This window comes from Protopterus annectens, chromosome 2.part1 (assembly GCF_019279795.1).
Source record: "Protopterus annectens isolate FY-2018-M chromosome 2.part1, PAN1.0, whole genome shotgun sequence".
NCBI classification, from domain to species: Eukaryota; Metazoa; Chordata; order Ceratodontiformes; family Protopteridae; genus Protopterus; species Protopterus annectens.
Window position 1 is genome coordinate 700159905 of NC_056729.1, and position 72089 is coordinate 700231993.

The following is a 72089-nucleotide window of genomic DNA, read 5'->3' on the forward strand; positions in this document are numbered from 1 at the left end:
TTTTGTTATTTTTGTCATGCTTTTTAAACTGTTCGTAAAAAGTTCAGATGAAAAAAGATTTCAGAAGGAGAGAAATGCATGAGCTATAATTGTGCATATGACAGCATTAAACATCTTGAAAATCTGAAAGACCCGCATTTAAATAATCTGATAGTTGGCAAGACCCTTATATTTTCTTAAGAACCAGACATACAAAGGATGGATTTGCTTAAGGTGAACTTTAACTGCTATAATCATGGTAAGAATTTCCAGAATGGCTTGCAATAGCAACTGTATTTTGCTGTACAGCAGGGCTTATTTACCCTGGATCAGACAAACATGCAATTGCGACCTATAACATCTAGTGCAATTTACTGAGACTTGTTTCATGATGGGAATCCTTGGCAACATGCTTATGTACAGTACTGCATTCTTTTGCTGTTCACACATTATATTCTTTGTGGAGAGTTACCGTACCAGAAAATCATAAGCTTATTCACATCTCCCAGTAAGAAGTTGAATCAACTACATCTTACCTATGAATAATAGTGTAGTTCCCATACTGGCTATGTGCTGAGAAAGACAGGCATGAAGATCTCTTATACATCCAGCATTTTTCTGTATTCTTATCAGTTCTTATTTCTGTTTTGAGTGTAACACACTTGACATCATGCCAAAGTATATTTGTATTGCATAATATGCTTTCTCTCTCAAGTTTATTTTATGAAGTAGCTAATTTCCCTTTGTTTTGATATTAGAGGTTTACTTTTATCATTATTGCTGTGTCTCATCTTTGGCTGATAAATTGGTTAACAAACTTCAATGTGCTGGTAAACAGCTTAGAAGAATTCTCATTCTCTGTACTTTTTCTATTTAGGCCCTGTGCCCTGACATCAGAATAAATTTATGCAAGCTACAACATTAATAAGGCAGAACACTTTAAATTATTTTCTAATAGAAATATTCTTACATCATTTGAAACAAATGCAAAGAATTAATATATGATAGAAAATCATGGAGAAAAAAATAAATAAAAATAATTTATTTAGAAAACGTAATCTTCATCAAAGATACTGTGCCATCTTCTTCATCCACACCAAAGACTGGGTTATATATTGTCTGAGTTTTTTGTAATCTTAAATCCCTTACCAATGTTTGTACACATGCAATACAAGTTGAACAGGTACATTTTTAATACTGATATTGGACCTTATGTTATCTTTTCCAAAAGTAATTTTGGAAGTTAAATAGGCTACATAGCCTGAAGTTTCTTTGCTATAAATCCTATATTTACCTTAATATGAAGGACTCTTCTCCCATTCTAAAAAGGCCTTTTCTCATGTTTGTATCCTTCCACCCATAGACTGTATGAGGTTGGACTGACTACCTTCATTAGAGAAAACTTTGTGACTGACGTTTGGAACTTTTAGATCCATGTAATGCAGAGTTTAGGATGGAGCAATCTACACCTACACCGAGACTGGTTAAAGCCTTAGATAATAAAATGAAGAAATCTAGTATTCTTTCTCCCGTTTCATCTGGAGAAGAGGAGTTTACCTTTGAACTTAGCATTCCTTTCAACTGTGTATTCTGAGATATCAATTTTAATGAAACTATACATGTTACAGGGGAGCATTATAACTGTCTTGTAGAAAAAAAATATTACATCTCCAGTGAGAAAACGTGTGTGTGTGTGTGTGTGTGTGTGTGTGTGTGTGTGTGTGTGTGCACAAGTATGTGTTTGTGTGTGTGTGTGTGTGTGTGTGTGTGTGTGTGTGTATACAAGTATGTATGTGCGTGTGCCCGTGTGTGTGTATATATCTATATATATATATTATATATGTTATATATATATATTGAAGGTACCTGAGTTTTGTGGAAAATTCCCTCTTTATTTAAAATTTGAAGAATTAAAAGTCTCTTCATCCTTTCTGTCAGTTACCTGCTCATAGATCTGCTGATCTAATATAGAAGTTTGAAAAAGATCATTCTTATTTTTACTTCAGTTTAGAGTCAGATCCTAAATAATGAAAAAACAAGCAGAGACCGTAAAATAAATAACAAATTCCAAGAAAAACGGTCCAGGTGCCAAGCAAGGATGGTAGTCCAATGGAACTTTATTAAAAGTTAAATATCACAAGCACTTTCACCCTGACTAAATTGCAGGACTTTTTCAAGTGTGTAAACAAACAATACATTTTTTACCCTCATTTAAATACCCCCATTCATTAAAAAGGTGCCAAAATTATTTCAAATATTTAAAGTGAAACTCTCACTTCATTATCAAATCTTTAAACCCTTTGAGTTACACAATTTTCACTGTGCATTGCACACATCTTCAAAAAAGGTGTAAATATATGTAAATAAATACATCAGTACATATATGTATAGAAACATGAATGACAAGTAACATTAGGAAACCTTATGTATATATTGTAAAAATGCTATAAAAATATTATAAAAATATTGTACAGCAGAACATACTTATTTTATAGCTTCTCCGCTCTTTTAATTAAATAAAGTTTAATGGAAATGTGGTCATTCAATCCCGGGGGCTGGGTTGCATTTAATTTTAGTTGCCAATAGGTCTCCCTGCAACTTAACCAATTCTCCCAGTCTCCCCCCTAGGGTCTATACATACTTGTTCAAGGATTCCGAATAGAAAACCTACTTATTTGGTTCTGTTTGTAAATGCCTACATAATGCATTGTTCAAGTTCCCTTTTCTAATACTATAAAGGTGCTCATAAATACGTTTATTGAGTGCCCTCTCTGATTTTCCTACATAAAAACTGAAACAGTCTTTACATATAGCCAAATATACTATACCTCTGGTAACACAGTTACCCTTCCTAAAGTAAATCTTACTGCAAATCTTACTATTCTCATAGTTATTTAGGGTAACATGTGCATCCTCTATTATGTATTTACAGTATCCACACCTACCACCTTTTCTTGTCCTGTTTCAGTTTTTATGTAGGGAAATCAGAAGTTAAGTTGCAGGGAGACTTATTGGCAACTAAAATTAAATGCAACCCAGCCCCCGGGATTGAATGACCACATTTCCATTAAATCTTATTTAATTAAATGAGCGGAGAAGCTATGAAATAAGTATGTTCTGCTGTACAATATTTTTACAATATTTTTATAATATTTTATAACATTTTTACAATATATACATAAGGTTTCCTAATGTTACCTGTCATTTATGTTTCTATACATATATGTACATTTATGTTTCTATACATATATGTACTGATGTATTTATTTACATATATTTACACTTTTTTGAAGGTGTGTGGAATGCACAGTGAAAATTGTGTAACTCAAAGGGTTTAAAGATTTGATAATGAAGTGAGTGTTTCACTTTAAATATTTGAAATAATTCTGGTGCCTTTTTTACAAGTGGGGATATTTAAATGAGGGTAAAAAATGTATTGTTTGTTTACACACTTGAAAAAGTACTGCAATTGAGTCAGGGTGAAAGTGCTTGTGATATTTCACTTTTAATAAAGTTCCATTGGACTACCATCCTTGCTTGGCGCCCGGACCGTTTTTCTTAGAGTCGGATCCTGTTTAACTATTCATTTTTGATGTTTTAGTACATTCTTTATGCCTCCAGGAATTTTTCATTTTTAGAGAAAGGAGAATTTTTTTCATGCTAGGAAGGTTTATAGGTCTAGTAATCTGTTGGCCAGGACCAATGATGATATAGCTCATACATTATTTTATCAGGAAACAATTTTGCTGCAGGTGTAGGATAATACTGAAAATATGCCAAATTCTACAGAAAAGGAAAGGAGGAACTATTCAATAGGGTCCAAAGTATTGAACTGATGGATCTTTAGGCATTTAAAAGAACCTATGTTGTGTTGATGCTATTACAGGGGTATCTTGACAGACATTGTTACACGCAGTTATATATGGTTATTTAAAAAGAAATGCCTGAGCATATATAGACTCAGATAACTTTTTTTGTAGTTGAGCTATACATAGCATTAGCAGGAAGATATCCTTATAGCTTCCATTGTTCCAAAGAAATAATTATTTTATAGGAAATACCTACAATGAAGACCAACACCTGCCTAACAACCTCTTTCCTCCAAACATGCCAAATGTTTTCCTTATATATCAGCACATCAGACCCAAAAGATGACTAAGGTGGTCAATATTTAAGGCATCATAAGCACTGTGTCCTTCAATATTTATATATAGTTAAAGATAGCCACGGTTCATAATTTCACTAAATTTATGGTTTTGCTTATGCATTTCTAACATGCCTTTTGTGATGATTTATTATAGTTTACTAAGGACTTATTTTACTACTTCACTCATTTGGGAAATGTTATGTGCTTTCCAAATGCTTCACATGTGAATGATCAAGTACTCTTTTGAAATCTGACTGCTCCATCACACACCTGATCAGTGACTTAGCTCACATTCAGAAGACCGACACAGATCAAAATAAGTGTTTTTTTATATGAGGTTAAGCACCCTTGTTGGATTAAAGCCCCACACTGCATTTTCTTTCACTTTGTTGACTGGGTTAGTCCTATTAGGCCAATGGCCTCTTTTCAGGGGGGACTCAAGGTGGTACTCATACTGATAAGGGAAAATTTGGCAAGGGCACTGGGGTTCCTTTCCTACCTTTTGGAACTGCCAGGTGGTACCAGAGGGCTCCTACAACAGCAAGAAAGTGGTCTAAGGGAAGCAGCAGCAATAGCAGAGGAGAGAAAAGGTATTGAGAGACTGGAGGTGGAAAACAAGAATTTGGAAAAAAATTTGTTTGATATGGAACTTCAGAATGTAAACAAAGATTCCTGTGCAGTGGATGTTATAAATGAGCAGTGTCTAACTGTCTCAGTAGAGAAGGAAGTAAGTTAGTCTGTTGAAGTGGTGCAGATAACAGAACTGGTGTCAGGAGGGCTTACAGATGATGTTCTGTTAAAAATAATTCAGCAGGATAATCCAGGTGACTGCTCTGCTGTTTCATGGGGTGAAATGCCAGACACATTTTTAGACATGCTGAGGATGGTAATTGAGCAAATGAACCAGGTGATGTTGCACCAGAGAATGCAGCAGCAAAACTTATGCAGCAGTGACAGAAAGTAATAGAGGAAAGCAGCAACAAACTGAGAAGGTGTCTGGTTTTATAGCAGTATATTATGCAGAAACCAAAACATATGCAGCAGTGACAACGGGCAAAAAAAGACAGCAGCAACAAACTGTAAGTAAAGCTATGTTGAAAAAGAAGAAAAGACGAACTATGTTAATAAGAACAAAAAATGACACTGTAATAGACAAATATTATGTATGGGACAATTTGGTAACTGTATTAGGTTTTAACGGTCTTTTATACATATTGAGACAGGCTTTTTATTACTTAACATTTGGAATTGAGGGATTGATAATGAAATTTCTGAAACTGTGTAACAGAGAGAAGGACATTTATCCATGGAACAATTATTTGTTTTCTGGCAGCAGCTTAAATGTAAAAAAAAATGTTACTTTGCAGTTTACAACTGATGAACTGGAAAAAGGCAATGTTAAAAAATGCATGCAGGGTTTTGTGAAACTATTGATAACATTGTGAAAGTTAGAGATGAGAGAAACTTATGGAATGGAGGGTGGAGGTTAGAAGCTGTTTTAAATTGGGAAAGAAAAACATGATGAAACAATTGCCAAGTGTTATTTTTGTTGCTCATCATAGAGGGACAGTAGGATATGTTGGCAAACCTAAATTGTATGTCATTTGGTGGGACTTTCTCATTTAATTAATGATTATGACATGGTATAATGTTTCTAGTGTGGGGAGCAAGGGCACACAGCAAGAAGGTTTGTGTCTGAATTCAGGTTGTGTAAAAAAGGGACACTTTTGGCTGGATTGTCAAGGGCATACAGTAAATAATGAAAAAAGAAGGGAAAATGGAAGAAAACATACATGAGGAAGGAAAACAAGAGCCTGGTGGAGAGTGAAATCTGGGTGAAGAAAAAAACTGTAGAAAAAATATGGAGAGGGAAATGAGGATTGAGATCTAGTGCATGCAGGAAGACAGGTCAGGAGAGAGGACTAATATTAGTATTAATACTTCTTATAAGTCCTAGCCAGCGAGAAATCTGTTTCTGCAGAGCTATGATTATGTGTACATAAACCCAAGAAAAATATTCAATTGGGGAAGGAATAAAAATAAGAAAACAAAAATTTTAAAATATTTTCCCTAAACTTAAAAAGAAGAATTACTAGCTTACTTACTCTGTCTGTGAGATAGAAAAATCACCTTTTGCACCTAAGTACTTTGTATTACCCCTGGTTCCTCAATGTAGGTATGAATCTCAGTTAAAATGAAACCTCAGTTTTGCTTAAATTGCCAGTGATGGTTACCGTCCTCCCTGTAGCAGCTAAATAGAAGTTATGAATTTCATTTTTAGCTGAAATCCCAGTACTAGTTCCCGATCTTAAAAAAACTTCTGAAGCTGCTCTGGATGAAATCCAAATAAAAGAAACTTCAGTTATGGTTAGTGGTTAAAAAACGTTTCTCAGTTGTTCATTAAATGCAGAATTAGATAATGGAAAAAACAAAACGCTCAGTTGTTCATTTAAGGCTTTTATTAGACTCTTCTTCAGGAAGCTAACCGAGCGCTGCTCAGTGCTGGTTTGATAGTGACAGAAGAGCTCTATTTATTCAAATGTTTGGGGGTATGTCTCGGGTGTTTGACCAATCATCGTGAGTGGGTGTGAAAATGACAAATGCCTTTATTATGTTTCTGATGACATATTGGTCAAGCCCAGGAAACCCTGGTAATACAAAAAGTATCCTGTAGTTGTTAGGAGCAAAATATGGATGAGTGGGGAAAAGGGCATATACACTGCCACTACTATTTTCAGTGAAATGTGATTCGATCAAATGAGTTTTTGGTGATTTCAGATTTCCGCGATTTGGTCTCAGTGAAATGAAATTTGGTGAAATGAAGTAGATCCACGTATATATATATATATATATATATATATATATGTGTGTGTGTGTGTGTGTGTTTGTGTATCAAATAATTCCATTGTCGTATACCAGTTAGGAAAGGAGAAACACTGCAATACAGAGCACATCATTCTTGCACAAAGAGCAGTATGCATTGAAAACAAAATTGATTGGATGTGTTGAGTCAGTTAAAACCTGATTAAGTTGGCACTGATCAAATATAGGAAAACTTTTTCAAACAGGATCACTTGTTTTTGTTTATTTTACAGGTTGGAATTTTTCCTAGTTTACATAATAATTTTCTATGTAAATGCTAAAGACTTACTTCATTACTTTGGTGATCCTTGCAAAATACCACAGTAAGGGGTTTGTTTATTATATATCTTGAACAAAGGCTTTGATTTTTGTTTTGGTGCTTTATTGCAAAGGAATGCACAGTGCTGCTATCATTTGGAGTTATTTTCTATGTATAGTTTATTTATTTATGTGTTTCTATGTATGTATTACTGATGTATTTTTGAAAGTATATTTTGCCATTGGGCACTTTTCATAGTCCATTTCCATAATTTTTAAAAGAAAATATTCCTTACTACATTTTAGAGTGATTTCAGCTATTTATGGAATTTCAGGGAATTGCAACTCTCTTTAAGACCGAATACCACATTTCTTTATTTAGATATTTTAAGCAAATTTGTTCACAGGTTGGTACTAGGCTATCAGCCCTAGGGCCTATACAAGCCTAGCCATAACAATTCCCTGGCTATTTCTTCCCACACTATTTACTTCCCTGGACCCCTGTCTAGCAGGGTGACTGATGTGATCCCCGGGGTGAATTTCCTTTTTCCCATCCAATCGTCAGGGTTCCTTTTGAAGAGGTACAAAGAGGCACTCTGTTTGACATGTATGAGCAATCTATTCCAGAGTCTGGGGAGTCTCTGGGTCAGGAACCTATCCCTCCAGCATGTTTTGTTTATTGTGATGACAAGGTTTAGATCCCTGGAGCGTGTGGCTCTGAGGGATTGGGATTTCTTTAAGTGTAGCATGTCCAACAGCTCTGGGTTTGACATGGCCTTGTATGTTAAGCAGAGATCACCTCTGAGTAGATGATATGTGACAGAGTTTAGCTGGAGTTTTTTAAGGCAGTCAGCGTAGGGCATCTGCTTTAGGCCTGTGATTCTTTTAGTGGGGTATTTCTGTGGCCTTTCCAGTTGTTGCAGATGTCTTGATAGGTACATACCAAACAGGGCGTTGTATTCTATAATGGGTCTAATGAGGGATGAGTACAGTGGGACAATGACCTCTTTTTTCTGGATGAAAAGCCCTTAGTGATGAGGTGTGCCACATAGAAGGATTTCCTGACTGTTGTGGTGATGTGGTTATCGAAGGTGAGACCACTGTCCACCTGTGTCCCTAAGTCTTTTATCACGCTTTCAGTGTTTAGTGTACTGCCACCTATGTGGTAATTCACAATACATGTTTTTTCCCAAAGGGGATAACTATACATTTCTTGGCACTGAGCTTGAGCCCATGGCTCTGGCACCAAGCATCTGTTTCTGTAAGGCCCTTTTGTAGTGTATCCACTAGAGTATGCTTATTAAACCTTGTAAAGTTCTTAGATACAGATTTTTATAACTTCTGTTACATGCTTTGTATATACCTTTAGTTGAAAATTCTACAGAAGATAACAAGCTAATGCTAGGACTGCAACTTCTTAAGCAATCATTTTTATACATTACATGATGACATAAGCAGATGTCCTTGAATGCGCTTGTGTTATCTTCTCTTTCTTCCTTGCAACCTGGTGACTATCAACCCCATCTTCGACAACTGTCCCATTTATTTCTCTTTTCACTGGGGGTGAGGGATGACCAAAAGGGGCCATCATTTAGGCATCTATTAAGTTTTTTTTCTCTCTGTAGGCTGGATGACCCTCCCCTCCACAGATGACTTGTATTCTTAGCAGTCCTACAATAGTCCCCTTCTTGTTGGATATTGTGCATACTTCAATACACAGCCTATTATATAAGCCTAAATGAAGGTAAACAGGCAGCCTAAAGCAAAAAAATGAGTGAGAAAGGAGGAAAGAGAAAAAAGGTAGAGTTACTAGAAAGGTAAGGTAAGCTAAGAAATAAGAGAGGAAGAGGGAGAGTAAATATGATGATTAACACAAGGGGAAAGTGGCTATAGCAGATTTATGGCTATATGGATGTGGGGGGATGGGGAGGGGGAGGGATAGGAGGAATGGAAAAACATAATTAATAATTGGTAAAATGTATTATAATATACATAAGTAAAAATTCATCAGCTGAGGATAATGTGGCAGTAGTCTAAAACGGGTAGCTAGTGAGGAGGACGGTAGGCTTAGCCAGCGGCAGAGTAATGACAGTGCCGGCTGTTTGTCAGATGGATCATTAGAAGCTTTTTGAAGTGAGTAAGATTAGTAGTACAGATAATAGCTAAGGGATATTGCTCCAAAGTTTGGAGATGTAATTGGAATATAGAGAGTCACCAGCATTATTGTAAGATTTGGAGAAGAGATTTATTTGAGGAACGGAGAACATGAGAATTGGTGTAGGGTTGAATCAGCTGTTGGAGAGCTGGAGATTTTTCTGGTTGGTGTACCAGTCTGTGGGCAGAGTTGAGTTGGGTGTAAGCTAGGTAGTGGTGGTAATTTTAGCCAGTTAAGTTGTTGTAAGGTAGGTAGTGGTGGTAATTCTAGCCAGTTACGTTGTTTTAAGGCTAGGTAGTGGTGGTAATTCTAGCAGTTAAGTTGTTTTAAGGCTAGGCAGTGGTGGGTCCTATGTGGGGAGTTTTTGTGAATTTTCCTATTTTATTGTAGCATGTTTCAAGTTTGGCTAAATCTGTCTTCTTTAAGTTAGTGAGAATCGGGGAAATATATAGCAGGGCAGAAAGCAGATGAGTTTTGGCAGTTGCCTGTCTTGTATTGCTAGTTAGGAATGGTTTGATTCTGTAAGTTGGGCCAAGCTTCATATGTGTCTTTTTGATTGTCTAAGCTAGGTGTATGTCAAGTTTCATTTTTATCTATGAGGACAGATAGTAATTTTGTTTGAGTTACTGTAGCTATTGTGGTGCTGTTGGAGGAATATATTTGGAACAAAGACAAGGAGTCCAGGGGTTTGCCAGGGGAAAACAGCATCATTTTTTGTTTTACTTGGGTTAAGAATTAGTTGAGAGTCTGTTAACCAAGATTCAAGAGCAGTGAAAGACTTTTGTGTAGCAACTTTGAGTTCTTGTTGTATGGGAGCTGCACAGATTAATGTGGAGTCATTAGCGTACTTAGTAATGGAGGCAAGATGTGCAGCAGTGTGAAGTTTGTGAAAATAGTGAAAAGCAAAGGTCCAAAAGTGAGCCCTGTGATACCCCCATGTTGACAGGCAAAATGGGTGACAGATCTTGCTGCCATATAACAGCCTGCACTGTTTAAGGTAATGTTTTAAGCGAGGTCCAGTTCAGTTACACAGGAGATTGAGAAAGGTTTGAGTGTTAAAGTTTTTCTTGTTGTAAATTTGATGGTAGGTTGTGTTTCTTGGAGGGTGAAGATGATGCCTAAGAAGATATGTGGGGAGGTGGTCACTAAGGCTATAAGGGAGGCAGCCTGACTGGAAGGTGTGAGATAGTTTTTTTATTAAGATCCAAACAAGGATAGATTTTTTTTTTTTTTTTGGTGGCTTTGTCAACTCTGACAGCTGAATGAATAACCTGGGTAAAGCCATACAGGTTAATTAAACTAGTGGGGTTATCAGAGTTGCAGGTGTACCAATCAGTGTTGAAATTGTCCATTATTATAGTTCCTATTATTATAGTGCAGAATATTTGTGGTTAAAGTAAGGTTGTTGCTGGAAAGAATATATATACCTATTATGGTAAGGAATTTTGAGGGTTTAGTTCAAGTTTGCTGAATAATATTTCTTCATTATGGAATTCTGGGATGCTTGGTTCCGTACGTTTTAATTTTATAAAATAAGGAACTGGTCACAAACCCGATGAGTGGTAAAAATAACTAAAAGAAATAAAAAAAACTGCTGTTATGTAATGAATAGACAAATGACAAAGCTGTTTAGGGTAACAAAAACCTTTAATTCACACTTTTGCCAAATCACTTCATCAGAATAATAACATTAAAAACACAATTTATATATATTTTAAAACATTCTAGTAAAAACACAGTTTAAATATATTTTAAAACACTCCAGTGCTGAGTGTTTTAAAATATATTTAAATTGTGTTTTTAATGCTGTTATTTTTCTGTTGAAGTCATTTGGTGAAGGCGTGGATTAAAGATTTGTATTACATTAAAGAGCTTTGCCATTTGTCTTTTCACTGCACCAGAGCATTTTTTTATACATTTTAATTGTAAATAATTTTTATAGTTTATGGCTACTCCACCTCCGTGTTTATTTTTCCTATCAAGCCTGTGAATATTATATCCAGGTGGTAGAATGTCATTGTTGTTCATTTCTGGCTTGACCCAGGTTTCAGTTAGAATTACAATGTCAGGGGAGTATTGTAAAAGGCTGGCATGAAGTTCGTGTGTCTTATTGACTATACTTCTTATATTCATCTTAAGGATCAGTAAGTTAGTGCCTATGGGGGATGTGTTTATTGCTCTGTAGGTCTGATGTGTTGGGGAGGTAGTGATGTCTTGCTGGTTTGCACTAGGGCCTGGGTTAGGATGAATATCACTGGTGAGCTTTAAATGAGTGGAATGATAGACAAGTAAGTTGGAGGGTTTTGTCAAAAGTTTGTTAAGCTTGAGTGAAGTTTGAGATTTGTAGTGGTGGGGGACATACCTAAGTGGGAAGTATCCTATATGGGTGTAGTTATAGTGGTTTAGAGCTATCTCAAAGCATGGCGGGAATGTATGAGAAGGATGTAGGTACCTGTTGGTGGGCTACTACTGAAACAGATTTATAGAACTCTAGATCATGTCTGTGGTCTAAAAGTATGTGGGGAATGTATGAGGAGGATGTAGGCACCTGTTGGTGGACTACTGCAGAAACAGATTTAAAGAACTCTAGATCATGTCTGTGGTCCAAGCTCTTTGCACATTTCTCAGTAGGATCTAACAGTGTAGCAGACCAGACCACCATTCTTCCTTCTGGGATAAACAAACAATATATTGCTTACTCCCCCACCTGCCTTGCTCTTCCAGCATCTAAATCACTATTCAAATTCAGGTAATCTGGGTCACAGTCAGGGCTCTAGCAATCTATGCCATAGAGATGGAGTATATATCTTGTTTCTAAGATACAATTTGTATTTTATTAACTCCTGTAACAGTTTCAGTGCTGGTATTACTGATTACCACAACTGTTTTATAATCTTTTTTTTTAACTAAAACTGATTATTTAATTGCGGTGCAGATACCACTTTTCTTTAATAGCATGCTAATGCACATATGTTCCAAACTCAGTCTGGCAGTAAGCAGCAAGTATTAAGGCAATGCACTTCTAAAAATCTGCTTCCTGTAGTTCAGGCTTTGATTCCATCAGACTCCATCTGCTTACTGCACAACTCTAAATAAGTCAGTTAATAAGATAGTGCTCTGTGGCAATTAGAAAATGGGCTAAGTTCTTCAAGGGTCTCCTGGAATGCAAAACTAGTTACTATCTATGAAACTATGAAACAGGCTGCACATGAAAATATACATATATACATGCATGTTTCTGTAACTTCTGTATCATGTAGATCTGTTTGTAATTAAGTACATCATACCTGCGTTGTGTTCCACCTATGAGGCATAGATAAGATACTGCTTGGGATTCTATCCAAATGTTATAATTTACTGCTATTCTGACCCTCCCCAAATGACATAATATAGATGTGATTAAGTATACTTACTATAACAGCAGATGTTCAAGGAGAAGGTGGTATAACACACACACCCTCTGTCCATTTTTTTAGAGTAAATTTCTAACATACGGTGTCTATATTTTTACTTATAGTTTTGTTTCTGTCCTCAGTGACCGTCAAGCTTTCCTCTCTAGTCACTCAACTGATCCATCTGTTTACCCAGGAAATGAGAGTTCTACATCCTCTTTTTAACTTCTTTATTAAATTATCACTTAACATATAGCAAACATAAATTAATAAAAAGAGAAAGCAAACCATATTAACATGTTTCTAGTTACATGTTTTTTCTAACTATCATCAGTCCAACATTAAATAAATTGCTCAATTCCTGCCTTCCCTTAAATGTTATTCCTCCTCCAGAACATTATTCTGAATGTGTTGTTCCCACATTTTGCATTTATTTCTATGTGATTTGCACCTTGCCTTTTCTAAAGTCCCATATTTCAGTTTTCAATTCTTTTCTCTGTGTTACGATATGCAGTACTTCAAATACAGTCGGTTTAGACTTTGATTTCCATTTTCTAGTAATTGCTTTTTTGGCAGTCACCAGAATTAAACTTAACAAAGTCTTACTGTATCTAGGCAATTCAGATCCTCTGTCCCAGCTCAAAAGATTCATTCCTTAGTTACAGTGGAATTTTTAAAATATTCTACCCTTTACAATCCCAAAATATATATTCTCATTTACGTCTTTCTTCCCCATCACACCTATATAATTTGCCATCTGTATGAGGAAACATTCTTTAGAGTCTGCTTGGGGTATAAAAATAGCTATGTAAATACTTCCAGGCAAAAAATCATAAACATTTTACACTTTGCTGCATACTTGGGAGTCATACATATGTCCTTCCATTGTTCCCTAATAAATTGCTTATCCAGTCACTTTTCCCATTTTTTCAAACCTCCTCTGACTGATTCTTATAATTATTGTGCTATATTTTCTATGTGCCACTAATTATCCCTTTTTTTAACAAAAGCTTCTGTTCTTGATTCAACTAAAAACTCTAGAAGACCAGGTGTTTCCCTTAGGATTCCCCCATCCCATTCACTTTGACTATACTCTGATATTAATCCCTGGTAAGAATGGCAGTCATTAGCCTGCAGTCCAAATGTCTTCTTGGCTTGATCCCATTCTATTATCTTTTCCTCCTTAGTAATTTCCTCCCAATACCTTGGTTCCTTTGCCAGTTTTCTTCAGTAAATTCTGGCCCCACTCTTGCCTATTCTCTGTACCCCTACTTGCAGTAATCTCTATTGGCAAAATCTCTTTTCTTCGTACTGATATTGGCTTAGTTCTTAGAATACTTTCTGCTACTTTATGAATGAAATATTCTGTATGGTTGTTGTTATTCTCTTTAAGGATCTGCATCCAAAATCCCACTCTCTCCTTATTTTTGAATCCCCCTGGCATCATCAGCATCCTGCCTTTCCACTTTGAATTATAGCTTTCTCTTTGAATTATATGTATCATCCACAATTGTGTAGCTCTAAAATAATCAGTCAAATAAGTTAATCTTAAATCACCTTGTTCTGTTGGAAGTATCAACTGATCACACTTAATCCTTGTCCTCTTTCCCTTCCCAGATAAATTCCTTCAACTCTATTAATTATTATCTATAACTTCTCCTCTGGTTGATAAAAATACATCTGATCCATATATCCATAAACAATTGCTTCCAGTTTAGTCTCTCCCACATATCCTTAGCTGCAATTACAGAAGCCATTTTAATCCATGCTCCTAAATACATTATCTGATTGCTGAACCAATTCATGAGTGGGTTAAAAATTTATGGCTATCGTTTTTGTTGTATCTTCATTAATTTTATACCCTGCAAGACTTGAAATTGTCTCAAAATGTTCCATAGCACTAGGAAGCCCTTTTCTGGATTTATTGCATGCAAATAAATCCAACTTTTCTTGATTACCATACCAATTATATCATTGACTCTGAGTCCCTTATTTTCTTTGCCAAAGGCTCTAAATATACAGCAAATAACAAAGGGGAAGGAGGAATCCTGCCTGGTTCCTCTGTTCAGACACAGCTTGTAGAGGGACCTTCCCACCTTAATTATTGCCTCTGATTCTTCATATATCCTCCTGTTTAACCTTATTATTGTATCAGGAAATGCAAATGCTACCATTGATTTACTCATAATATCTCAGCTTATTCTGTTGAATGTTGTCTCTGCATCAGGACCCACCAACAATAGCACTATTTCCTTACATTCTGCTTACCTCCGGATCAGCATTCCTCTATTAAAGTTGTTAACACTGTTTTAATGTTGTCAAATGTTTGCTTTCCTCTCCACAAAACCACATTGATCCATATCTATCAATTTTTTGCAATAACTTTGCCATTATTTTTGCTAGTATAGACATAAACACTTTATAATCATAATTTAAAATTGAAATTGGTCTATATGAAGCTGGGTCTCATGAGTCTCTAAAGTCCACAAAGGATGCACGAAAGACCGCTGCATGGCAAAAAAGCATGTAAATCCAAACAAATAAAGCCAGCAGCTGTTGGTACCAAAAACCAGATAGTTTATTGCATAAACACTAAGAGAAAAATCCCTCAGATGTCAAATATACAGACCGGTTTCGGCTCAACAGAGCCTTCCTCAGTGAAAGAAGTTTTTTAAAAAGTATGCTCACAAAGGTTCAAAACACAGTATATATATGGACAAAGACCAATCACAGTACATAGTCAACCAATCATGATTAACAAGTCACAATTGGTCATTAAGACCAGGTGGAAACATTGCCCCAAGTTTTATTATCCATTTCCTCTCTTTGGAAGTCAGCAATTCATGCCACTTTGTTTTATCCTGACATTTACCCTTAATATAATCAATAATACAAAACTTAAAGTTAGCTGTAGTATGTTTTAAACTATGTTTGAATAATGCATTGTTACTACGCTTGTTTTTAATGTCACTGATGTGTTCACCAATTCTAAGACGGAATGCCCTAGAGGTCTGGCCAACATAAAACGCAGAACAGGTACAGGTCACTAAATATATAACCCACCCAGAACTGCAGTTGGCCCAAAAATTGATCTCAAAAATGTCAGGTGTGTTCTGACTGCTAAATTCTCCAATACGTGAAACCTTGTTACAAAATTTACAGTGGCCACATGGAAAACATCCAACCACTGGAGCCCCTGTAAGAGTTGATTGAGTATAAACTTTAGAATCAGGCAAAGACTTCTTATAATGACTCAAGTGTGACCCAATATTGCGTCCCCTTTTGAAAGAAAAAGAACATCTGTTCCCAAGAAAATTATGCAATCTGTTATCCGCCAAAAGAATATTCCAATGTCTATCGATAATTTTCATAAAGCCTCGAGTATTGCGTCCATAAGAAGTAACTAACCTCAGCGGTTGCTGCAACCCATCACGGTTGTGATCTTTATAATGCAATAAATCAGTTCTATCAAATTTGGAAGCCCACTGTTTAGCCATATATATTGTCCCTGAACGGTATCTCCTATCCTTGAATCTGGCGGCCAAGTCATCACTGGTCTTGACATAAGACCCTTGGTTGGAACAAATTCTCCTAGCTCGTAAAAATTGAGACTTAGGAATATTCCGGATGATATGTGGTGGGTGGAAGCTGGTGGCATGCAATAAAGAATTGTACTCTGGAAATTTCCTGAATAGGGTAGTAGAAAGAGTATTGTCCATATTCCTATGAATTTCAACATCCAAAAAGATTATATTAAACCTGTCAAAACTCATCTTAAATTCAATACCCCATATGTTGTTATTAAGATAATCAAGAAATTCCATAAGATACTTGTCATCAGCCTTCCACACCAACCAACAATCATCCAGATATCGACGCCACATATCCATTTCACACATGTAGATGTTATGACTGGCGTCATAAATAATAATCTCCTCGATATATGCCATAAACAAATCTGCATAGATGGGTGCAAAAGATGCACCCATAGCAGTTCCCTTAGTTTGCCAAAAGCACTTATTCTGATAATAGAAGATATTACTAGTTAGCACATATTCCGTGAGACAAACCAGAAAAGTGTTGAAACCAGGTTTGTATAAATCAGATCTGACCAACCAATATTCTAATGCTTGCAGGCCTGCCCAGTGTGGAATGTTGGTATAGAGGGACGTAATATCAAGGGTACATAATAGCCATTCGGGCTCCAATTGAATATCACCAATAATATCCAAAAATTGTGTGGTATCTTGGATACGAGCTCTGATTAGCCCTAATAAGGGTTTCAAATAGAAAGTCAGATATTCCGATAAGGGTTCCGTCAAGGACCCATGTCCAGAAACAATTGGTCGGCCGGGGGGATTACTAACATTTTTGTGTATTTTGGGAAGCATATAGAGATATTGTTTTGTAGGGGACGACACCATCAATTGTTCCTTGGTAGCCTGTTGGATAATACCCTCCTCTACTGCTGATGTAAGAAACTCATCAATTTTACGCTGTAAATTGGAGGTTGGATCCAAAGGCATGGCCATATAGTGGTCTCTATTCCCCAACTGTCTCATAGCCTCCTGATCATATAAATCTTTATCCTGAATCACCACAGCCCCACCTTTATCAGACTGTGTAATCACCACATTTTTATTTTGAGCTAACTCATCCAAACTGCACACTTCATCCCTGGATAAATTGTTATAAGACAGAGGAAAATCCTTATAGTGATAGTGTAGATCATATAATACATTCCTTTGAAAAACACCCACCAATTGAGTCATAGGTGGACTAAAAGACGATTTCTTAAATCTAAACTCATGAGATTTATCACTATCACTATCAGCAAATAACAGTTTTAGATTCAATAATCTACAAAAGTTAACCACATCCAAGGCTAAAGACTGTTCAGGTACAAAAAAACCCGGGACAAAGTTCAATCCTTTATTTAATAATAAACCCTGTGTAGTAGTTAACTCAATAGAAGAAATGTTATGAACATTGGAATGGAACATTACTGTGCTGTCATCAGTTTCAATAATGCCTCCATGCTTTGCTTTGGCGTATCCTTTCCTATGTTTCCGCCCCCCTCGTCTGTAGGTGCGGCGGGAGGGTGTGACAAATTGTCACGTTTTGCATTTGGCAAAGCATCAGACTGGTTCTCCTCAAATTCCCCTTCTGTATTGGATGAATTTTCATCACCTGAAGTAAAATTAGAAGATTCAGAAGTATTCTTAAGAATTGATTTAGGTCTTTTTCTTTTTGGGGTAGAGAATCTCTTAATTCCCCTATCATACTCTCCAGGTACCCTAAACGAAACATTTTTGGAGCTGTCAAAAGGTTTCCCCTTTTCATAGTCCCCAACATCTCTAAAAAATTTTTTGATCTTCCTCTCTTTGAGTACCAATTCCATCTTGGAGAGATCTGATGTAAGTTTTTTAATCTGTGTTGAAAAAGAGTCACAAGTTTCAAACTTGCTAGCATCAACACATATTGTTTCAAGATCTTTAACCCCTTTCTGCACTTTCCGTTCATAAAAAGCTGTTAATGCATCAACAAACTTAGAACTGGCCAACTGTTGAACCTGTCCCCAATCTTCCAATAATTTGTCATCAATATCAGAGACCAAAGGTTGCACCTTAACCCTAAGGCCCCGTGGGGTGATGTTTTTGCGTTGATATGCTTTAAATAAACGTAAGTGCCAGACATTAGTCCTAACCATTCTCATGTTTTTACTAAGTAGACCAAAAAACATGTCACATTCACTATTGGATGCATTAGAAGAAGGAACATGTGTAGAACCCAATGGGCCCAAACCAAAAACTGATAAATCATCCATGTCGGATGCTAACCCCTGAATAAGGGGTGATAATGCCATGATTTGATGCAAAAGACTTGATCACTCAAAAAAATATATATATATGTATATTCTCTATAATTAACCACTATTACAATACAACCACCACACCAGCATCAAAATAGTTAGGGGTATCAACCAATACCATCAACAACACTTCATTGATGTAAGGTTCGGACCTGTTCATATGCAAAAAAACCAAAAAACCTAATACCATTAACAGTCATGAAGCACATAAATTTGGGCTTCACACTGTGTATAGGTTTGATGAATATAGACATTCATTAGTCTATACAAATACAATAAGCAGCCAAAGATCAAAAGATAATACACTGCGTATTTGCATAGGCAAAATATGTTAAAAAGCAATGAACAATAAGTCCAAAACCCTAATTCAAATATCAGAAAATAAAAAAGAAGAACCCCAAAAATTAACTGAAATGTGATAGTAAAGTGGTCAAAATAATATATATATGCATATATATAAAAATATATATATCTGAACCAAGTCCAATGCACAAAAAATGGTAAAAATGATCAAGGCAATGTGGCCACAAATAGTAAATGACCCTGAAACATAAGTTCTCCAAACACATACGTCCCCTACTTGTCCTGCCAATTCAATATCAATACCATCAGTTAAAAAATGATGGATATAATATTATTGTTAAGAATGATTGCCCAACACCCTAACCCAAATTTCCAATCAGAATATTCTGAATATAAATGAAGAGAACCAGAAGATGCAACATTCGACAAGCACAGCAAAAAAATCCAAACAGCATATGTGCATATATCCTAACAACTTAAAAAATATAAATGACAACATCTAATTAAAGGTTAATGCTCCATAACCACTATAGAACAATGCACTTATGAAGAAAACATATATATATTAAAATATAAATTTTCTTAGCCACAATGATATATGAGAAATAGACCCGTTGAGAAATTGCACACAGATAAGCAAATGCAACTATTTTTCCAAAAGCCACAAAAATAGCATACATACAGGGGATAACTGTTGCATATGAACTTATTACAAAAAATGCAAACACTAAACAAGTTCACCTCTAGGCCACAATAGTCCAAAGTCCCATGTTCGATATCCTGAAATCACAGGAGCCAAACAAAATCACGTATATAAAAGGCATAAGGCAAGCCACGAACAACGGCGAAACATCACCAGGTGAGAGGAATCCTGAAATGGTCCGTAAACATGCTACACAATCCACGTCAGGAAAAATACGCCGACCATCCAGCGATATATCTTCCGAAGACCGCTAGCAAACTAGCATGGAACTCGGTGCAAAAGGCACCAGACCTTCAGGAACACACCGAAAATACAACTATACACCTCTCCATATACGCACTAAAGTCCTGGCTTGTCTCTACGTGATGATACAGTCACACAAGTTGAAAGCAAGCCGGAAATAAAGTAGCGTATATCCGGAAATGCTTCCACCAACAAGAGAATCTCCACACAAGGATAAATGTGTTAAAATATACTGAAAACCTTCACGTGCAACCAAAATTTCACGAAAAATAGCTGAAATAGCTAGCGGAAACCAACGGAAGTCCCCAGCATCCAAAACAAATAACCCAAAGTCCACAAAGGATGCACGAAAGACCGCTGCACGGCAAAAAAGCATGTAAATCCAAACAAATAAAGCCAGCAGCTGTTGGTACCAAAAAGCATATAGTTTATTGCATAAACACTAAGAGAAAAATCCCTCAGATGTCAAATATACAGACCGGTTTCGGCTCAACAGAGCCTTCCTCAGTGAAAGAAGTTTTTTAAAAAGTATGCTCACAAAGGTTCAAAACACAGTATATATATGGACAAAGACCAATCACAGTACATAGTCAACCAATCATGATTAACAAGTCACAATTGGTCATTAAGACCAGGTGGAAACATTGCCCCAAGTTTTATTATCCATTTCCTCTCTTTGGAAGTCAGCAATTCATGCCACTTTGTTTAATCCTGACATTGACCCAAAGAAGTCTTTGCCTGATTCTAAAGTTTATACTCAATCAACTCTTACAGGGGCTCCAGTGGTTGGATGTTTTCCATGTGGCCACTGTAAATTTTGTAACAAGGTTTCACGTATTGGAGAATTTAGCAGTCAGAACACACCTGACATTTTTGAGATCAATTTTTGGGCCAACTGCAGTTCTGGGTGGGTTATATATTTAGTGACCTGTACCTGTTCTGCGTTTTATGTTGGCCAGACCTCTAGGGCATTCCGCCTTAGAATTGGTGAACACATCAGTGACATTAAAAACAAGCGTAGTAACAATGCATTATTCAAACATAGTTTAAAACATACTACAGCTAACTTTAAGTTTTGTATTATTGATTATATTAAGGGTAAATGTCAGGATAAAACAAAGTGGCATGAATTGCTGACTTCCAAAGAGAGGAAATGGATAATAAAACTTGGGGCAATGTTTCCACCTGGTCTTAATGACCAATTGTGACTTGTTAATCATGATTGGTTGACTATGTACTGTGATTGGTCTTTGTCCATATATATACTGTGTTTTGAACCTTTGTGAGCATACTTTTTAAAAAACTTCTTTCACTGAGGAAGGCTCTGTTGAGCCGAAACCGGTCTGTATATTTGACATCTGAGGGATTTTTCTCTTAGTGTTTATGCAATAAACTATCTGCTTTTTGGTACCAACAGCTGCTGGCTTTATTTGTTTGGATTCTCATGAGTCTCTACCATCTTTAGGTATTACAGCCACCATGGCTTTCTTCCAAGTTGTTGGTGCTTTCATTTCTTTTAAAATGCTGTTAAAAAAGTCTTCCAGACTTGTATCACTTTCTTCCCTCTTAACATCCAGATTTCACAATAGTACCAAATGTTCTTGGAGACTTTCCTGAACATTAATTATGCATCACCATTTTATCTCATCTCTTCCTACCTTAACTGATAATTGTTGAGCCTCATATAAATCTAACCTTGGCGTGCATAAGTCTTCCATAAATATTTCTATTTGTGCTCTTTCTTGATTTCTACATTTCTCTGGTTTACACAAATGTCCATAAAATGTCCAAAATATCTCTAATACCACTACAGGATTTCTGGTTAGTTTTCTTGTTATAGACTCCCTAAGTTTGGCAGCAACCCTTTCTATTTTCTGTTTCCTAATGTTGTGCTAAAAATTTTTGTGTTCTTGAGTTATTATCAAAAACAGTTGCTTATTAGCAATCTTCCTAAACCTATTCATATTATCCAGCTACTCCCTTATTTTCTCTTTAGCACTTTGAAGTTGCACTCCCTCTTATTCTGTGAGATTTCCTTATTCTGCAATACCCTAACCTTTTCAGACTCTGTTAATAATTCCTATTACTTCTTAATCATATCTTTTTTCTTTTATTTGTATCCTAATTTAGACTCCATTTTCACTGTATCCCATTCACTGACTATACCTTCTGAAGAAACTTCTATCTTTTCTAACAATTCTCAAATGGTTTCCATTATATATTCCTTAACTCCCTCTCTTTTTAACAGGTAGGTGGGAAAGCACCAGTGTCTCATATTTACTTCATTGTCCTGCATTTTTAACTTGTTTTTTATTGGTGTATGATTTTAAATAGTTATGGGATATGTGCTGAAGCATTCAAATCAATGCACATGTTCCTGTGAAATATAACTTATATATAGTCTAGCCCAATTATGGTACCTTTAGGAATAGTATGTAAATTCTCTCTGAGTTCCTACTACTGAATTCACATCTTTCATACCAAATATTTTCATACATTTCTTCAGAAATCAGGCTTCCAAGATGGCTGTACACTAATCAACAGATTAACTTCAGCTCTCCCAGTATGAAAAAAAGAAACTGGGAGATAAGGGTCAGGAACTCTGACAGTTTTAGTGAATTCAGTTAATGGCTAGTAAGCACACTGCCTGGATGCCAGCAAAGAATAAAGGGAGTCTAAAAGAAAATCAGATAGAAAAGGTAAAGAAAAATCATTGACTGTGAATAATCCTGCAATTGTTCAGCAAAAAGAAGTTCAAGACAAGCTCCAGTTTTAGTGTAAGACATGGCTTCTGGTATTCTAGAGGAAAAAAAATAAGTCTAATATTCTCAGAGCTAATTAAAATAAATGAAATGTCAAAGAAGTATATTAACCCAGATAACAAAATGTTGGAAAAATGGAAGAAGCTTTTAACAGATATTCAGATGAACTGATAAGACTGCAAAAATCATAGATTGAAATGAAGAAAATGTTAGCTGTAGCTGAGCACGAGACTGCTGAAAAAGGGATGTTTCAAAAAGTGGTAGAATTAGAGGACACAGCACACAGGAAAAACCTGAGATTTTCTGCTGTAGCAGAGAAACTAGAAGAAACAGTCTGTATTAATTTTATGAAGACACAAATAAACAACAGATCTGGCATTCCACAGCAGGATTTGTTAACTGAAATGGGACTGTGAGTATGCTCCAAACCTGGTTATGAGAAAGCAGCCAATACCTGTATTAGTAAAGATATAATCCTACCAGCAGAAATCGTTGATCCTGACAAAACTGTGGCAGAAAGGCAAAGTACTAAAGTTGCCATCAGTAGAGTGTTTGTGGAAAATGACTATTCACTGTACACCAGGCAGAAGAGAAGCAAATTTATTCCAGGAATCAAGGAATGTTGAGAGGCAGGTGTAAGATTCAAGATGCTTATTCCAGGAATCAGGGAATTTTGAGAGGCTGATGTAAGATTCAAGATGCTGTGTCCAGCTGTCTTCAGCATATTTTTTCCTGGAGGATCAAAATAATTTTTGATGTAAACAGGCTAAGGAGGAAATACAAAAGTCTGTTCAACAAAAAGTGAGCCATCAAGCAGAAGGGGACTCTGCTTCTTATTTTTCTTGTAATAAAGCTCATAATTACTTTGCCACTGAAACCTTTTCCAATGTCCTAAAATAAAATGTTTGAGAGACACATAAAAGCATAGGAGTTGACTAGAAGAATCAGGATTACCTTGGAATTGAACCATAATCTGGAGTTGTGAGGTGTAGATGGATAGGAAGACCAGCAACATGAAAATTACTGAACAAATGTGAGATTACAAAACATCAATTGCATTTATGAAATATGACTGTACAAGACAAGTGGAAAGAATGGACCTTTGTTGGCTTTGTTAAACTTGTGATGGACTGAAAGGCTTTTGCCCCACTTCATGTCACTAATGTTTAGAAGGACATTGATGGGAAGGGAGGATGAAGGAAAAAGGTTACTAAAATAATTTCTATTCTTAACAGTATCTCTATAAACTTTTCAGGATATGAATTACATGTTATACAGTAAATAATTTTCAGATATTGTTGCATGTGATGCCTTTTTTCTTTCTTTCTTTCTACTTTTCTAGTATTTTAAGACTGTGAAGGCTGCCAGCCTAGCTAGATAGACTTTTGTAAAAAATTCTATGTCATTGTAAATATTAATATGATCCACAAGCTTGTTTTTACAAATGTAAGAAAACAAAATGTAAGAAAACTGAGTATGTTCTGAACTTCAAAATGTAACCACAGTGCAGCCTGCTGGAAGAAAGCTGATAAGTAAAGCATTGTATGATCGTTTGATCTCAAGCTCTGAGACAAGATGTCTGGGCTGGAAATTCTTTCTATAGTTATAAGACAGGAGATAATTACTAGGTTTTACATGTAAAATGTATTTTATTGCTTTGGCTTCCTGCAGGTGCAGATTACAAAAAGAAACGTTAAAATTTTAAGTTCTGTGAGCCTGGGAAACTAAATCAGAGAAGTGTCAGGAATGATGTAATCTGCAGTTATTCAGCAGTACTGTATATTATCAATTTAAAGACAGAAAGAAAGAATAACATTTTGTATCTTGTCTTGGATCTGAAAACATTCCACTCACCAACACTTGCTTTGCTCTGTAAGTAAAGTTATTTAGAAATTCGTATTTCTCTTAGAGGTAGATAGAATATAGCCAGATTAGTCTAGCTGTTTTCTATATGTTTGTCAGACTATCCTACAATATTGTTTTAAAGCATTTCCTGTGATTTCTGAACTCTTTATTGTCATTGTGTTGAATTGATGAATATGGTCTTGTGTTTTTATTATTTATTATTAAATATTTTTTAAACCTTTCAACTGTGGCTGTTTTGTGTAAAGATAATTTAAACTCTTAAGAGTACTTTGATGTATTTGGTGATACTGTACTAAGTCACTTTAGAATAGCCTTAGCCCTGGGTTACACTTACTATTTGGAGAACAGTAATAGCATACAGTGAAATTGATCACCCTTTGGTGAAGGGCCTTATAGTAGCTAAGTATTGGTTGGTGGCAATGATTTCTACCTTATAGTCTGGGTAGGAGGGAGCATAGCTGGAGAACCTGTGCCAGCCTTCCCCAGGAGTGTCTGTGTGTTTGTATATAATTCATATCTCAAAGTGTGTGTGTGTCAGTTACTTGGGCAGGGACATGAAGCACTGGTTGGACAGAGAGGGTGCTGGAGGTTTTGGCTTGACAACTCAGCTGAGATCTGTACCCTATAGCTGTGCCAGTGGGAAATCTTATTGGGGATCTGGAGGGAAACGGAGAAACCAGCCCCAGACTGACTGTGATCTCTGTGTGCTCTTAAGAGAAATTGTACTTTACTGTGTGTGTACTTGTTATCCTCCCAATGTGGACGCCCCTCACTGGTGTTAGTGGTGAGGATTGAGGCTACTTGATTACTGGGCTAGTGCACGGGTGTCACATATTAATTGTTTGGCAGTGGTGGGATATCCACATCAAATATTAATTGATTGTGATGAGTTAGCCACATCACATACTAATTGGCTTGTAGTAGTGTGGACATTGAATTCCTGTAGCTTGTGCACAGTGATCACTGAAGGTGTTTTTGTATTCTAAATAAGCCACACAGTGAACATTCAGAGTTCAGATCACAATTGTTTTATGTTAGCTTAGTTAGTCAGGGAGAGCGGGCAAGCATGTCATCAGAGAAGTATGGCAAGCTGACAAGGAGCCAGTTGTCTGAGATGTGCCAGGCTAAAGGACTGGTGCATGGAAACCTGACTAAAGCAGACATGATTGCAGCTTTGGTCACAGCTGCAGCAGAAAATAGCAACCAGGAGGACAATCAGACTGACCGTGGAGATGTACAACACTCAAAGAATGGACAGCTCAACCTTTCTGCAGAGGAGTTAAAAATCTAGCTGGAGCTAAAGAGACTTGAGTTGAAGGCCAGATGTTTGGAAATAGAAGCTGTGGAAAAGGAGAGGCAGAGGCAACATGAAAAGGAGATGCTGACTCCTCACCAGAGTCATGGAGCTAATGGGAAGGGACTAACCGGACCTTACAAGCACAAAAGGTCAGTAAATTTCTTCCACAGTTTGCAGAGGGGCATAATTTTGATAGTTTCAGTCATATGTTTGAGATGGTATGTAAGCAGTATGATGTTGACCAAAGGCTCTGGGTACGGTTCCTGACCCCTTTACTCCATGGTAAAGCTGTAACAGTGCTGTCTAAACTATCTGATCATGATTTTTTTAATTATACTGCTGTTAAGAATTGTTTCCTAGAATATTTTAAGCCAACACCTGAAGCTTATAGGAAAAGGTATTTTGAGTATAGACGCAATGCAGATGAAAGTGTGTGTGAATATGTTGCTGAACTGAGTACTTATTTTTATAGGTGGGTGAGTGGATGTTAGGTCACCACATTTGAAGGGCTAGCAGACCTTTTGGTGAGGGAAAAAGCCCTTAGCACTTTGCCTGAGAACATGAGGATCTGGTTAGCTAATAGACAATGTGCTACTTCAGATGAGTTGGGGAAGAAGGGAGACCTATACCTAGCAAGCAGGGCATCATTGCACAGGATAGTGACACCTAGTGCTGCTCATGGGTCTAAAGAAACCCATGGTGAGCATCCCAGACTGCCTGAACAGAATCTGTCACTAGCAGGGGAAGCCACTAGTTCAGGTACACATCCAGGACCTAGGGTTAAATGTTTTAAATGCAACCAGTGGGGCCATGTAGCGTATAGATGTCCACAGAGGCAAGGTGGAGAACAAAAGGTGAGGGAGCCAGTAAGTGGGAAGGACAAAATGCCAACAGTAGGTTGTCTTTAGACAACAAGGGTACCAAACTACCACAAGAGGGTATATCCTATTGTAGTGTATGGCAAAGAGGCCATTGCTAAGAGAGACACAGCCTCTGACATAATCATTGTGAAGCCTGCAATGGTTACTGAGGTGCACTACTTGCCTGGGCAGTCCACTCCAGTCAGAGTTTAGAAGAGGACACATTCCAAATACCTTTGGCTAGGGTTCACCTTGACTGGGAGGCTGGAAAAGGAAGCCAGCAAGTAGGTATGTTTGAGGATATCCCTGCAGATGTCCTGATAGGAAACGATTTTGATAATGCAGTACCATGTGCTCATGCAGTTACACACAGTCAGGCTTGGAGAGAAGCATGTGGGTCTCGTAGCCTGGGGGAGACCCAGACAGACTGCACACGTGCAGCCAGGACTGGTGAGATGGTTACTCAGGGAGTGAGCTATGCTGTAGCGGTGAGACTGAAGGTGAGCCACAGCTGTTTGTGGGTACTGATGGTCCCTTGGACAGAGTGACTGCAAGGTCAGAGGTGGGTAGTAGTACCCAGGCTGACAGTGAGGCACCTCTGTCAGAGGATACCAGACTTCCTGTGGAAGAGGAGTTGGGAAGGGTTACAAAAAGAGAGTTGAAACAGGCTGAGCTCTCAGACCCTACATTACAAGGCCTGAGGCAGGTAACTAGTGAAGCACCTGATTCTCAAGGGAAGTGGGAATCTGTATACTGGGACAAAGGGTTACTGTATATAGAGTGGACTCCCTGAGGGAGGGCTCGAAGGTGAGAGGCTGCAGCAGTTGGTAGTGCCTAGAGCCTACCATCTGGCACTTCTAGCCATAGCCCATGATATTCTCTTTACAGGTCATATGGGTATAAAACATACAAAGAGACATATTATACAGAACTTCTATTGGCCTGGAATTTCCAGAGATGTAACAGGGTACTTCAGGACCTGTGAGCAGTGTCAAAAGGTAGGCAAGGCAGGAAACAAGGTGAAAGCTCCTTTGATGCCTTTGCCTGTGATTGAAGAGCCATTTCAGAGGGTAGCTATAAGATACCCTGAGGCAGTGGTGGTGTCCTCCATTGAGGCAGAAAAGGTGGCAAATGCTTTGTTAGAAATTTTCAGCAGGGTAGGTTTCCCAAAAGAAATACTGACTGACAGAGGTGCCAATTTCATGTCAGACCTACTGACTTGTCTGTGGAAGCACTGTGGGCTGAAGCACCTAAAAACTACCCCTACCATCCACAGACTCTCTTTTTGATAGGTTAAACTCTAGACTCAAGTCTCTGTTACAGGCATTTGCAGACCAGTTTAAGAGGGGGTAGGACAAATATTTGCCCCATCTGTTGTTTGCTTACAGAGAGGTTCCCCATGAATCCGTGGGTTTTTCACCCTTTGAGTTTTTGTATGGGCATAGGGTGAGGGGACCTCAAGATTTAATTTGTGATGAGCATGAAGGTGAGTGTGAATCTCATAAGGAGTCTGTTGTGGCATATGTCCTAAACCTCAGGATAAGGATCAGGGAACTCATGTGCTTGGCCCAGGAGAATGTGGCAGAAACCCAACAGCAGAAAAAGGTCTGGTATGACAGGAATGTTCTAGCTAGAGAGTATGCAGTAGGGCGGCAGGTAATGGTTCTCATTCCTTTCAGACACAACAAGCTGCAAGCAGCTTGGGAGGGACCCTACAAGTTGGTAATGTAGGTCAGTGATGTTAACTACATGGTAGAACTGCAAGGCAGGAGGCAGGAGGACAAACTGTACCATGTTAGCATGATGAAACCTTACCATGATAGGGAGGCCCTTGTGCTGAGTATTGGCAGTGGATTGCAGGAGGAGTCTGTTGGAGATCTGGTGACTGATCTCCTCAGTGAGGCTCAGACTGACACCTCAGTGGAAGGGGTAGCAATGTCCCAGCAGCTATCTCCTACCCAGGTTTGAGAAATCCAAGCAGTGTTACAGGGGTTTGGGGACATGTTCACTGGGAAACCAGGATGCACCTACTTGGTGCAGCACCAGGTGGATACAGGACCTCAAAGGCCTATTAGGCAGGCCCCTTACAGAGTGCCTGAGAGAGTCAAACAGACTCTGAGGGAGGAGATACAGTTAATGTTGGAACTAGGGGTAATTCAAGAGTCCAACAGTCCCTGGGCCTCCCCAGTGGTGCTGGTGCCAAAGAAGGATGGCAGCACCAAGTTCTGTGTGGACAACAGGAAATTAAATAGTCACACAGAGTCAGATGCTTACCCCATGCCTAGGACAGATGAAGCCCTAGAGCAGCTGGGTGGTGCTAAGTATCTTACCACAAGTGTTACCGGCAGGTGCCCCTGACTCCCAGTGCTAGAGAGAGGTCAGCCTTTGTGACTCCTTTTGGCTTGTATGAGTTCACTAAGATGCAGTTCGGGATGAAAAATGCTGCAGCAACTTTCCAGAGGCTGGTAGATAATATCCTAGCAGGAGCAGGAGGGTTTGCCCTTGTTTACCTAGATGATATTGTCATCTATAACCATTCCTGGCAAGAGTACCTTCAGCATGTCAGGGAGGTGCTGAGCAGACTACAGAGGGAAGGGTTAACCATTAAGCCCAGCAAATGTCAGGTGGGTATGGCAGAGGTCTCCTACCTGGGACATAGAGTGGGGAGTGGTAAGATCTGGCCAGAACCTGCCAAAGTGGAAGCCATTCAGGCATGGCCTGCACCTGTTACAAAAGCAGGTGAGGGCATTCTTAGGACAGCAGGGTACTACAGAAACTTTGTCCCCAGTTATAGTACCATAGCTGCTCCCCTCACAGACTTGACAAGGAAAAACAGGCTAGATGAGGTAGTCTGGACCACAGCATGTGAGCAGACATTCCAGAAGCTTAAAGAAGCTTTGCGAGGACCCCCTGTGTTAGCCAGTCCAGATTACAGCAAAGAATTTGTTGTCCAGGTGGATGCTTCGAACCATGGATGGGGGCTGTACTTAGCCAGATTTCTTCAGAGGGAGAAGCACACCCAGTGGTTTATCTCAGTTGTAGGTTTCAACCCAGGGAGGAATGCTATGCAGGTGTAGAAAAAGAATGTCTAATCATGGGTGCTTCAGAAACTTCAACCTTATCTGTATGGAAGGAAATTCATTGTAGTTACAGATCACAATCCCCTAACATGGTTACGTCAAGCCAGCCAGCAGAATGCCAAGTTACTAAGGTGGAGCCTAGGGTTGCAAGCATATGATACATCAGTGCAGCACAGCAGTGCGGTTAGCAACACCAATACAGATGGGCTCTCAAGACAGGGAATGGGGTAAGGTATTCTCGGATAGACCTAACCCTCTCAAGCAACATTTCTCAAGGCTCACTTGAAAAACTAGCTTGTGTTCTCTGGGGGGGGGGGGGATACGTGAAGGCTGCCAGCCTAGCTAGATAGAATTTTGTAAATAATTCTACATCATTGTAAAGATCAATATGATTACAAATGTAAGAAAACTGTGTATGTTCTGAGCTTCAAAAATGTAACCACAGTGCACCCTGCTGGAAGAAAGCTGATAAGTAAAGCATTGTATGACTGTTTGATCTCAAGCTTGGAGACAGGATGTCGGGGCTTGAAATTCTTTCTATTGTTTTAAGGCTGGAGATAATTACTAGGTTTTACATATAAAATGTTTTTATTGCTGCAGCTTTCTGTAGTTGCAGATTACAAAACGAAATGTTAAAATTTTAAGTTCTGTGAGCCTGGGAAATTAAATCAGAGAAGTGTCAAGAATGATGCAATCTGAAATGACTCAGCAGTACTGTATATTATTCATTTATTGACAGAAAGAAAGAATATCATTTTGAAGCTTGTCTTGAATCTGAAAACATTCCACTCACCAGGCCCCAGCATTTGCTTTGATCTGTAAGTAAAGTTATTTAGAACTTAATATTTATCTTAGAGGTAGATAGAATATAGCCAGATTAGTCTAGCTGTTTTCTATATTTATCTCATATTATCCTACAATATTGTTTTAAAGCATTTTCCTGTGATTTCTAAACTCTTTATTGTCATTGTGTTGAACTGATGAGTATTATCTTGTGTTTTTATTATTTATTATTAAATATTTTTAAGCCTTTCAAATGTGGCTGTTTTGTGTAGAGCTAATTTAAGCTCTTAAGAATACTTGCATGTATTTGGTGATACTATACTAAACCACTACATAGCCTTAGCCCTGGGTTATACTTACTATCTGGATAACAGTAATAGCACACAGTGGAGTTGGTCACCCTTTGAGAAGGGCCTTATAGTAGCTGATAAGTATTGGTTGTTAGCAGTGATTTCTACCTTATAGTCTAGGCAGGAGGAAACATAGCTGGAGAACCTGTGCCAGCCTTTCCCAGGAGTGTCTGTGTGTTTGTATATAATTCATACAAAGTTTGTATGTGCCAGCTACTTGGGCAGGGACACGAAGCACTCGTTGAATAGAGAGGGTGCTGGAGGTTTTGGCTTGACCACTCAGCTGAGATCTGTACCCTATAGCTGTGCCAGGCGGGAGTCTTACTGGGGATCTGGAGAGAAAGGGAGAATCCAGCCCCAGACTGACTGTGATTGCTGTGTGCTCTTAAGGGAAATTGTACTTTACTGTGTGTGTACTTGTTATCCTTCCCAATGTGGACGCCCCTCACTGGTGCTAGTGGTGAGGATCGAGGCTCCTTGATTACTTAGCTGAAGTGCAGACATTTAAGATAAAAACAATACTAATGCATGCCACCATCATCTGCCTTCCCTATTTTCCTCTGCTTTTCTGTTGATTACATACAGGGGGCTCATTTAGAATGTGTGTCTTACATTACAGATCTGGGAACTGTTCTTGACAGTGGACTGACACTGAAGGACCAGGTGCCAGCTATCATCAGGACATCTTATCTTCATTTCAGTAAAATAGCCAGGATAAGAAGTTAATGTTCTGTCATTGGTCTCCAGATGATAAGTTATGTTTTGGTTCTGTTCCAACTCTACCTCTGCAGTGCCCTGTACCTGGGGATTTTTGATGGTGACCTGGTCCACTTGCAGTGGAGTCAGAATTTTGCTGAAAGGTTGTAGACTAGTATGTCTCAAATAGGTCATATTATGCCTCTGCTCTGATAGCCTTGTTGGCTTCTAATGGCAACAAAATGCATTTGTAGATCCTCACTCACCTTCCATGCTATACATTACCATGACCTGAGTCATGCATATTTTAAAGAAATGCTGAGGCCTTATGCCCTGCTAAGGTCACTCCTGTTATATGACAAGGGACTGCTAGCTGTTCCAAGAGTTCATCTTGAGGCTTTACTCAGGTTTGAGTGTGTGAATCAAAATTCTTCAGAAGGTTCCTGTGATTCTATGCATTTAGAAAGGCCTGTTGTGATTCTACCACAGGCCACATCTTCTAGCTTCAGAAACCTATATTCTTAGTTGGGACGGTTTAATCCAATTTTTAATTCTTTATTTACTGTGATATTGAGTAATATTGGTTGAATTTTAGCACTCAGTGGAAGTTACTGTTTTCTGAAAATGCAAGATAACACTGCATCTACAGTGCAAGTGTGTCAGGAGTTATATATTAGCAGTAGGAGAGGTTTTCTCTGACAACAACTTAACAATGCACAATTCTGCAGGTATCAAACATATAGGCATCTATATTATTACCTGTATATACATACTCTTGCATCTAGACAACTGTTCCATATGCCTCAAAAGCATCACCTTTGTCATCCTCACTCTTCTTAGGAGTTAAAAAATAAATAAAAGTAAGAAAAATGGTCATGAATCAAATGTCCTGCATTTGGCTTGGTGGTTATGAGTAAATTCCAACGTAATGTACCTGTCACAAGTCTCTACTATAGAACTCCGCAGCATTGTCCCTAACTTTCTCTTCCATTGCAGAGAAGGTCATGACAGTGTCTCTTCAGGTCACTTTGGTGATGCCTACACTGCTCACCAATGTGGGTTATGCCTATAGATCACTCAACTAACTGGGTAGGCAGTACCAGGTATCTACTTTCTACTGGGGACCCTCATAAGAGGTCCCCAGCAGGTGTTCTCATTGGCCCCCCTGTGCATGAAGTACAGGGAGATTTTTGTCTCTTTCATGTACCACTTGGGAGCACTGCCACAGTCAATGCCCTAGAAGCCATGGCCAATTCACAGGTCACAATCTTGAGAAAAGTGGTAACAGATTAGTGTCAAAGTATGTTCTATGTGTCATGTGTACTTGCACTGATGGACAGCAAGGCACCATGACAGTGTTTAATGTCACCATACCATGGTGCATAAATGAAAGGCATGAGAGGCTGGTGTTTGAGGGGTGAATAAAATAATGGTCTGAATGTATGTAGCTTGTACAAACCAGAACTCAATCCACAATTACTCTACAGTGCATCTAGCAGCCATGACATCCCTTAATACATCTGCATCCTCCATGGATAACATCATGCCAGATGTTAGGAAAATGTCTAAGCCTGATGATGATGTCAACCAAAGTATGGCACAAATTGCAGCTACAATTCTATTGTTATAGGTTCATAGGTGTGTACTAGGCTAATGACCCTGGAGCCTTTACAAGCCTAGCCCATAGGATTAACCTGGCATTGTGCCATCTGACCTTAGTTCCCAGTGCCTCTGTCAAGTAGAGTGATCCCTGGGGTGAATTTTCAATTTCCCATCCACTCAGCAAAACTTCCCTTGAAGATGGCCAGTGAGGTGCTCTGCTTGACATGTATGGGAAGTCTATTCCATAGCATGGGCAGTCTCTGGGTTATGAACCTGTCCATCCAGCTTGTTCTGTTGATTGTAGTAATGAGGTTGAGGTCTCGGGAGCATGTAGTGTGGAGGGATTGGGATTTCTTTAGATGTAGCATTTCTAACAGAGCTGGGTCAGACATGGCTTTGCAAGTCAAGCAGAGATCACCTCTAAGTAGGCAATATGAGACAGAGAATAGTTGTAGTTTTTTGAGTCTGTCCATATAGGACAAGTGTTTAAGGCTTAAGATCCTTTTTGTGAGGTATATTTGCAGCCTCTCCAGTTGTTGTAGGTGACATAGTTGTTGTAGGCATGGAATGCATGTTGGGTATATTATCCTCCCCTTCCACAGAGATAACTCCATTGCCTATGCAACCTGCCCCTAAGTGTCAGATGAACAGAGCTGGACAGAAATTAGCCACACATCAGCTCAGGGTGCACCCTCACCTCCTGCCCTCCAAGCAACAGTTAGTGGTGCCAGTGCCAACGAGTAAGGTTCCAGCAGTAGGGGACAGCATATCAGTGGCTGCAGTGCATTGGTTCCCATCCCATAACCAAAGTGGATGTCTCCATGGCATTCATATAAGATGTGAAAGCCAGTCATATGGGCACAGGTTGATGGCATGGCAACCACATCAGAACTGTGGGCTGAATGATGACATCACAGAGGCTTTAGGACTGACTAGGCCTTCCTTGAGCATCTCTGGTGGGATCATGCTGCAGTTATAAATGCTATAACACGTATTGTAGAACCAGTCAACAGAATAAAGTACACCAACCACGAATATTCTTCCAAGTTCTACTGCACACGGACCACAAAAACACCGGCACAATTAGTCTCCGATATCACTTTTATTCAATACAAACACCGTTTAGCGCTTTCATCTAAAATCAATAGACTTCAGTTATAAATGCTATTGGTGACCATAATAAATATGCTGTACAAATGCCCTGCAGAGTCACTGATAAGATCCACCATATCTTCAACAAATCAACTGCCCTTGTATGGGATAGGATGGCCATGAGTGGGAATCTGTCTACACAGAGCACCTTCACAGATACAGAGGAGTTCCTGGCAATACTATCTAGTGACCATACCACATCTTGAATATCCAGTGGAATACTAGACACTAGTGAAGAACTTCCCACACCACCACTGATGTGTGTGGGTGGTTCCACGGGTGGGTATGCCCTTAAATATGTACAGTGTAGACTAGAGTGAAATGCCACAATCATTATCTCTTTTGCTGAATACATTATAAGCATCCCTATAGCCACATCAGGGTTCCAATAACCAATGAGTCTGCACAGGATACTTGGATTTCCATTCTTTTCTTGCTGAACTGTTATGGAGCTGTTGCAGCACTGGAGACTAGGATTATTGGTAAATAAGACTGATACACTAAGTTGTTTCTGCATGCTTTCAGTGGTAGTTCAGTGTGTGTGTGTGCACCATAGTGGATATGGGCATGTTTGATGTTGAGGAAGAAACCTGTGCTTGACAATGATGGCACCTGAAGCATGGCACAGTCAGTGGCCATAGGTGCACTTTCAGGCTTGGGTAATGTAGCAGACACATTATCCACCCTTCTACTGACACAAGTCCATTGCATTTGCAACTCACCCATGAGTACAAGGTGAGCAATGAAGTACAATATTTGGCCAAAACAGCAGCACAGAGTGTACCCTCATACCTTTGGCCCCAGGCAAATGAGTGCTGGAGGCTGCATTGAATGTGTGGAATAGCGGTAGAGGCAGAATGTAGGGGGCTAATGATGTCATGTGTCCTTCCCCATGCTTGAGCTGGATGTCTCTGCAGTCATTACACAATGCATGTACAGGGCAGGCATCTGTGCACAGCCTGATGCCACTGCAGCCACAACAGAGATGATTGATGCAACGCATGAGCTATGAGACATCATCAGCAAGGGCTTTGCATACACAGATTTCCTTTTGGCTTCAGACCTGGGGCAGCTATATCCTCCTGGGTCATGTCTGTTGCCACATGCAAGACTGATGCCATTACTGTAGTTGCTTTCATCCATCTGAAGTAGGGAAACACACCATGGGACAAGAAGGGCCTGATCAGGGTCATGTAATACCACATTCTCCGCACCTTCTACTGGTTCTAAGGGTGCAGTGGTGCATAGCAGCTGCCTCAGCATACAAGGTTACATGATGGTCCTAACTACAGCTCATCTCCCTATTCCCACTCATAAAGCTCACCACCTACTGTACCTAAGTGTCCCAGGCAGGTATTTCCCTAGCCCTAAGCAGCATTCCACCTTCACCTAGGATGACGCAATACAGACAAAAAAATGATTGATTTCAATAATTGGCACCGCTTCTGGTGTCACTCCAGTTGGATCCAGTATCAGACAGTCTGGGAAGACATAGTCAACATACCAAACTGCTTTGGTAGAGATGGCCTTCACTTGTCTCCTCAAGGCTTTTGGATACTGGCAAAGACACTTGCCTCCCTCATAGTGCCTTTTTAGGCAATGTCAAAACAACAAAATGTCCAACGTAAAGAAATCCACTGGAGACAAACTCAAGGGCATGCTGCTTAATGTTAGATGGCTAAACAGTAAACTGCACTTCCTGGAAGCACTCCTCACCTTGGAAGATGCTGACGTCTGTGCAGTCACTGAGGCTAGGTTGAAGGCCACAGAGAGCACCCCCAGCTGTACAAAGCTACAATCTCTTTCACACATTCAGACCTCAAAATGAGTGTAAAAGAACCAAAGGTGCAGGTGTATCCATCTTCATTAAATCCAAATACACCACAAGACTGGTAAAACAGTACGACTCTCTTGAGTTACTCCATGTCTAAATAATATTAGGCAAAATACCCTTATCACATCAATGCTAGCTGCACGTCTCCACCATGAACCAGGAGAAGCACACTGCCTACCTGGACTTGCTAGAGTTGCTCAGTATACATCCAAACACCTTGGTCATGGGAGATTTCAACTAACCTTACACTGATCGGGTGACTTACATGAGCACAAACATGATCTCTCTGAGGTTCCTGTGTTTTGTTAATTCAAATGCTGTGGAACAGTTGGTTTGCACCCCCACAAGGGGCTCAAATATCCTAGACCTAGTGCTCAACAACATGGAGGGGGTCACTGCTCTACCTCTGTGTGTTGCTCTCCCTGGTAAGGTCAGACCATAAATCAGTCTCATTTGATGTAAATATCAGACCTGACACCATCACAGGAACAAAAAAACTGAAAACTTTCTCCAAAACAAACTGTAGCCTACTAAGTGGTAGTATAAAAAGTTTCAAACCCCCTGCTAACACAGCCAACAATAACTCCTAGGAAGAAGAGTACACAAATGCCTTAAATATCCACTTAAACAAATGTATTGACTCAGCTGTACCTGATAAGACTAAAACCAGGTCATCCCAAAAAAACAAGCCACCCTGGTAGACTGCAACATAAATAAGTTATATAACGAAAGAAAGAAACTGATATCTAAGAACAAGAGGGAATTTACTCAGCACAGGAAGGACACCCTCCACAGCTTGAACAAGCAAATCACATCTCTTGTAAAGTCCTCTAAGGCTAGTTATGAGACTAAATTAGCAACCATTAGGCATTCTTTAGCTAAGTCCGAAACCTGAAAGGGAGTGCCCAACTATGTGCCGAACTTATAGTGGACAGCACCACTCACACTGAACCTGAGGCAATTGCCAACCTGCTAGCTGACAGATTTGGCAATGACTTCACTCCCTATCCCCACCAGCCATACACCAAAGCATTCCTGACACCAGTCCTCTACCGAGTATCTCCAAAGAACAGGTCATGCAAGCACTCTTCAAGGCCAAAAACATGACCTCTATGGGACCAGATAACATCCCAGGTTGCCTACCAAACAATCTAAACAAGATCTAGTGGAACCACTTGGCAGTCTCTTTAACCATAGCCTGAACACTGGCTTTGTTCCAGCAGATTGGAGAACAGCAACAGTGAACACCTTGCAGAAAGGGGGACCATCACCCAACCCAGAATGTATCGACCCATAAGCATAACCAGCTTTATCTGTAAGGCCATGGAAATAATCATCATGGACCTTATCAACAAGGACAAAGGTGACCTTCAAACTCTTGACTCAACCCAGTTTGGTTTTGTCAGGGGTACATTTTGCTTATTAAAACTGTTGGAATTCTTTGGGACTGTCACCAAAGCCCTGGATAAGGGCAAAATAGTACATACCACCTATCTTGATGTAGCCAAGGCTTTTGACACAATCCCCCACTCCGAGATCATTGAGAAACTGTCCCAGCTGGGGATTAAAAGATATTCAAAGAGAAATATAGGCAAAGGCATCCAGATACGGAAAATTTCACAGTAAAAAATAAGATCACAAAGAGAGGCTGTAGAACAGAAGATTAGTCAAGTAGAAGTTAAACAATAGACATTGAAGTTATGGAAGATTTGTGAAGAGAAGGATTCAGTGTAGAAAGTCCATCACAGGTCATATCACAGCATGGTAGAACAACTATTCCCCAAAGTAAGGAGAAAAAAGAGGAGCAGGAGACATCTGAAAAAGAAATATGGACACAGGAAAGAAAAAAATATTTAATATGGTGCAATATTTATGCAAAGGAGAAAGCAAAACTAATCAATGCAAAAAGAGCAGCACCAAAGATATTTGATGAGAAATACAGGCAAAGACATCTGGATATGGAAAATTTTACAATATAAAAAATAAGAAAACAAAGAGGAAAAATAGAAAAGAGGATTAGTAATAGAGAACTTAAAGAAATAAAAACTGAGGTTATGGATTATCTGCAAAGTGAAGGATTTGGTGTAGAAAATTTAACTCTGATAACAATACAACAGGATAGAACAATGGACACCCAAATTAAGGAGAAACCAGTGGAGCAGGAAACATCTAATAAGTTGCCATACGAAGATACATTGGAGCCTCCCATAGGAAACCAGTACAAAGGCTCAGTTGGAGCTATACAGCAAGGGAAAGAACAGAAACTATGGCAACTTTCTCACAGTCAGTGTCGTAAACTATGAATAAAAACAATAAAAATGGCACAGAGAAAGGGCGAGATAATGCGGAAACCAAAAATTAACAGGAAAAAAAAATGCCTTTATTAATCCATACCATCAGTTAAGAGCTTTTGTTCCCTAAGGTGGAACTTCATCAGAACTGGTTAATTAACCCAGTCATCAAATGTAAATATTAAAACACCAATCAAATCCTTCTTTTTACTCACATGTCAATATGAATGACAGTCAAAAATATGTATTAAAAACCTTTGAATAGCAGATGTACATAAATACCATTAATTTGACTATATAATAGTTCAATTTTAAAACCAGTAACAAAGAATAAGATTAATTTAACCCAGGTTGGATTATGGCATTTAATCTAATTTGACATTTTAATTCACTGAAATTTAAATGCTCATCAGTGATTTTACCTTGGGGATCCTTTTCAATCTGGTCAATATAATAATGATACCCCTGGGTCTATAATACACAATAAGCTCCAGAGTCAGAAAATAAAAAGAATCTTTATTAAAACAATAACCGTTAAGCGCTTTCATACCTTTTAGCAATTTATGGGACTTCATCAGAACAGTTAACTACTAAAACACAACCCTTATATACAGGAAGTACCACAAATAAATTTCCTTTGTTAATTGATGCTTAACAATGTTTAAATAAACTTTAACAACTCTTTCCTAAAAAACAGTTAAAAACATTTCAAATGCATTCTTGTTACTCAATAAATATAATGCTTATACATTCAAGACTATTTTCTTTAATAGCACACTTAAATGCCATTTCCAAGGCAAATATGAACAATTCCTTGTATAAACACTCTTTAGTATGTCAAGGGTTTAATACATTTCAGTTTGGTATCTTGGGGGTAGTGCCTATTAATGTTAGGGGTGGTTGGTGGGAATTAGACATTGAAGTAAAAGATTACCAATGGATTGTTAAGTTAAACTCCATTTTCCCCCAGGGTTAAATTAATATTTTTCTTTATTACCTATTTTGAAGAAAACATAAATAGATTGTTTTTCTATACTTTAGAAACACAGAGCTTATAATCAAGCCTGGAATATTTGTGAAAAAAACATTATCAGATAAGCTTTACATCTGTTCATGCACTTTTTTTCCTTAGAGTAGCTTGCTCCATTCACCACAACCTTTTAGACTGGTAGCTTAAAGCACTCAAGTCATGGAGTAGGGAATCTGTGCAGAGTCCTGGCTAAATTAACCCCAGTCATATGAATATTTTCACAGGTCTCCCATGAAAACAGGCTGTTCCGATTAGTGGAGCTTCCCTGTTCAACAAAAGTAAATAAATAAGAAGCCATTGCAAGGATTGATGTCATTACATTTCATTGTGATGCCAAATGCTTGATCCTGAAAATGTTTCTTAGATGGAAATACAAGGATTTTATAACAGCTGATTCCTCTCATATTACAAGGTTACATATTCAAGGAACAACTACCAGCCTACTCTGTATGATAATTTAAGGGAAAGGTGAGAAACATTGGAACAGTACATGCAGAAGGGCTGCCTCCATCTTTATGGAATTTTGCTTTGCTTTCTTCATTCTAACCTGAACCAATCAAGGACATACATTCCAAATAGTCCTAAAGTGGTAAAGCTAAATGTCTTAGTCATACCTTGATTATCAAATGCTTGATTGCATCCAGAAATATGACCTTCTACCTGATAAGCAGCATGAGTTTGCTCAAATTACAGTACTCAGGCAGAGACTATCATTAACTTTTCCAATATGCTCAACGTGAAAAATAAGAATTTAAATGGTGCCATCTTTCTAGTTATAACAAGAGCCTTTGAGATTGCAAACCATAACCTTCTACTAAATTAACTAACTACGATTTATTCCTAGAAATGGCAGCGTCTTTAGTATTTTGTTATCTAGCAGATCATTTCCTATAGTATATTTCTGTAATGGTGCTCCACAGGCCTCCTTGTTAGGCGCACTGTTGTTTACACCATACATAAATAGCCTTCATTGGGATTTGCGCACGTAAACATTACCGTGTGCACTGATGGTATAATATGTACAGCAGCTCATAAGCCGCCATTCAGTTAGCTTCATAAATCCACAGTTGTGACTTTCAGAGCAGTTAGAAAATTTGCAAAAATTCTTGAACCCTGTATCTCTAGCCCATTGAGGAATTTACTCCTTACTACTAAATGACTAAAGTATCTTGGGGTACTGCTGGATGTGACCCTTACCTTTCACTATCACAATGAAACTACTTCAGCTAAATACTTCTAAAATTCAGTGTGCTGTTACCATCAACTTCTTAATACCAAGGGATGAATGCGGTTTACCCCATATCAGGTCATAGCATGACATTAATTCAAACTATTGAAAACAAGATTCTAAGATTTATCCAACTTGTTAGTTCTACTGAACAACGCTTCACGTCTGTTCAAATGGTAACATGTCTTCTCATCACCACCAGGTTCACCTGCCTGCTTACCTGTTCAATACATTCATCTTTAAACTGCTTAAGGATCTGTGCAGTCCAACACTGGCAAACAGCTTAACAGTATACAAAGCTTCTTATGTTATCTAAAGTAATATTGCCATCAAAATGAATAGATCTCATTTCTCTCCAGCTGTGTGCAAGTGAAACGTGTTTTCAACCTTGGCCTTACCTCTTGCAACAGTCTACCTAATTAAATTACTGCATTAGTCAATCTCACACTCTTTAAGAAAAAAAAAGTTATACCTGACTTAAAAATATAAATGTGCTTGCTTCAAGGATATCAGATAACCCAATCCATTATTACCCTCAGCTTTAATTTCAGGATTGAGACTTTTCTGAAGTCTTTGAAATATTTCTCTCTGCTGTTATATCTATGTAACTGTCAGCAAACTACTGCCATAAATGACTGAGATTTTTTAAACAGTATAAAATATATATACTGTATGCAATTCCTTTATATTATGTCAAATTATGTACATCTAAGTTCATGACACGTACTTTTCCTTGTAGTATGTAGTCATATTGTAGCTATATACAGGGGTTGGGGGTTGACATAATGGTTAAGGTGATTACCCCACACACACACATATGAGATACAGGGTTTGATTCTCACCAAGGTGAAACTGGCTAGGCTCAAAATGGTCTACAAGGGCAACTAGCTTAATACTTACCTATGAACTATGAACCTATATGTTACTCTATCAGTACTGTGATGCATGCTGTATTACTTCTGTACTTTCTTCTGCTTGTGTATTATTGTTGTGATTGTCATATTGGCTAGGTAGTGGTGGAAAAGGATCTTATATGGACTACCAACGTGGTTAATGAACATTAAGCAAGTAAATAAAATAGCAATGGTATTGCATACTCCTCTCTCTCTCCTGTGTTTGCTCTGAGTTGCAACATCCATCCATCAATCCCAAACCCTTTTGTCCCATTTTTGCACACGGGGTTGGGGTGTCACTTCAACACTGACAATCATCTAGAGCCAAGGTTTACACTGCCAGGTGGCTAGCCCTGCACTGGTACATATAAACTATAAATAATAGCGGAGCTAAAAATCAAGATCTTTGGAATTCTGTAAGTAAGAAGGATCCTAGATTCAAGGATGACCAGGATGAAATACAACCTTTCACCTTTCTCCACTATGGTTGCCTCAATATTATGGCTAATCTTAAAATTGGACTGAGTAGGATCCAGGAAACTGTAAGATGCTTCGCAAGAATCATGGGAACTTTAAGGCTACTGAGTCTTGCAACAGTTATACCATGGCAGTTCACACCTAGACTGTACCTCCCCTCTCATGGAGGCTAGGCCAAGGGTGAATTTATGAATACCAATACAATTATCCAGGGCTAGGAGTAGAGCTTTCCATGAATCTCTTTTCTCAATAACCTTACCTATAAAAGAGATATTAGTGCTATGGCTGTAATTCATTAGACTATGTGGTTCTAATGAAGCCTTCTTTAAGATGAAATTATTAGTGTTTTTTTAATACAAATGAAAAAATCCAGCCTGCAAAGAAACTGACACAGTTTGTTACAGCACTCTGGACTTCCCAGAACGCAACAACAAATGTAAATGGCCCTGAATTGAGCCTCGAGTATGTCAGAATTAATCTTTGAAACCACATTCACAGTTATCTCTAGGTCAACATAGCCAATCTGGCAAACAGCTCCATAGGCTCTATCACAGGACCACTACAATGCAGTTTGAGGAAGATAAAGCCCAAATTTGTGTGTCTTATAATCAAAGAATTGTGCAGGCTCCATATATTGGGAGGAAGATGAAGATTTACAGATGATTAACTCATTAACACTGACAGTGCTGACCATACTGTGGAGTTAATTAAATCTGTAGTCCTATATATGTGGGTGCCTTGTCACATTCAAGTTAATGCTTGAAAGGTAGACCACACACAACACTTTTATCTCACTTGATCTTGGTACTGAATTTGTGGAACTTAGTCCTGTGGTTAAGCATATTAAATGTGAGGATATTCCTTCAGCCTAGAAGATATGCAAAGAAGATGTTTTCTTGTTCATGTGAAGAGATTTTCTGAAATGCAATATTCCTTCTATCTCACAGCTCTAGGCAATTGCAATCAGCCTGACTGCAGTCAGAAATGTCACACTTAAGAGTCTGACTGCTGGTAGGCATTAATGAATTAAACAGGTTAGTTTACATAGACTGTAAGGCTGAGGTTCTGGAAGCTGTTGATGGCTGGGAGGGGCAGAGGGTAAGAGGGGCACTTGGTGATCTAAAAAGGGCAATTTTTTTTAAAACTGTTTACTACTACAATAGGCTGGATGATTACATGTGGCAGGAAAGTCATCAGACAAAAACAAACAAACAAAAAAAAACAACGCCTTCCAATGTGAGATATTTGAATGGTGTGCAAAATAATATGAATCAAAACTAAGCATGTTATCAAGGAGTTCTGTCTTCTAGGAAATGCAATCAGGTCTTCATTCACAACCCTCCCCACATCTTGCAAAAGCTATGGCCAAATCACTATTCATGAGAAATGGTAGGAAAGTGAAGTACAAGTACAGGGACAAACTTGATCTCAAAGAGAAGGGTTAGAATGATTATATGTATAAGCTAACATATTTGGATCATCAGCATGGCAATCCATGGAGAGCTGGCTCAGTAAGGAAATCAGATACTAGGGATAGTAAAGATATTTCTTAGGACCCTAAACTGTGACTGCTCAATCTCAGATGATCTAGCAGGGGGACCCATGGTCTAAATGGTTCAAAAACAGTCTCTTCCTCCAATTCAGAAAATTAAGTTAATTTTATATGTCCTTTATGAGTTGCACTGAGACATCTGCACAATGCCAAAGCCTGTCATAATTTGAAGAAACTCCATGACAAGTCCAGGTGATTCATTATTGATTGGGGCATTAAGGTTTCCAATAACTCACCAACTTGAGTAAACATGAGCTGTGTCAATGTGAAAATCAGCAAACTCCTGTAAAAAGCTTTCCAGATAACCAGATTAATGGTAGATTTAAAGAAATATTCAGTCTGCTGCTATTCTAAGGGTATAGTCAAAGTGACCCAGTACATATCTGAACCATGCCAAGCCCTGATGTAACACCTGAAGTGAAACTACACCTCCATCAGTATCTTCTTGTCTGTGCACTGAATCATTGAAAAAACAGATGAAAAGGTAGTAGCAAGATTACAGAGGAATTCCTTTTCCAGCTATGCTTCAGTGATGACCCCCCCCCCCCACCCCCTGCTGGTCAACAATGCACAAAAAGTCTGAGGTGAAGCCAGATTTGTAGCAAATTAACTTGACATTGTACAGCATAGCAAGAGACACAAGGCCTTAGGAGGAAAGGGTCTATCCACCAACTTAGAATGAACATTTAACTCCCTTCTAAAAATTTCAGACTTTGCCTATTAAGTATTTTCTTAGGATAGTAAATGGTCATCCTGTAATGGAAGTTGGCCTGCTTTCATTTTATAGGCAGGATTCTTGTCTGGATTTCCTCCCATCCAATGGCACTTGGCTACCTCAAGCGTCCAGCAACATGACATTATACTGCATGGTGGTCAAAGGCGATCAAATGGGTGCATGACTTACAGGAAGATCCTTTCATAATGTAAACCTTTGCATGCATGAAATATTGAGATTATACTCTAAAACAGGGGAAACAAACTTGTCAAGCATATCCCCAGTGAGAGACCTGATCTTAATAGCACTTAGGAGTGCTTAGCAAAAGCTTGTTAAGCGACCATAATGTTGTTAAGATTGGGTCTCACTATATGGACTAACAATGGACAGTGTCAGATGGCAAAGAACAGCAGCAGAAGGTAAACCAGCTTTTAAAAACTGTTAGAACTTCATTCTGCCAAACATATAAACACAAAGTGTGCCAGAATGAAGTGTCTAAAAGCTTTTAAGGCTGGTAGCTCTGAAGAGGGCACTTTGTTTCTGCCTGTTGATGTTTGACAGTGCTAAGTGCTTTACTGGCCTTCAAAGCACTCCTATGCTTTTTTTCTGTAACTGGTAGTATGTGGGGCGGATAAAGCTTTATGCACAATGAAGAACTATGTTAAGGTCACCGATCATAACCCTTTATTATGTGTTCTTGGCACGAATGCCAAAATTCACCTCTTGAGGGAATTTATTGGCATCCGTATCTCAAACATATAATATGTCATAACTGAAAACTTAGTCATAATCCTCTATGTTATGAAAGTGCATCAAATAAAGCTTTACAGGATCACTGTCCAAAAGCTCTAAGTTCAAAGGAAGCAGGTTAAACATTTGAGAGTTAACAGAAAGAAGACTACTTTATCCTGGTTTAAGATTGCTAAAATATACCTGCTGACAACTGCTTATAAAGTCTGCAACAAAAATGTTAAGTACTTTATCTAACTAAACTGGGAACATGGGTAATTAATTACACATTACTCAGGAAGAAGAATCATACCAGTTCCTTGCAGGCAAAATAATAATGTATTCCGGATAACCCAAGGCCAAATTATTGGCCTGGGTGTTAGAGAAGCATGTAAAGTGTGTGGGTGTGTGTGTGTGTGTGTGTGTGTATGTGTGTGTGTGTGTGTGGGGGGTAGGAAGGAAAAACATTCTTTTGGCTCATCCATTCAGGAAGGAAGGGGTGGAATTTCTGTCTATGATCTTGTACTCCATTACATCCTATAACCACAAGGCAGATTGCCATTAAAATCTGACATTAGAGGATACAACTGAAGTCAGTGATGCACACAATGCCACCAGCTCCCCTAGGTAGGGCATAACAAAAAAAAAATCCCCTTTACATGACTGAATAAATTACACCACAAGAAGCTCCATGCTGCACTTCCATATCCCCTTCCCAACCCACCTAAAGCTGAGGCAGCCCCATCCCTGGATATCATACCAGGGATGCCAACTTATGAGGCATCTGAAGTGCCACCAACAGGTGGTCAGCATAGGGCTGGCAAAAAAAAAAAATAAATAAAAAAATAAAAAGGATAACCTACCTAGAAAATTAATACTTTACAAAAAGCCATAAACTGTTCTGCCAAGCAAAAGGAAAATATAGACAAAAAACATACTAAGTCATTGACAGGAACACTATCTCAATATGCCAGGTAAATGAAAGAGTATCTATTGTTAGTCAGCGGTGATGATTAATGTGTATCAAATTCTGCAACATGATTTTAAATACTCCGCTTAAAAAGCTGGTAACACTGTTGGCTGAATTACTCAGAAAGAATAATCATAAAAATAACAATACACCATGATAATAATAAACTGAAGTATATAGAAAATAACTATTTCACCAAACTGAGGGAGAAATTGACAAAGCCATAATATGCCTTAAATGGCATAGGATTTGTTTATATGCATAGTAAACGAAGCACTAAATACTGTTTTCAGCTGCAAAAATCCAAATAATGAGATAATGAATTACAGCAAGATTTGTCAATAGAATGTAATTATTATGTCAGCAGACTAAAGCCATTAGAGTAGCTGGTCAAAGTATAAAGTCATTAGAGCAGATAAAGTCTTGATGATAGAACACTTGGTTAAATTTCAAGTAAATGGGCAAGATAAACATTTCAGTACTACAGCACAGATACCGGTCAGAATAAATGTTTATGTATTGCTAAACAGAGCTAATTTATACCAACACATGATGTTTACTGTGTAAACCCATGATTGAAAATGGATGTTTTTGAAGGCACTGGCAATGAAGTAATTTATTACTGCATACTTTTAATTTTTAAGACACAAGAAGAATTTCTAAATTATCTTAAAAATGCACTGTCCAGACTGACACATTGGGCCAGATTCAGGAAGCCTCCGTGTAAGAGTTATAACTCTTACACAGAGGCTGTAGTTAAACAGTGTGATGTCAGCATGTCATGCATATGCATGAGGTGCATGAGGCATGCTGAATCACACCGTAACTCTTACACGGTCCGTGTAAGAGTAGGGGGGGGCGTGTCCGTAGACACGCCCCCAGAAGTCTAGAATGGCTGAAAGTAAACAGCCACGAGGGAAGCCATGGAAATGTGAATAACCACACTACACAACACATGCCCCCACAGACCAGCAATGTAAAAAGTGAACAGATGTTGTAAAATAAAAATAAAAACTGTTTTATTTTTTTTAAACCCCATAAATGTGTGCTACTGTATGCGCTCGTGTGCGCGGGTGTGCTACTAGCGCAACTGCAGTTAGCAATCAGTGGAAAAGGATATAAGAACTAAATATGCAAAGTAAGCCAAGAAGTAATAGCATAGCGGTAGAGTTGTCGGCTTGAGGGCAGACAGGCAAGGTTCGAGCCCACACAGCAACCTTTTTTTTTTTTTTTGTAAATAAGCACTAAAAAGGCCCCTGACAGTATTGTACAAATGTAAAAGTATTCCCTTTTGTAAAATGGAATGAAATGGAGCATATGTTTTCAAGTAATACAATAATAAAAATATTTAGAAATGTACTGATAGCTAAACTGCAGTGAGACAGAGTGCCCGTAGCTAAGTAGTGTTTTACAAACTGCAAACTGCTTGCCCATAGCTAAGGACTGGTTTAACAGGCTCAAACTGTGTGCAACTAGCTGTGCTGAGTTTAACATGTGTGGTACTAGCCAATTAAGGTGTAACCCAGCGCACACCGTTTGCGCGACGCTCCCACAAGCTAACTGGCGGTGCGCATGCGTGAGCTCCACGCAAACGAGCGCAGACCTGGTTTTAAAGTGTTTAAAAGTGCTTTTGGCATGATTGATTGACAGGTCCTGAAGTCATTTCTAGACAGTCATAAAATTTAAAATTCAGTGGTCAGATTTGAACCCAGGATACCATGCACTGGAGTCAAGGTACTAAACCACTAAGCCATGACAGCAGTACATAGAAATGCAGAAATAGCATATAAATAGGATATAAGCCAAAATGGAGCATGATAAAGCAGTTTCTGTGAAGTAGATACAATTCTAAACCGGCCAATCATAGAAATGTGCGGGAAAATCGGCATATATAAGCCCCATAGGTGGGAATACACAGCATAAATGATTGTAGAATAGACCTGCAGGCAGAATGAGTGGAGTAGGGGAGGGACGTTGCTTTCGAGCACAGTGGTGGGGCATTGAGGAGTCCAGATACATGGTCTGGCTCCTAGTTCACCATCATGAGGCCCAACTCATGCAGGGCCAGGTCTCATGGGGAGCGTACAGGGCGGAGGCATGGGACCAGTTGGCTCATGATCTGACCAGTGCTACTGGCATTCCACGCACTGGTGAGCAGGTCCGTCACCACCATGCGGACCTGAAGCGACGTAAGAAAGACCAGTTGACCCAATGGATCCAGGAGGCCCAGGATATGCCCAACGCCCCACTACTGAGTAAGTTACATTTTACTTATGTATGTAAGGAATTCAACTAGCTGATACCAAGGAGATGTGTATTCCAATATTACTTGTTTTGTATTACAGCTGCAGGTGTCCGCTCTGCGAATCGAATGGCACATGAGCGCAGACTGGTGCGGCTGTGCCACCATGCAGGTTAGTAACCCCACCTAGTACTTGTAAATAAATATTATAGTGTAGCACGTAGCAGAACACTGCAGTGTATTGAGTAAAAGTAATAGAATGTGCAAGCAAGTAAAAGTCTGCAGGTATGGCTGCAACAAGTTCATCAGTATGCAAGTGAAACTGGAAATATAAGTGATAGAAATAAACAGTGCTGTAATACAGATGTCCCACCATTAATTAAATGTAGTATAACCTGCAGTAGTCTCAAGAGTACAGCTTCAGAAGCTGAGGTAATCACAGGCGAGATATATCCCCTGTTGAAATGCTGAATCATGACAGAAGTGAGGCTGCTGGAAAGTGTTGGAATCCCCACAGGTCTAATATGTGAACAAAGCCTAGAAGTACCAACCCGAACTGTGAAATTGCAGGATGTGTGAGAGTGACAGAAAGGGTCATGTATCAATGAATAACATAGTATTAGCACCTGAATATATAAGCTTCTGTGTGGTTCTACAGAAATAAATGCATGTGGGAATTAAAACTTAACATCCCAAACTGATTTCAGTGTGTCTGACTCTTGAATGTTCAGGCCAAACTCTGTATATGGTGATCACAGTCAGCGATTTGCAGATAGAAGGAATGATTGTCTGACATACTAAACATCCATAGCTGTCCCCTGCCCTGTCATCAAAGTGTAGCAGGATGATGTATCTGATCAAATTCAAAATAACTAGGATAGTGATGTATCTGTAACAGGTCTAGCATGACAGTCAAGTAAGAATCATTTGGAAAGTATCACTGACAAGTTAATTGTGTTTCTATTACAAATGTATATCAATGTATAATTTATGCATGTGTCATCATTTTCTTTCTCCACCACACCCTATAATTGCAAATTAATAAAAAAACACTAAATATTGGTATGTGAACATTTCATTAACCATGGACATTTGTCCAGTTTCAAAAATATATGCATGTCTCTTGTTGCATGTGCCCTGGTCATACTTGCAAACCGGCAAACCTGATGGCCTGTTGCCATTAATCAACCCTGCATGTTGTTCAATTGTGTATTTCTGTTGAAACAATGCATGTGATATTGATATGCCCGTTGTTCAATGGTGTTAATATCTGGGTGTTTGTTTAATGGGAATACCAATGCATGCTGTTACAACTAATCTGAATGGAATAATATGCCACTAACCCAAACTAACATAACATACACACAAACCTAGAACGCTTGGGAAGGCAGGTCCCAGCGGACCCATCTCTCCCACCTCAGCTGGCGACTGCACCTGGCACTAGTGCCCAGGCTGGACCCTCCTCCGGTGGCCCTGTGCCACCTTCGGGTGGAAGCGCTGCAGGGGATGGGGCCCGTCTCCCCTCTGCAAGTGTGGCCGGAGGAGCACGTCCACTCACCCTCCAAGGTGTCCGGTCTGTGGTGCGAAGGGAGATCCAAGACTCTGTTCTTGGGCCCCTACGCCAGCTTGAGGCCCGGGTGGCACAGCTTACGGGCTTGCCCGTTGTCCCGCCTGCACAGCCCCCAGCACAGCCCCGTCCTGGGCTGTGAAGGAACAGTGGCAACTGCCTATGGGTGGGGATATCAGTTCCACTGTTGCCATCTGTGGGCTCATGTGCCATGGATATCCCAACCTCCGTCCCCGTCAATTGTGTAACCCCCCCACATGTGTCATACACCACCCCTGTATGCGTCTTGTCTGTCTTGTCTGTTAACCTACCCAACCTACCTCCCCAGCTATACCAACTACCTCACCTGACATACCACTCTCACCTGATAAAAAAAAAAAGGGCACTCTGTACCCACAAAAAAATTACGCCCCATACATAGCTGTCCATGTTGCACACATGTCTGCTGGACATCAAAACTGTTAATTACAATTGGCTGTACAACAGGTATTAATGTTGTCCTGAAACCTCTCTCAGGGGTGGAAGGTTCCAAATGTCACACCAAATTGCATACAAATGCACAGCTGTTGCTGAGAAAGACATGGACAGCTATGGGTCTCACCTACATCCTTCCTGCAAATACCAAGCTTGTTTCCCTACTGTCTTACCCTCTTTGTGACCCCTTTTTCACCACTTTCCTGTCACCCCTTTTTCTTTTCTTTCAAAGAAAATAGCGCGGGTGTGCGCTTGTGTGCGCGGAGCTCACCGCCAGTATGCATGCGTGAGCTCCACGCAAACGAGCGCAGACCTGGTTTTAAATGCTTAAAAGTGCCTTTGGCACTTTTGATTGACAGGTCCTGTACTCATTTCGAAAGAAATATAAAAATCCACTGTCAGTCTCAAACCCAGGACCTTGGTAACACTAGTTTGTATGACCTACCACTAAGCCATGACTCTCATACTAGAACATAGTGCTAAAATATATATAACATGTAATAGTAGGAATCAATAGAAAGGTAATATAGGATGTGTACTACCCAAAGCATGTCAGGTAGATTTTAATGCCTGAATTACTGGATTCCCACAATAGTTTAGTGTTCACGGAAACAGCCCTGCTAATTGTTAGCTTGTACATAATAATGTGAGGTAATGTTCATATATGAAAGTATTATATGTACACATATGTATATGTGTATATATATATATATATATATATATATATATATATATATAAATATATTAATACATGTGAAATATAGTGGTAGGTGTCAGTATTCACACACACTCACTACAGGAAACAGTGAAAATAAATGCAGCAACCACAATCTACAACACAGCCTGACTACTGTGAGACTTAATAACCCTTTTAACTGCGTAAAGGTGCCTTCAGCACTTTGATTGACAGGTCCTATACTCAGTTTTAAAGAAAAAATCCCTACTGTCAGTTCCAAACCCAGGACTTTGGTAACACTAGTCTGTATGACCTACCACTAAGACATAACTCTCATACAAGAACATAGTGCTGAAATAAATATTACATGTAATAGTAGGAATCAATATAAAGGTAATATAGGATGTGTACTACCCCAAGCATGTCAGGTAGATTTGTAAGGCCTGAACGACTTTATTCCCATACTAGTCTAGTGTTAACAGTAATAGCCCTGCTAATTGTTAGCTTGTACATAATAATGTAAGGTAATGTACATATATGAAAGTATGTATATGTACACATACATACACACACACATATATATATATATATATATATATATATATATATATATATATATACATATGAAATATAGTGGTAGGTGTCAGTATCCATACACACTCACTACAGGAAACAGTGAAGATAAATGCAGCAACCAGAATCTGCAACACAGCCTGACTCCTGTGAGACCTACTAACCCCTTTAACTGCTTAAAGGTGCCCCCAGCACTCTGATTGATAGGCCCTATACTCAATTTGAAAGCAAAATATAAGCATACTAGTAGGCCCTACCACAAGACCATTGTAACACTAGTCTGTATGACCTACCAGTAAGCCATGACTCTCATACAGGAATATAGTGCTAAATAAGTGGAACGTGTAATAGCAGGAATGAAGATAAAGGCAATGTAGTATGTGTACTACCTAAAGCATGTCAGGCAGACTTTTACTGTCCCAATTACTGGATTCCCATACTAGTGTAGTGTTAACAGAAACAGCCCTACTAATTGTTAGCTTGCACCCAATATTGTCAGCTAATGTACATATATGAAAGTATGTATATGTACACATATGTATATATAGTCGTAGGTGTCAGTATGCATACACACTCACTACAGGGAACAGGCGAGAGAAATGCAGCAACCTGAATTCACAACACAGCATGAAGCATGAGAGATGTACTAACCTTCACACTCACAGAACAATGTCAACAGCATACCAGCATGGTCCATGCCCTTACAATCTGAAAGGGCAATGCCTATCTCACATACCCTTTTATAGCACTGTCCTGAACTCACAGTGAGACATGCAATCAGTACACAACTGGCTGTATGCAATTAGCCAATGCTGCCTTACAATTGGTGCAGAGGCCATCACATGGACCTATGCATATACCTACAAAAGCATCCAGTACCCACACTCCACACATGCAATACAGTCATTGCACAAAACCTACTGAGAAAGAGAGAGACAGAGAGAGAAATAAAAAAAAATATACAGACAGCCAGTAGCAAAACCAGCAGCAGCAGCAGCAAACAGCAAGCAGCAAGCAGCACCACTGACACAGCAACAGCTGCCACAAACACAGGTAATGCAAAGTAGCAGGTTAATACTGTGTTTACTGTGACACCTCCAAATGTATCATAGTTCACTATCTATAGGTAGGTCCATGAGATAGGTTGTGTGTACATAGTCCTGAAATTTATACATATGTAATATTGCTGTACATGTTGCCCATACTTAGAACTTCCATAGCTTAGAACACAAGGCCAGTTGTGTATATGATGCAGTAGTTACCAGGGTCAGTAGAGGTTACTCCTCATTGGTGTGGGACCACTGTGTATGTATGGCACTGTTCAGGTGCATATCCTGTAGTATGGCCAGGGATTAATATCAGTCTGTCATGTGGTGCTATGTCCTCCAGGGGTGAACGTAGCGCACATCCAGGGATACCATTTCGTAACAGTGATGCTATGTGTTCTGCAATGTTGAGGGTGTCCCTCACCTGGACATGTGAGAGGATAGGGAGGTTACAGTCATCTGTCATAACTAATTCCACTTGTGTAGGAGAATGGGGGGGGTACCTGCACCTAAACTGTCTGCAACAATGTTGCCAATATCTGTGCATTTGGTGAATGTGCATCTTAACACTGATGACCACAGATGCCTTGCCTTCATGTGAATCTGCCCTGTGCTGCAGTAGCCTCCTGCTATTGTTATACAATGTGCTTGTATCTGTAGTCCACTGGACAGGATAAATAAGTGGTGTGCATACGTTCTGGGTTCAACTGTTATGCAGGCACAGGCACGTATGGAAAGGTACACCAGACAGGGTCTGAGGGAGCTGAGAGCATGTCGCACAGCCATGACAGACGGCATGCGTGACGTTGCGAATGCTATCCATAACTGCACAGATGTCGTTGACAGACATTGTGGGGACATACAACAGCTGCTCCACAACCAGATGTCCATGGGCCAGGGCGATGGTTTGCGTTTGCGACATTGACGTGGCCGTATGCCAGCAACAGCACCAGCTGGCAGTGGCCGCGGACGACAACAGGCACACTCACGCACCTCAAGTGCCAGCACCAGCACCAGCAATGCTGGGTCTGTGCTGTCATCAGGATGCCCCAGGAGACCACGTGCACGTGGCTCTGGACAGTCCCAACAGGGAACTGTGTCCAGTCAACACACCCCCGCTTCCGATGACAGTACCCAGTCTGGGTTAGTACGGATACCCGTAGCACCCCTGCCAGGCACAGGTACAGTGTCCGTGCCCACAGACACTGATCTGGATGACCTGACAGGTGCAGTCTGTGGCTGTCCACAAAACCCTGTACATGGCAGCCATTATGTGGGACTGTGTGCGTGCTTACACACATGCAGAAATCTAACACCTAGGGCAAACACATACACACACACACTGCACCAACACCGGTCCACCCTGTACTGCTGCCCCTCACAAACACACATACACACACATGTCAATTGGTGTTACCAGTGTCTGGCTTGGGCATACCTAACCAACACCCTGTGCATATGATGACACTGTGCCACCTCCTGCATACTACAACATTGGTGCAGGAACAGGTAAACACGTTGCTGATGCACAGGGTGACTACATAGATGTGTATAAGTAGTAACATGTTGGTAACTGTTCATTGTTCCACTATGATTGTGTGTATATCCCAGCAGTCCTGCTGCAGTAACTGTATGAATGTCCTCAATTGTTATCTGCACCCATACTACTTACCAAAGTGTACCAGCTGCACACCATCACATGCTACCATTGACTATAGGAATGTGCATCATGTGCTGTTATGTAGATTCAGCTATATGTATCTGTTCTGTCACACATGCATGTACACACACCCTGCTACCCCCACACATGCACACGCTCACATGCCATTCCCATTATTTATTACCCTACATGAGTAGCTGTCGATACATGACAGGTACACATTTGAGAAGTGCACTATGTCGATTACTACCGATGTCCTCCTCTCTACCTGTACTCACAGGGTGCAGGCAACCTCATTAGTTCAAAGGTGTAATGTGCATCAGGTACTGTGGTACCCTGATTGCCACATCAAACATGTTTCCCATACGGAAATGCACACACAGACACATCCCACATCCACACACTTGCCACATTCAGGCTTCAAAACACTATCTAGGTATATTCTGGTACATGTGAGTGTTACAGTAGCATGTAACACTATACTGAGTACTGGCAGTTGTCTGTTGTCATGTTTGTATAGAGTAAAAGGATTGTTCATTTATCCTACTTCATGTTGTGGACATTACTTAAAGAAGTGTTACCTTACATGTGTTATTGGTACCACCACCTTCTCTTTTGTAGTTTTGTTTGTATAGGGTGCTGTCAACATCACTGCTTGTTAAGGGAAATGTGCACCCTGCAGTGCATAGCCCCATTTGGCAAAAGCCACATCCCACCACCACCATTGTGCATACACACTAACCCCACCCACAGTAAAACACATACTTTCCATTTGCAAGATTCAAACCCCTACTTAACTGTGTTATGACAGTAGAGGCAGACACATTAGCAGAGGGTGCTATTTGCATTAGTGGGAGAAATCTTTTCTAATGCTGTACTTAGAGGGTGCTGACATCATCTGTGTGTAGGAGGAGGGATGTGCACCCTGTAGTGTGTTCTCCCAGTTGGCAAAAGGCACTTATCCCTCCCAGCATTATGCACACACACAAACCCCACTCATACTAACACACATACATTCTCTTTGCAGGATTCAAACCCCTACCTAACTATGTTATAACACCGGAGAAAGATACATTAGCAGAGCGCGCTACACGAATTACTGGAGGACTTTAATTCAGGTAATATAGTTATAGAGTCCTGACATCATCTGTGTTTCAAAAGGGGAATCTGCATCCTGTAGTGTACTGTCACAGTTGCTAATAGAGGCATTTCCCACACACACATCGATGTGTTCGAGGTTTGCATATGTGGGGGATCCAGTACTCCAGTGTGATTAGTATATGGTTCGATTGCAACAATGAGGGATATACTTCCAGTGGTGAGCATTTTGTACTCATGTTTGTGATGATCAGGTCTAGTATATCTGCCCCTCTTGTGGGAAGATTGATTACCTGTTCCATAGCTAAAGAGTGTCTGATCTATGGGAACCCTAGAGCTTGGGTATTGTGGCTTGTGTAATGTTCACAGTCTATGTTTGGGTAGCTGACGTCACCCAGTATGATGGTGTTTGCAGATAAATCTATACTCTCCTGTGTGAGCATGAAGGCTGTGTGGGAGTCCTGAGTTTGAGAGGGTGCTGTAAGAGCACCTCTCTGTCTCTTTCCATGTGGTCCAGGGAGGTACGTCTCAGGCTGTTTGCACCAGCATGGACAATGACTGCCTCATACTTGTACTTGCCATGGAGTGACCTGTGTGCCTGTGTTATGTGGCACATTCTATCACCCGACAGGTAGCTAAATGTGACCCTCACCTTACTCAGTCTGGAGGGTGGGACGTCAGTCAACAGCTCATGTCAAGCATGTTCACACCCCTCATAAATGATGTGGAAACCTTCAAAGGCCACAGGCCTGTTGAAAATATGGACCAGACTGCAGATACCTGGATAAAGGCATTCTATGGACACATTCAGGAATGCATGGATCATGCAACCACATATGAAAGCATGACCCAATCCTCCAAAGGCAGACGTCCTGTGTGCTGGACACCAGCCATAAACAAACTATACAATAGAAGGATGAAGCCACTACATGATACAACTAAGTCCCAAAATGTGAAGGCATCACTGATGAGTATTAGAAGACAACTACAGGCACTCATACGATTGTCTAAGGCCATCTTTGAGGGAAGATTCCACAAGCCACTGAGGATAATCACAAGGCTTTCTGTAGTTATGTTAGGAACCTGGGTGGTAATACCCAGATATGCTCAGAGGTAATCCAAGATGTCACACAAAATACAAAACACACAGACATTGCCATCATCCTAGTGGATAGGTTCACTGCTACCTTCTCCCCCCCACCACACCAAAAGGGGAAATATGTCTCCCAGCAGAGTGCTGCCCCCCCTGACATCACAGATGCTCAGGTAAGAGCTGCCCTCTCCAAAGCAATAAACACTGCATCAATGGGGCCAGACAGTGTCCCAGGCTGTGTTCTACATGAACCACAGGAAGAGCTACACCCAGAAATAACACTACTGTTCAATCCCAGCCTTACTACATGATATGTGGCCAAAGAGTGGCGTACAGCAACAGTGGTCCCTCTACATTCAGGTGGTGCCTTAACGGATCCTGGACACTATTCGCCCCATATGTCTGAATAGCTTGGTCTGCAAAGCTATGGCATGGATCATCATGAACCTCACATATATAGATATTGGGGACCTACAGACATGTCACCATACACAGTTTGGCTTTGTTAATGGCAGATCCTGCCTCTCAAACCTGTTTGATTTCTTCAAAACAGTCACCAAGGCCACTGTCAAGGGGAAGGAGGTCTACACAGCCTACCTGGACCTTGCATAAGCCTTTGATACATTACCCCACTTGTGCATTCTAGGGAAGCTCACCAGTGTACATATTAATCCCTATGTCACTATGGATATTGCACAGTGGCTCAAGGGCAGAACACACATGGTTACAATTGCTGGGGCCATGTCAGCCTCAAACCAGTTGCAAGTGGTGTCCCACAAGGCTCAGCCCTGGGAACTGTCATGTTCATTATATATTTATCACAGGTACAGGCCAACATGGAAGTACTGTTGCTGAGCAAGTCGCAGATGACTGCACACCGGACGCCATAATCAACTCTCCAGCTAACACACGCATCCTCCAAAAGGGCCTCTTGCAAACACACAACCTGTGCCACAGCCATGGCCTCAAGGTGAATGACAAAAAGTGTATAGTCATCCCCTTTGTCAAACACAAGGTGACCGCAAAGTACCACATATGTGTTAATCCATTAAGTGCAGACGAAGGAATTATGGACCTTGGGGTACACAGGTTGATAGCATTCTACCATTTGACAACAACATGGACAAAGTGGTTAGGAAAGCATGTTATATGGGCCACATCATCATGATGGGATCCACATGTAGATCAGGGGAGGACATTGTGCCCCTTTACTCATCCCTCATCATGCCCATAATTGACTATAATGACCCTGTCGGCATGCACCTTACCAGACACCTGCAGCAACTGGAAAGACCACATACGTACCTCGACAAGAGGATCAAAGGGCTCCAACAGATGCCACATACTGACTGGTTAAAGAAACAGCAGCTCTACTCAGTGGCATACTGCCTCTTCATAGGCAATCTGTGCCTGACATATAAAGCCATGTCAAACCCTCACTTAATGGCCATGCTGCACCTCAGAATATCCAGATCCCATCAGGATACACGCTGGAAAGACCTGAACCTCAGGAGTGATATACATAGGACATGCTGGAGGGGCACATTCATACCTCAGAGGCTCCCTTCATTCTGGAATATTATCCCAATAGAGGTTAGGCAGAGTCACTCAGTGACTATCTTCAAGAGTGATATTAATGACTGGATGTGACATTGTAGGGTTACCCTGGGTATCACTTATGTGTCACTGTTAGACAGAGGCACAGTATACTAACCTTGGAAAAGGGCATAGCACGATAGGTTTACAATGCATGGTGAAAGCCACACACATTCTGGCTAGGTGGATATATGCCCTGGGCAGACATCCCTGTATGAACCTATGGACCTATGTATCTTGTTCACCATTGGCCCTATGTGCTGTTAATCACCAATGCTATCTCAATACTATGGTAGCATGTGCAAAGGTCAGTTGTCAGTCACCTCTATGGTACAGTTGTGGAATATGTGAGTCATGTAGTAATGTCACAGCTGCCACATGTACACAGTCAACCCTATCCCCTACCCATGGATGTACAACACATGTATGACATGGAAACACATGGCCAAACTGTGGACTAAGCACTCTGAACCCAGTACTGGCATAACCTGTCAGGTGGCATGAAATACTAGTGACAGCAATACCAGTCTGATGTGGACCTACACTGACAGCAATACAAGCATGGAAACACACCGGGCCATTCGTGGAGCCTAAGGATAGCATCCTGCATGACTGGCAGACACCTCTGCAGCTGGCACACAGGCATACGTTAGGCCTGCACACAGCACGCATAACACATAGCACACAAATCCTGTGTGCCAAACAAGCACAGTCTGTACAGCTATACAACACTACTGCTGCAGTTGTGTTAGGTACCTTTATTGTCCACTATAGTGAGGATATGCTCACCAGGCTGGACAAGGTGTAGGTCACAGTGATATGCTCATGGGGCACTATGGTCCACCACATAACACAAGCATACAGGTCAGTCAGATGCATGGACACATATGACTCAGTCATTGTCCATGCCACCACAGCTGATGTGGGATGTCCCTCACTGGGATACATGATAGGGAACATGGAAGGGATCACTGAGCAAGTGACACAGGCTGGTAGAACCCTGACCTTGGTTGGCATCAGACCCTCACCAGGGACTCTGACATATTACTGAATGCTAATGAATTACTGTAGCTACAACACCCTAACTGGACGGTTCTTAGCATGCGGTCACTGCATTGCTATGGAATAACATCTTACCACTCCCACAACAGGTGAAAACATGCAGCACCTGTTCATCAACAACAGGTAGACTATATGCCCCAGACCAGGTGTGCATCCCTCACTACTAGGCTGATAGCATCTACATCTCACACTGTATATACACATCCCACATGCAGCACCTGCACAGAAGACCACAGTCATAATGTTACCCTGTGCAAATACCATGTATTCACATGTGGCAGGCATCACACATGGTAACTATTGAAGGTCACAGGTACATATGTGTATTTGGCACACACATAAATCATGTGTGCATTGCCATAACTGGTTTAATCAATGTCATGCATTATTGTGAGAGACAACCCGCACACATGGGTATTCTGTGTGGGCAAAACACACGTGGCATTTCTGTAATCAAAAGCCATAAATAATTGTGATATCATCTAGAAAGGGGTATGTGCATCCTGTAGTGTGTTTTCCCAGTTGCCAAAAGGGATATTTCTCTCATACACACTTACCCCCTCTTCACACACACTTGCTGGATTCAAACCCCTACCTAACGATGTTATGACACCAGAGACAGACGCATTAGCGGAATATAATATTCACATTACTGGGTGGTTTCCTTTCTCCTGATATACTTATAGAGTGCTGACATCATCAGAGTTTAGAAAGGGGAATGAGCATCCTGTGGTATGTTTTCACAGTTGCCAAAAAGGATGCTCCTTGCACACACACTTACCCCCCTTCACACACACTTGCTGGATTCAAACCCCTACCTAACAATGTTATGACACTAGAGATGGACGCATTAGCGGAGCACCCTATTCAGATTACTGGGAGATTCCTCTTCTCCTGATATACTTATAGGGTGCTGACATGATCAGTGTCTAGAAAGGGGAATGAGCATCCTCTGGTGTGTTTTCACAGTTGCTAAGAGTAACATTTGGACTAAGTGTGGGAGCATGCCCAGTTCAGCCTTCCCATGGCATGTTGTGTAAAAGATGTCTCATTTATCTAAGTGTGTGAGCATGCCCAGTGTGAGCTTTCCATATGTTGAACTCTGCAGCCCATCACATTTGTGGATGAGTGTGACCTTCAACAAATACCTCCAGTTTATGGTTGTGTGTTCTGTGCCATGTTGTGTAGTTACTGTCCAAATGCTTTTTGTGTGAACACAACAGGGAGTATACTGTACCTGTAGGTTTTGCATGGGATACTTTGCACACAATTGTCAACATCCGTTCCTACTGACCTAACACTGTAGTACTGTATAGTGCAGTGGTTCAGTACTTTCACTGTGGTGGTCAGTATCCTGGGCTTTAGTCCTATCACTGCTTTACATTTCCATGGTGTGCACAACAGCCTGGTTAGGGTCCAGTTGTGCACATTTGCACAAAGGTGGTGCCTCTACGGACCCTGGTAATTACCACCCCATAAGCTTAACATTGCCCTCATCAGTGACCTCAATCACTGTTTCAACTGAGTCACACATGTTTAGGGGCGGGGTCTGCACTTCATAAACCCACACTGGCTAGGGTCGGGTGTCAATAGATCCCCAATATCGTTATGTCTGCGGTACATGCTGATCCTTACCATAGCTGTGCAGACCAAGCTTCTCAGGAATCTGTGGTGGTTGTTTTTAGTATCCATTCAGGCGACACCTTTCTTGAGAACACCCACTGTAGTTGTACACTGCTCTTTGGGTACATATCCTGTGGTAAGGCTGACATAATGTCAGGGAGGCAGCGATCTGCTGGGAAAGATATTTGGCATTATGAGGGGTTTGCACTGCACCTGTCAGGATGTATGTTGGCAATACGTGTGTGTGTTTGGTATGTTGTTTGTAATATTTGCGTGACCCAGAGCATATCCAGGAATTCACAACACGCTTACTACCATCAGTTGCAGCAGCCTTGGAGTTATCCTTAGTGTTCCGTACAATTTGTATCATAGTACGTTCATGGGTTCATACTAGGCTATCCACCCTAGGGCATTTGTAAGCATAGCCACAGTGCGTGTGGCTTTTGCCACCCCTTGCTATGTGGATATTATGGCCACTTATGATTTACTTAGCTGTGCCTCTGTCTGGACATGACACAGTAAAGACCCCCAGTGTACATCTACAATTATCCATCCATTTTGCTAACTTCCTGTTGAAGAGTGTCAGTGAGGGGCTCTGCCTAACATGTAGTGGTATTCTGTTCCAGGGTGTGGAGAGACTCAGGGTTAGGTATCTGTCCCTCCAGCACATCCTATTTGATTATGTGTTAAGGTTGACATCTCTGACTCACACAGCTCCAATGGCTTTGGGTTTTCTGGGGTGGAGCATGTCCATTACTTCTGTGTTGGACATGGACTTGTACAACAGACATACAATGCCTCTGTGTTGGCAGTATGTGACTGCATTTGGCTGTGGTGTCTACAGCCAGGTGGCATATGAGATATAGTTGAGACCCTTTATGACTCTTGCTGAGGTACCTTTGAGGTCTTTCTAACTGCTGCAGGAGCCAGGTAATGTACATCCCAAATGAGGCATTGTATTACAATATGGTCTGATAGGGGAACAGTATAGGGGCACAATGACCTTTGTTGACGTAGATGTGACTCCTTTCATGATACAGTGTCCAATATAGACAGTCTTCCTGGACAAATTGGTGATGTGACTGTCACATGACAGGTGACTGTCCACTTGTGTCACTAGGTCCCTGATTACTCCTTCCACACATGATGGTTTACCACCTATGTGGTAATTTGTGTGTACCTTATTTTGTATTTGGTGGTACATTCATCCTGCCCACTGTCTTCAGGACAGTGGGGTGGGGTTCCTGTGTGTGAGAGTGTGGTCTGTAGCATGATACAGACTGTACAGCAGTCTTGCATACAGGTAGTTGCACATGGGTGGACTGCAATGACATAGGCATTGTCGGTTAACTGGACGTATGGCTGTCTGTGCTGAATATGGATACTCACCCTCCTTTTATGTTTTGTTACAGGTTTTGTGGCCATAACACATGATATGTGGTATTACCTGGTAGTGCTGGTGTGCTGTCACGAGGCTTGCAGCAGGTGTGTATCACTGGACTGACATCAATGTTCTCCATACTGGGGAGGGCCTCAGGAGCATGCATATTGAGGTTTACATATCTGGCATTGATCAGCATTACCCTTCTGTTTCTTTCCAGTTTTGTTTTCTATGGTGGTGGGTTGCTCTTTTCGGCCTTGCCTACGGGAGGATCTCTGTAGTTTGCAAAAGCCTTAGGCAATATCCAGACGCTCATGGGTAACAGGTGCAAGCCATCCCTGGGACAGCAGCATGTCTCACTATGGAGTCACCTATTACAACTGTATCAGGCATGTTGTTTCTCCTTCTGTCCTGTGACTGTTTGGCACACCAGCTTTGTGTACTATGTGTTACATGTGCTATGTCTGGAGTTTGTTTTATTGGGTGTCTGCTTTGGAGGCTTGTGTTGGTGTTGTGTGTTTGTAATTAGGGCCTCTGGGAATGTTTTTGTGATTATGTGTTTGGTTTACAGTTGTTGTAGGTCTATGTGGGACTGGGTTTGTGGTGTATGTGGTTACCTTGTCCTCCTGATTAGTTTTAACAGTACTGATTTGGGGGTGCTCAGGCCCCGGTTTGGCTACCTGGTTGCGTCTATCACATACATTTGTATTTATTGGGTGAGTTGTTGTTGTGTGTGTACTTGGGACAGGTGTCACATTGCCACTGGATTCACAGATTCTACTTGTTTTGCCTGGCCTTAGTGGATTGTATGTGTGGACACATTTTATTGCCATACTAGTGATCACTGATTACTTCACTTTTCATGTTAGATCTATCATGTGGTAGCTTCCTCATTCTCTTCAATGGTTTAGTAATTTATGGTGTCCAGCATGCCAGATGCCTGGGTGTATGGCATTGTGTCTTGTTGTTTGTGATTGCAGACTCCAAGCACTCTTGGCTGTGTTCCTGGTATGCCTGTATAACATGTTCTGCAGTGTGTCCCATATTCTGGACCTGCACAGGGCTTTTCATGGATTCCACATTGGTTTGTTGGGGTGCAAGCTATGCTTTATACATGTGTTTCACTGTGGTAATTTGGCCAGGGACTGGGGTCGGGATGTGTAACTACAGTGTGATTACTCTATGGTCTGGTCTTACCAATGAGAGATACACTTCTCATCTTGACATCCGGTACACATATTTCTGATTATCACATCCAGTATGCTTACCCCTCTTGTGGAAGTGTTACATTTTACATGTCCGTTTTGTTTGATGGATTCTGGGAAATTGTCTACACTTGTGTCAGTGCTAGTATAATACAAAGAGTATAGTGACATACACCTCAAAAGCTGACTTCACACTTCTTTGGACTGAGATGGTATCCGTTAAGCCCACTGGGCCAGTGGACACCACAACACACAATGGTGACTCCTTCACAGACACTTTCTACGGACATCTCTGAGATAGCATGGACCGTGCAATCACTAATAGAAACATGACCCTCTCCACCAAGGGAATGTGGCCTGTCTGGTGGACCCCAGCCATAAACAGACTGTATAACAGATGACGGATACTAATGCAAGACAGAGCTACATCTCCTAAAGGGAAGGCGGCTGTGAGTAGCACTAGTAAAATGCTACATTCTCTCATAAAGACATCCAAGGTCAACTTTGAGACATAAACACCAAAGACAGTAGAGATAACCATACTGCCTTCTTCAGTTATGTCAGACACCTGGGTGGGAACCCTCGGATATGCTCTGAGTTGGTACACAACAACATATATTTCAGTGACCTGACAGATATTGGCAACATTCTGGCAGACAGGTTCAGTGCAATTTTCCCCCTCCCTCACCCCCAACAGAAGATAGTTATCACAGATGAATGCAACCTCACTGTCATCTCAGATGTCCATGTGAGAGCCGCACTCAGCAAAGACAAGAACACAGCATCATTGGGACCTGATGGTATCCCCAGTTGCATGCTATGTGAACTCCAGAAGGAGCTAAACCCGTATATACAAATGCTATTTAACCTTAGCCTTGCTTCAGGATATGTACCTGAACACTGGCGTACAGCAACAGTGGTCCCACTCCGCAAAGGAGATGCCTCCACAGACCCTGGGGACTACCACCACACAAGCTTAACCAGCCTTGTCTGCAAAGCTATGGAAAGAGTCATTATGGAGCTCTTAAACAGAGACATTGGTGACCTACAGACCCTTGATCCCACCCAGTTCAGCTTTGTACAGGGCAGATCCTGCATTTTGCACATGTTTGACTATTTTGATACTGTCAGTAGGGCCATTGATGAGGGCTACGCGGTCCACACAGCCTACCTGCACTTGGCCAGGGCCTTTGACACAATACCCATCTCAGGCATCATAGACAAGCTCAACAGCTGAAATATCAAATCATATGTCACAGGATAGTTTGCAAAATGGCTAGGAAACAGAACCCATGACGTCGACATTGCAGGTGCCTTGTCAGATTCAAAGCCAGTCACACGTGGTGTCCCACAGAGATCTGTCCTGGGACCCGTCTTATTTGGCATTTACTTTTCAGATGTGAAAGCAAACATAGGAGGGTTGTGGCTGACAAAGTTTGCAGATGACTGCAACCTAGGCACCATATGCGAACACACATCCTACAGAATGCCATCACAAAGACAGTTAGCTGGTGCCGGAATCATGGCCTGAAACTGACTGCAACTGATGTGTGGTCATCCCCTTTGGGAGGAAAAAGTACACACAGATCGATACATAGACAGCAACCCACTGAGCACATAATATAAATCAGACACCTGCGGACACATGTAGATAGTGACATCTCATTTGACACCCATGTTGCCAAAGTGGTTTGAAAGACTTTCTATCTTGACCACCTTATCAGGAAGGGTTTTCCATCCAGATCACAGGAGGTCATTGTACCACTATACTTCTCCCTTATCAGGCCCATGATTGAATACAAAGCCCCATTTGGTATGTACCTCACCCAGCACTTGCAACAGCTGGAGAGACCCCAAAAGTACCTTACCAAGGAGATCAGGGGTGTACAACACATGTCATATGCTTCCAGACTAAAGGAAATCCAGCTTTATTCAGTGGCATACCGCATACTTACAGGTGGCCTATGCCTGACATACAAGACCATGTCCAATCAGGATGTGGTGGACATGCTCCACTGCAAGCAATCCAAATCCACCAGAAGCATGGGAGCTGAAGTTTTGAACCTCAGCACATACATGTATAGGACATGCTGGGGGACAGAGTCATAACTCACAGGCATCTCACACTCTAGCAAAGTATCCCGGTTCATGTTAGACAGAGTCCCTCACTGACTCTCTTCAAGAGAAGTCTGAACAACTGGATGTCGGATTGTAGTTTTACCCCAGGGGTCCTCCCTGTGTCACTACTAGACAGAGGCACAGTCAAGGTATTCAATTATGTACGGGGGTCATAATGTGTCACTACTAAGTGAGAGGCACATTATTCGGAATCTATTCTGTACACGTATTACCACTATAAGGGGTGGCAATAGCCACATCACTATGGCTAGGCTTATAAATGCACTAGGGCAGATAGCCTAGTAGTAAACTATGCAACTGTGACACTATGGTGAATGTGTAGGTATTGTCAGTCAAGCGATATAATGTGGTTTGGGGGGCTTGATATCTTCCTGTCTTCCAACAGTTTGTTGTCTATTCCTTCTGGCATGTCAAGGGATCAGTTGCTAGTGTCCTCTCCTGCTCAGCTGGTGAACCTGGGAATATTGAGGCAATGTTACAATTGACGCATGTACACAGACAACCCTCTCCTTCTCCCACAAAACACAAATGCATGCAAGAGATGTAACTATATAGCCAACCTGGAGGCTGAGCTCTCTCAACATAGGACTGGCAGGACCAGAGAGGAGGTGAAGGTGACCACACACACACCACAAACCCAGTCTCACATAGCACTATCACAACTTCAAATCATACACATAAACACACTAAGACATACTCGGAGGCTCTGATCACAGATCTACCATACCAGCAGAGGCCACCACAGCAGACACCCAAACAACTGCCTCCACAGGGCACAGCACATGCAACACATAGACCACAGAGTCAGTGTGCCAAACATTCACAGCCCTTAAGGCCAAACACAATGCCAGACACACTCGTCATAGGTGACTCCATAGTCAGACACACTAACGTCCCGCTCACCAGATTGAGAAAGGGGAAGGTCACAGTAAGCTGCCTATCGGGCGCTGCAATCCACCACATAATGCAAGCACTCAGGTCACTCAACTGCAAGTATAAGTATGACTCAGTCATTGTCCATGCTGGTGTGAATGACCTGAGATGTACCTCCCTGGACTACATGAAAAGAGACATAGAGGAGCTCTCTGCTTATGTAGCCCAGGCAGGGATGACCCTGACCTTGAGCAGTATCCTACCTTCACCAAGAATGATGCCACAATATAGAGACAAGATGATCAGCTGTAATAGTTGGCTTAATCTATGGTGTCATTCAAAGGGGATCCAATGTCCATCTGCCTGGGATGACATGCTGGACAAGCCACACTGATTCACAGGGGACGGCTTGCACTTGTCACCCCTGGGCTTCCAGAATTTGGCTCAGGCACTTGAAACCCCTATTGTGCCTTTTTAAGGCAAGGCTCAGATTCTAAACCTACCACCCTAGAACACAAAAAAGGAAGTAAACCAAGGGTGATGCTGCTCAATGCCAGACATCTTAACCTCAAGATGCACGCACTCGAAGCCCTTCTCAGTATGGGGAACATCGATGTCTGTGCTGTGACTGTAACCTGGTTCAAGGCTCCTGACAGCACCCCAGCTGTATCAGGTATTATCTCATATCATGCGTTCCGGCCCCAAAAGCCGGACGTCACCATGAAAGGAGAGTGGGTGTCCATATTTATCAAGGACACCCTCACCTCAAGGTTGGTGGCAACACACGATGCATCGGAGACCATCCAGGTGCAATTAACCTTAGGCAAAACTGCTCTGCGGTTTGTAGCAAGTTACAGGCCACCCTCTCAAACTCAGGAACCTCACACAGCTTTCCTGAAAACACTGGAGGGGATAAATGTATCTCCAAACACCATCATACTGGGTGATTTCAACTATCCCAATATAGACTGGGATCACTAATCAAGCCCTAATCAAGCCCCAACACTCTAGGCCAAAGGTTCCTAGAGTTCATAACCTCGAATGCCATGGAACAAATAGTCACCATCCCCACAAGAGGTGACAACATACTGGATCACATCATCACGAACATGGGGTCACAATGTTCAACACCAGAAGTATACCCATCATTGGTGAGATCAAATCATAAACTAATCTCACTGGAAGTCCACATCCCGCCCCCACCCCAGATAAAGAACACCACAGTGAAGAACTTCTCAGAAGCCAACTTCACACTTCTAAAGACTGGTGTGGTCTCTTTCAAGGCCCCCAAGCCAGCGGATACCATTACCCAAGCCGCCGAATCACTTACAAATGCCTTCTACCAGCACCTCCAGGACTGCATGGATCAGGCAATCCCACACAAAACAAAGACTCTTTGTACCAAAGGCATGCGTGCAGTCTGGTGGACCCCAGCCATAAACATGCTCTACATCAGAAGGTAGGTGCTACTACACGGTAGAGCAAATTCCGTAGAAGGGAAGACACCCCTGCTCATTATGTGTAAAGAACTGAGATCTCCCATTAAATCATCCAGGGCACATTTTGAGAGAAAACTCGCTAAGGACTCAGAAGACAGTCATGAGGCCTTTTTTAGCTATGTTGGAAACCTGGGAGGTGACTCCCAGATATGCTCAGGATTAGTTCATAGTGATGTAAAGATCACTGAACCTACAGACATTGGCAACATACTGGCTGACAGGTTCAGTGCATATTCCCCCCCCTCCCCCCCAAAGGGAGGGATATCTATACCAGGGGATTGTAGCCCCCCAAACATCTCAAATGCTCAGGTGAGAACTGCTCTATCCAAGGCGTGAAACACAGCATCCATGGGACCGGATGGTATCCTCGGTTGTGGGCTCCACGAACTCAATGAGGAATTGAACCTGCAGTTCAGGCAGCTGTTTAATCTTGGCCTCACCTCAGGATACGTACCCAAGGAGTGGCGTGCATAGCGGGGTCCCACTTCACAAAGGTGGTGCCTCCACCGACCCCGGACACTACCGTCCCATCAGCTTGACAAGCCTGGTCTGCAAAGCTATGGAGAGGATCATAATGGAACTCATGAATGAAGACATAGGGGACTTGCAGACTTTGGATCCAACCCAGTTTGGCTTTGTCAAGGGCGATCATGCCTTTTAAACTTGGTTGACTATTTCAGAATGGTCACCAAGGCCATTGACGAGGGCAAAGCAGTCCACACAGCCTACCTTGACCTGGCAAAGGCTTTCGATACAATACCCCACTCGGGTATCATTGACAAACTCACCAGCTTAAATGTAGACCCATACGTCACAAGATGGGTTACTAACTGGTAAGTGACAGCACCCACAGGGTCAAGGTTGCTGGCGCCATGTCACACTCAAAGCCTGTCACAAGTGGTGTCCCACAGGGCTCAGTCCTGGGCCCACTTTTGTTCGGCATATACTTTTCAGACATACAAGCAAACACAGGAGGATTATGGCTGAGAAGGTTTGCAGATGACTGCTATCTGGGAACCATAGTTGACAACCCATCTGACACGGACATCTTTCAGACAGGTCTCATAGAAATGGATAACTGGTGCCAGAGCCATGGCCTACAGTTAAACGCTAAACAATGCATAGTCATACCCTTTGGGAAGAACAAGGTCACCCCTAGTTCCCATATAGGTGTTACTCCTCTAAGCACAGGAGAGGTTATCAGGGATCTGGCCACCCAGGTTGACAGTAACCTTACGTTTGACACTCACGTTGCCAAAGTAGTTGGGAAGACCTTCTACATTGCCCACCTCATCATGCAGAGATTCACATCTAGGTCAAGGGAGGTCATTGTTCCCCTGTACTCATCACTCATCAGACCAATGATTGAGTACAATGCCCCATTCGGAATGTTTCTGACCCAACACCTGCAGCAATTGGACAGGCCCCACACATTGCTCACCAGACGGATAAAAGGTCTCAAATGTATGTCTTATGCTGCCTGACTGCAGGAACCCCAGCTCTATTCAGTCGCCTACCATCTGCTCAGAGGTGGCCTGTGCCTGTCATACTAGGCCATGTCCAACCCGGAATTAATGAACATGCTTCACCTCAAAACCTCTAACTCCATCAGATCTACACGGGCAGGAGACTTAAACCTCAACACGGCTATTCATAAGGCATGCTGGAGGGACAGATTCATCACCGAGAGACTCCCTATGCTGTGGAACATCATCCTGGTACATGTGAGGCTGGGCACCTCGCTGGCTTTGTTCGAGAGAAATCATGAGCAATGGATGGGTGATCACAGGTATAACCCAGGGATAACCTCAGTGTCACTGCTTGACAGAGGCACAGCAACATAATGGGCATATTATCCTTAGAACTGAAGGGGTGGTGGAAGCCACAAAACTCTGGGCTAGGCTTATATATGCCCTAGGGCAGATAGCCTAGTATGAACCTATGCACCTATGAACATAGGCCTGGTGCAGTTCCTGCTATTAGGACAGTGGTCTGCAGCAAGCTATTTAGTAGTGGGCAATTTTAGCAATTGGTATTTGACCATGGCTAATCCATGTTGCTTCTTGTTGTGGTACCAACATGGTGGTGTGGTTATCCATGACATTTATTGCTAGTCACCCTCGTTTTGTAGCTTGTTCCATGTTTTTGCACATGTACATCCCTGTATGAGGTGTGACCTGGTAGTTTTAGGGTGCTGGTGTGGGCTTTGTCCCAGTTGTCTATTACAGCACTGATATGTACATCCTCTATAGTGTGTGCGGTTACACTGCACACATCTTGCTGTTTATACTTCTGGCATTGGGTAGCATTACATCTAGGTTCCTATCCCTTGTAGTACCTATGAATGTGGGTTTGTGTTTGTGTGGTTTGTGATGGGTGAGGGTGGATGTTAGTCAGGGTCCTCAGGTGTGCATATGGTACATGGTGTTACATTACTTGACACATGGCATTCATGCCTCGGGTGGTGCTGCAGGGCTGCCTCTGTCGGATGCACATACTACACTCCCTGTACATGTTCGGAAGCAGGTTGTGTCATGTTAGGCATCCCTGTTACTATATGAGTGAGTCAGAGCGGGTATCAGTCCCAGTGTTCCTACTGACCAAGTGTATGTGCTATGCGTTGCCTCTTTGCCAAGGCCAGGGCATACTGGGCATGCCTCCTTCTGCCTACTGGGGCAAGGTCAGGTTGTTCCTCCTCCGAGTCACCCTCTGCCTGTGGTGGCCTTGGCAATGGTGGGGTATGTTTGGCCCAGCCCTATGCTGGTCCTGCTGCAGCTGTTTCCGCAGGATCATATTATGTAGCATAGCACATATCATGATCATTTGGGTACATGTAGTTGGTGTGTACTGCAAGGCTCCACCAGATGTGTCCAGACACCGGAACCGTGACTTGAGCAGCCCAAACACGCGCTCTATGACGTTACGTGTTTGTGCGTGTGCCTCATTATGGCGTTCCTATTCAGGTGTGTGTGCATTTCTGATGGGTGTCATCAGCCACGGCTCAAGTGCGTAACCTGCATCCCCCACTAGGTGTCCGTGTGGGAAGTCCCCACTGGCAAATGATTGGTACAGCTGCGTCAGATGCCAGATGTGGGAATCGTGGTAGCTCCCAGGGCAGCCAGCACACACATTCATTATTATGCCCTGGGCATCACACACGACCTGGCAGTTGATGGAGGGGAAGCCCTTGCGGTTCATGTAGGCTCTACCCTGCTCACCGGCTGGTGCTTTGATGCGTATGTGCGTGCAGTCTATTGCACCCAATACCTCAGGATATCCCGCTATTTACTGGAAGAGATGCATATTGCTGGCCACAACCTCACCGGCATTGGGGAAATATACATGATCACCGACATGTGCTGACATGGCATCCAGGAACTGGTGCAGTACCCTGGAGGCTGATGCCTGTGATATCCCCATCATATCACCAGTTGGTCTCTGGAAGGTACCTGTTGCTAGTATTCTTAGGCCAACACATACCTTGGTTTCCACTGGGATGGGTTCCCCTCTGTTGGTTCTGTGTGTGAGGCGTGGCCTGCACAGCTCAACAATTTGCTGCAGAAGGTCTCTGTTCACTCTGTAGCGCTCTACTATCTCCAGCTTATGTAACCCATGGTAGGTGACCCTGGGCCTGTATACTCTTCTCCTTCTCCTCACTCTGGGTTGTCTGTCAGCATCTGCATTGTCACCACCCTCAGCAATTCACCTATGCCTGATTATAACAGCTATGGCAGCCCCTAGCATTTCTGCTCTGAGTTCAGCTTTTTTCAGTTTTCAATTCTGATAGCTTACTTTCTTGCAGTATCTCTTGTGAGAAACACCCTGCACTGCTCCTTACAGTGTTTTAAGTGCTGGGTTGGGCTTCTAGTCTGCCTGTGTAATTGCCTGCTTCCAATTGTTTCCAGCAATTAACTCCAGCAGTATCCTCTGGCAGTTTCCCTGTATTTTGGTTGTTTCCTGTTTCCTCTCTGTTTCCTCAAGGGGAGCTATGTGCACACCAGCTTAAGCACACTCACAGTCACTTAAATGCGCGCACACATCCTTACACGGTGTTACACGCGCGCACACATCCTTACACGGTGTGAACTTGGCTGATTCACGTTAAAATGCGTGCACACTGCCTTCCACACGTGCATGCCCGCGCAAACCATTGTAAATGGTTTGCAACACGCTCCCACATGTTGAACCTACCTTACACGCG